This window comes from Physcomitrium patens, chromosome 2 (genome assembly GCF_059467195.1).
Source record: "Physcomitrium patens ecotype Gransden chromosome 2, ASM5946719v1, whole genome shotgun sequence".
In the NCBI taxonomy this organism is placed as follows: domain Eukaryota; kingdom Viridiplantae; phylum Streptophyta; class Bryopsida; order Funariales; family Funariaceae; genus Physcomitrium; species Physcomitrium patens.
In genome coordinates this window covers 22,077,900-22,149,189 of record NC_143411.1, presented here as the reverse complement: position 1 = coordinate 22,149,189, position 71,290 = coordinate 22,077,900, and the positions used below count along the sequence as shown (strand labels likewise).

General features: G+C 34.5%; 4 protein-coding genes and 1 pseudogene across 7 annotated transcripts; 3 read left to right on the top strand and 2 right to left on the bottom strand.

The window, feature by feature from the left end:
* The first annotated feature begins 14,316 nt into the window (after positions 1–14,316).
* LOC112278115 (dynamin-like protein ARC5) lies at positions 14,317–24,143 on the top strand. Of its 2 annotated transcripts, none has more exons than XM_024511227.3 (20): positions 14,317–15,258; positions 16,247–16,650; positions 16,944–17,339; positions 17,449–17,633; positions 17,776–17,940; positions 18,075–18,197; positions 18,541–18,762; positions 18,885–19,018; positions 19,379–19,471; positions 19,909–19,972; positions 20,338–20,386; positions 20,570–20,652; positions 20,833–20,990; positions 21,277–21,337; positions 21,642–21,704; positions 22,052–22,152; positions 22,419–22,476; positions 22,731–23,063; positions 23,247–23,411; positions 23,626–24,143. In XM_024511227.3, exons 2-20 carry the CDS (start codon positions 16,269–16,271, stop codon positions 23,737–23,739), a joined length of 2,949 nt encoding a protein of 982 aa, XP_024366995.1. In that variant the 5' UTR covers positions 14,317–15,258; positions 16,247–16,268; the 3' UTR covers positions 23,740–24,143. The 2 variants fall into 2 exon arrangements, with proteins under 2 accessions (XP_024366995.1, XP_024367003.1); XM_024511235.3 differs by having other exon boundaries at positions 14,360–15,258; positions 16,252–16,650.
* Positions 24,144–28,661: 4,518 nt separating this feature from the next.
* Positions 28,662–30,172, bottom strand: LOC112279139 (bifunctional nuclease 2). The gene is made up of 2 exons (XM_024513283.2): positions 30,033–30,172; positions 28,662–29,890 (listed from the first exon to the last, which is right to left on the bottom strand). The coding sequence occupies exon 2, from the start codon at positions 29,862–29,864 to the stop codon at positions 28,845–28,847; it is 1,020 nt and encodes a 339-aa protein (XP_024369051.1). The 5' UTR covers positions 29,865–29,890; positions 30,033–30,172; the 3' UTR covers positions 28,662–28,844.
* A 9,439-nt stretch (positions 30,173–39,611) lies between these two features.
* On the bottom strand, positions 39,612–39,864 carry LOC149989799 (gamma carbonic anhydrase-like 2, mitochondrial pseudogene; annotated as a pseudogene).
* A 3,549-nt stretch (positions 39,865–43,413) lies between these two features.
* On the top strand, positions 43,414–45,629 carry LOC112273644 (type III polyketide synthase B). Its single transcript, XM_024502649.2, has 3 exons — positions 43,414–43,963; positions 44,085–44,819; positions 44,927–45,629. Exons 1-3 carry the CDS (start codon positions 43,702–43,704, stop codon positions 45,184–45,186), a joined length of 1,257 nt encoding a protein of 418 aa, XP_024358417.1. The 5' UTR covers positions 43,414–43,701; the 3' UTR covers positions 45,187–45,629.
* A 5,256-nt stretch (positions 45,630–50,885) lies between these two features.
* Positions 50,886–53,773, top strand: LOC112278766 (uncharacterized). Of its 3 annotated transcripts, XM_024512503.3 has the most exons (4): positions 50,920–50,981; positions 51,202–51,588; positions 51,871–51,955; positions 52,118–53,773. In XM_024512503.3, exons 2-4 carry the CDS (start codon positions 51,437–51,439, stop codon positions 53,483–53,485), a joined length of 1,605 nt encoding a protein of 534 aa, XP_024368271.1. In that variant the 5' UTR covers positions 50,920–50,981; positions 51,202–51,436; the 3' UTR covers positions 53,486–53,773. The 3 variants fall into 3 exon arrangements, with proteins under 3 accessions (XP_090104464.1, XP_024368271.1, XP_090104465.1); XM_090248338.1 differs by lacking the exons at positions 51,202–51,588; positions 51,871–51,955 and having other exon boundaries at positions 50,886–50,981; XM_090248339.1 differs by lacking the exons at positions 50,920–50,981; positions 51,202–51,588 and having other exon boundaries at positions 51,889–51,955; positions 52,086–53,773.
* The last annotated feature ends 17,517 nt before the right edge of the window (positions 53,774–71,290 follow it).

Here is a 71,290-nt window from a genome sequence, read left to right as displayed (position 1 = left end):
GACCTACCGCCATCGAATTCATTTAACAGCATCTTTGTTGTGGTGGATCGATTTACAAAGATGGCGCATTTCGTGCCTTGCAAGAAAACATCGTCAAGTGAAGACACCGCAAGACTCTTTCTTGATAACATATATCGTTATCATGGCCTACCAGATGATATCGTGTCGGATCGAGGTACTCAGTTTGTATCCAAGTTTTGGAGGTCCCTCTTTGAGATATTGAAGGTGGATATTAAGCTCTCTTCAGCTTTTCATCCTCAAACTGACTGTCAAACGGAGCGGGTGAATCAAGTTTTGGAGCAATATTTACGATGCAGCATGAACTATCAACAAGATGATTGGACTGCATATCTACCGCTTGTTGAGTTCGCATACAACAACATTCTTCATGCGTCAACTCAACAAACACCATTCTTCTCCAACTACGGATACCACCCCAAGCTCGATTTATTGAGTTCTTCAGCAAATAACAACCCAGCAGCTGAAGGATTTGTGAAGCAACTATCGGAGCTTCAAGCGACGTTGAAGCTTCAATTGCAATCTGCCCAAGAGAGTTACAAGGCATCTGCAGATAAATATCGAAATGAGGCGCCTACTTTTAAAGTTGGAAGTAAAGTATGGCTTCTTCGAAGGAATATCAAGACCAAGCGGCCATGTGACAAATTGGACTATCGGAGATTAGGGCCATTTGTTATCGAGAAGCAGATCAATCCGGTGGCATATCGTCTGGAGTTACCTGCTACTATGAAGGTACATCCAGTCTTTCATGTGTCTTTGTTGGAACCTTATCGAGAGTCAGCTTTTCTCCAAAGAGTACAAAGTCCGCCACCAAGTATCGAAATTGAAAACCATGAGGAATATGAGGTGGAAAAGGTACTAGATTCACGGCGTAATAGGAGAAAATTGGAGTATTTAGTGCATTGGAATGGATACGACATCAATGAATGAACGTAGGAGCGTGCCGAAAATCTTGCCAATGTACCAAAAAAAGTATAAGAATTTCATCAACGATATCCTCATAAACCTAAGCCGATTCAACGATAGCTTCTTGTTGAAGCTTGCTCATCAAGTAGCATAAAAAGGGGGGAGGGCACCTCCAAAACCCATAGTTCGATAGTGTAGAACTTTGTTAGCAACTATAGTTTGCTCTCATCATTTTAGCCTTTGGACATGGATAGTCAAGATACTACACTTGTTATGTCATCTCAAGCGACTAGCTCACGAAGACGACCGCGAGATGAAGAACCGCCTGCACCACGACGACGTCGGAGGATACCGAGCAACAGATCGCTAGTAATTGTATTTGAGGTCGAGCCTGCCTACGATGGTCAGCCAGAAGGTGTGTTTGGAGGACAGTTTCACAATGAAGACACAGAAGTCCACGCTTGGTCAGAGATTGAAGGTGTTGGTCACTACCGTTGGCTCCAAGGGCCGATGAATCATTTGCCTCGCGAACAACAATTGGAATTCATAGCGAATGTGATGCGACAGATTTTCATTTTCTTGCGTTGGTATTAACTGATAACAACATTGCTTCACGGAGACCTCGAAGTTAGAAGAGGAGGTGATGTCATGGACATACATTGGAAGATTCTTCGAATATTCTTCTAGAATATTCTCTAAAGATTCTCTAAAGATTCCTTTAGAAGGTTCTAGAAGATTCTTAGAATATTCTCTAAAGATTCTCTTAGAAGGTTCTAGAATATTCTGATAGATTCTAGGAAGTTGCTCGAGAAGTTTTCTAATTAGTAGAAGTTGTTGGAGAAGCGTCCTAGTTAGCGGAAGTAGCTCGAGAAGCTTCCTATTCAGTAGTATATATAGGAGTCGAGGCTGAAGGGTTCTTCAGTCTCGACAACACATCTCTTGGAGTTCTAGCTCACCCTTCTGGTGTTGTTCTTGTACTCATCTATTTAATCTAGTTCTGCCACTTCTTCTTGAACTTCTTGTTAGATTTCAAGTCTGTATTTTGTGTCCGTGACACCAAGCACGTTTATGAGGTTATCATTTATTTGGTAATTCCGATCCTTTTCAAAATTTTGTGCTTGTTTTCAACTTAGTTTTTAAGAAGTGTGAAAAATTTGAGTTAAGATCAATGGTTCATTCATTAGTTATTGAGATTTAATTTTGTTGTAGAAATTACTAGGATTTGAATAGGATTTGATTTAGGGTTAGGATTTGGTTAGGATTTGGTTTAGGATTTAGGATTAGGATTAGGATTTGATTAGGATTTGATTTAGGATTAGGATTTGATTAGGATTTGATTTAGAATTAGGGTTTGGTTTAGGATTTAGGATTTGGTTAGGATTTGATTTAGGATTAGGATTTGGTTTAAGATTTAGGATTTGATTAGGATTTGATTTAGAATTTGATTAGAATTTGATTTAGGATTAGGATTTGATTAGAATTTGGTTTAGGATTTAGGATTAGGGTGAGGATTTGGTTAGGATTTGATTTAGGATTAGGATTTGGTTAAGGTTTGATTTAGGATTAAGGTTTGATTTAGGATTTAGAATTTGGTTAGGATTTGATTTAGAATTAGGATTTAATTTAGGATTTAAGATTTGGTTAGGATTTGATTTAGGATTAGGATTTGGTTTAGGGTTTAGGATTTGATTTAGGAGTGGTTAGGATTTGATTTAGGATTAGGATTTGGTTTAGGATTAGAGTTTGATTTAGGGTTTAGGATTTGGTTAGGGTTTGATTTAGGATTAGGATTTGGTTTAGGGTTTAGAATTTGGTTAGGGTTTGATTTAGGATTAGGATTTGATTTATGGTTTAGAGATTGGTTCAGGTTTGATTTAGGGTTTAATATTTGGTTTAGAATTTAAGATTTAGTTAGGATTTGATGAAGATTTGATTTAGGATTTAGAGTATTATTTGAGATTATTTAGGATTTAAGAATTACTTAGTTTTTGGGCTGAAGTTGGAATGAAGTAAGATTTCAACTAGGATTAAATTAAGATTGAATTGAAATGTGTTTAAGATATGTTTGTAATCATTCTAATATTTCTTTTAGATTTTTTATTGTTTCTTTGGAATTCTTTTGAGGTTTCTCTAAATTAAGATTTTATTGTTGTAATTTCCATTCTACCTTCTACAGCCAAGTGCCTAGAGCATTCTCAAGCAAGACTTCACGTATTAAGACAACAAATCTTCTAATCTTAGATTCTTATGACTCTATATTTGTGATAGTAGATTGTGATAGTAGATAGTAGATAATCAAGATGGCATATTTTGTAATATGTACAAAATCTATCATATATAAAGAAATAATTAAGTTCTTTTTTGACAACATCTATCGCTATTATAGATTATCCAAAGATATTATATCGAATAGGGGAACTTAGTTTGTATCAAGATTTTGTTGGACTCTTTTGAAGATTCTAAAAATAGATATAAAACTATCTTCAACATTCCATCTTCAAACTGATAGACAAACGGGGCATGTTAATCAATTTTTGGAGTGGTATTTAAGATGTATCATCAACTACCAACAAGATGATTGGACAACTCTTTTGCCATTGGTAGAGTTTGCTTACAATAACACAATACATTCTTATACAAAATAAATACCTTTCTTTGGCAATTATGGTTATCATCTACAATTTGATACTTTTGACTTTTCAGAAGCTGATAATCCTACGGTAGAAGATTTGAAAAATCATTCATAAGAGCTATATACAACAATAAAGGCATAGTTAAAAGAAGTTCAAGAACAACAAAAGATCAATGCGGATGTCTATCAAAAAAAAACACCACCATTCCACATGAATAACAAGGTATGGTTACTTCGTCGCAATATCAAGACTACTTGTTGTTGTAATAAGTTAGACTATTGTAGACTTAGACCATTTTCTATTTCTGTAAAAATTAATCCAGTTACATATTATTTATACCTACTGGAGTCAATGAAAATCCATCTAGTATTCCACATGTTTTTTCTTGAACTATACAAGATAGTAGACATACTAAAAAAAAGACAAGCTCCACCTCTTCCTATAGAAGTAGATAATAATGAAGAGTTCAAAGTGGAAAAAGTCCTAGATTCAAGGCAGTACCAAAATAAATTAAAATAACTTGTCTATTGGTACGGATATGATATTAGTGAATACTTATGGGAGTTAGTAAAAAATCTTGCAAACGTATCAAAGGCAGTGGAGGCTTTTCATTGACAACATCTATCAAAATCAAGATGAAAACCTTCCTTATTAAAGAAATAAGATCTAGGCAAGATAACATTCTACTTTCAATCCTTATTTGTAGCTTCTTTGTAGTTATGACATTAAGGAGACGAAGAACCAACAAATAGTAGATTTGATTAAAAAGCCTTCGTTTGTTGACTTATCGGATGAGACATTGCAATTGTCACAATCTTCAAGACGATGCAATCAAGATGAAGATCTTGAAGAATAATATATTTTTTCTCGAATAGATGGCAAGATACAATGTGTTTGGTATCACGACCTTGGAAGAGACTTCCGATGTTTGGTAATTATATTAGAGGTAAGAACAACTCTTGTTGGTGTTCCAAATATTTTATTTGAAGGAAGTTATCAAGGCCTCAACATTGATCAAATAACAGGATGGTCTTTCTACCCTGATATGAGACATTATCGATGGTTGAGAGGCCTTATCAACCATCTTTGAAGAGAATAAAAATCTAGGTATGTGGCGAATATAATTTGTCGCATCACAAATTTCTTCTACATATGATGATTGCTCTTTGTGGAACTTGTCTTTAGAAGAAGGGATAATGTTACGAACATATGCATGTAAGCTATTAATTACTTCTATAAATAAATAAAAATAAGTAGAACACGTAAAAGTAAGTTAATTCTATAATATCTTCTATAGTAGCTTCTTAGAAGCTTCATAGATGCTACTTTGACTTTATAGGTATCTTTAATTAACTTTTTGGGTTAGAAACGTGATCAACAAGTTGGCCATGTGCTACACATGTTGTTAGCTTGAAGACCAAGGTAACTATGTGGCCCACACTTAGAAAAACTTACCTTGTAAGTCAAGGCATGTAGGCTACAAAGTCAACAAATATTGAAAGTCATATAGAACATTGCTACGTAGCCCCTAGTTAGATAGTATAAAAAGAGACAAGAGTGAATCCTTCTTTACTCTTGTCAATTCCTTTCTTGCTTCTAGTCTATTTTCAAGAGTCTCAAGTTTTCTTGTCTTTTGGCAATAAGCCATTCTCGTTTCTTTTAATATACATACTTTCTTATTCCTATTTTGTTACTCTTTCTTTGATACGGATTTCATTGGTTTATACATCATCTTTTAGTTCATGTCCTTGACAATATATCATATAAATCTCACAAATAATTTACCTACTTAATTTCTACAACAAGTATTATCAACTAGAATATGTCACGGCCATTATCATATAAGCTAATAATTACATATAGAAATAGGTAGAAGTAAGTAAAAGTAGATAAAAATAAGTTAATTCTATAATATTTAATATAGAAGCTTCCTAGAAACTTCCTAGATACTGCTTTGATTTCATAGGTGTCTTTAATTGACTTTTTGGATTAGAAACGTGGTCAACAAGTTGGCCATGTGCCACACATGTTGTTAGCTTGAAGATCAAGCTAACTATATAGCCCACACGTAGAAAAACTTGCCTTGTAAGTCAAGGCATGTGTCTTACAAAGTCAACACATATTGGAGGTCCTATAGAACGTCGCCACGTAGCCCCTAGTTAGATAGTATATATAGAGACAAGAGTGAAGGCTTCTTCACTCTTGTTAACTCCTTTCTTGCTTCTAGTCTAGTTTCAAGGGTCTCTAGTTTTCTTGTCTTTTGGCAATAGCCATTCTAGTTTCTCTTTTAATATATATACTTGTTTATATATATTTTGTTATCTCTCTTTGAGTGAAGGCTCACTTGTTTGAATTGTTTTTTCATCAAGTTCTTATCCTTGACAGATTGACAAGAGTACACCTACAATATCAGAGCTTTGTCTAATCTTGATTAAGAGTGGATTACCCCTTTTTCTTGATAAGATATAAGCGTATTAGAAGTTGCGGATTACCCTCTTCTAAACTGATATTGTCCTTAGTATTTTCTTTGTCCCCAAGTCCTCTCTTCTATTTGTCTTGAGCGATATTAGACATCTTCCCTCTTCTAAGTGTTATCATGACAGAACTTCTTGAAATGAAGAGTGCAATGGCACAAATGCAAGAGCAATTGAGGGAGTTAATGCTTGCAATGCATCAACTCAATTTATCACCACAAGGAGCAACAAGATTGGCAGAAAGTGAAGATATAGAAATGGTTGGAACTGCTTCAACATCTGCACCAAACCATGTCTTCTCTCCTATCGTGGAACGCCCTTCAAATGTTAGAGAACCAAGAATTGCCCTATCCGAGAAGTTTGATGGCACCAGATCCAAGTTTCGAGGATTTATCAATCAAGTGCAACTTGTGATTGAACTTCAACCCCAAAGCTATCCAACTCCAGGATCACAAGTTAGATTCATTGGTACGCTTCTTTCAGGTTCAGCACTATCGTGGTTTTCATCTTTTCTTGAACGACGAGATCCAATATTGGATAATCTAGAGGCTTTTTTGGCAGAGTTTCGATCCATATATGGAAAATATGATGCAATTCATGTTGCAACCAATAAGATCCGTATTTTACGACAAGGCAATCGATCAGTAATGTTATATGCTTCACAATTTCGACAACTTGCAACTGATATCAAGTGGGATGATGCTGAACTTATTAGCCAATTTCTCTATGGATTACAATATTAGGTAAAAAAATTAATGCTCAACTTACCTGATCCTCAAACATTGAGTCAAGCAATTGACTTTGCTGTGAAGTGCAACAATCACCTTTTTGAATTTCGATCTGAGATATGTAAATTGATGCAGTACGTTTTAAACTTCTTACTGAGCAAAAAAAGACTCGTCGTCGTCAAGAAGGATTATTTTTATATTGTGGAGAACCAAAGCACACTACTCAACATTGTCCAAAGAAACGACGCAATCACAAAATGAGGAGTATGGCTGTGAAAGAAGATAATATGTCGGAAAAAAAGTTTGTCCAGCTACAATAGGGACTGTGCGGCTGGAACCTTGCACAACTTCTAATAAAGGTCCTATTCTCTCCTCAGAGCCCTCTCCTTGTTTTACATTAAATGTTATTTTAGGACCTAAACATTACAAAGTCTCTGCCTTGTTAGATTCAGGAGCCTCAGCGTGTTTTTTAGATGAAGAATTTACTAAAAGACATAGCATATCTTTAGTAAAGAAAACTAAACCTGTTCATGTAGAAGTCAAAGATGGTCGTCCATTGTCTTCTGGAGATATTACTCACAAAATCCTTCCTATAGAAGTAATAATCAATGGTCATAATAGTTTTATAGTATTTAATATCATTAGATCTCTCTCTAATCCGGTCATTTTAGGTTTATCATGGTTAGAAAAATACAACCCTCAAATAGATTGGATTTCTCGAACTCTCACTTTCTCTAAAAGTATAACTAACAGTGTAGTTAAGCAAGTACAGAGTCATAAGTCCAGTTCAATTAAACCCGTATTTATAGGTGCAAAAGCTTTCTTGCATGCTGCTATGAAAGAATCACCACACATTATTTATGCTACATCTGTTTCTACTGGTGAAAAGACTTCAAGTGGCATTCCAAGCCAATATCAAGAATTTCAAGATGTATTTGAAAAAAAGAATGTGGATACATTCCCGGAACATCGTCCCTATGATTGCTCAATTGACCTTCAAGAAGGAACACAACCGCCATTCGGACCAATCTATAGTTTATCACAAAATGAGTTGGCTGAACTCAAGGAGTATATTGAAAAAAATCTAGTCAAGAATTTTATACGGCATTCTAAATCTCCAACAGGAGCTCCAATTCTATTTGTGAAGAAAAAAGATGGATCATTGCGGATGTGTGTTGATTATCAAGGACTCAACAAGATTACCATCAAAAAAAGAAATCCACTACCTTTAATATTCGGACTTCTTGATCAGCTGAATCAAGCTAAGATCTATACAAAAATAGATCGTTGGGGAGCATACAATCTAGTACGCATCAAAGAAGGAGATGAATGGAAGACTGCGTTTCGAACTAGGTATGGACATTTTGAATACAACATCATGCCTTTTGGACTTACAAATGCACCAACAGCTTTTCAACATCTAATGAATGATGTTTTTCGAGAGTTTTTAGACGATTTTGTGGTATGTTATCTAGACGACATCTTGATCTATTCTAAGAATCCAAAAGAACATGAACTTCATGTTCGTCGTGTGTTACAAAAATTAAGAGATGCAGGACTCTATGCCAAGATAGAAAAGTGTGTATTCCACACTACTCAAGTCGATTTCTTAGGTTACATCATTTCAAATAATGGACTTATGATGGATCCTAAGAAAGTTCAAACTATTATAGACTGGAAGATCCCAAAAACGGTAAGAGATGTCCAATGTTTTTTGAGATTTGCCAACTACTATCGGATCTTCATCAAAGACTTCTCTCGAGTTGCAGCTCCACTTACACGTTTGACTTGTAAAGACAAACTCCAATGGAATCAAGAAGCGGAAGTTGCTTTTGAATCTTTGAAGATAGCGTTTGTTTCTGCACCAATCTTGTATCGTGTTGATTTTTCCAAAGCATTCTTTATGGAAACAGATGCATCGGACTTTGCTCTGGGTGCGATTTTATCACAAATGGGAACAGATGACAAACTTCATCTAGTAGCCTTTCATTCAAGAAAATTCTCAGCAGCAGAAATCAATTATGAGATCCACGACAAAGAACTTCTTGCAATTATCGATTCTTTTCAAGAATGGCATCATTATCTAGAAGGTACTTCTAGTCCAGTCACTGTGTATACGGATCACAAGAACTTTGAATATTTTATGTCTGCACACGTATTAAATCGTCGCCAAGCTCGTTGGAGCATGTCTTTATCAAGATTCGAGTTCATCATCACTTATCGGTCAGGAAAACAACAAGGTTTATCCAATGCCTTGTCTAGACGTTCTTATCTTGTACCAAAAGAAGGAGATGCAGCTTTTGAGCAACAAAGAATGATTCTCTTGAAGCCGGAGCAATTTCATCTTCGAGCAATAAAATCAACATTGACTGTTGATTTAACTTTTTTTAAGCAAGTCCATATAAGTATGTCTTCAGACCCTCTTGTTCATGATATTAAGAACAATTCTTCTAAATCTCATGATCCATCTAAATTTGAATTCAAGAACAACCTACTCTATTTTGAAGGATGCCTATATGTTCCAGAAGGAGAAGCACGTTGTCGTGTTGTAACACGAGTATACAGTGAAAATAAAAAGAAAGGGGAATTTTATTAATATTCAGTTACCTTGAATATTGGGAGCATCGATCAACTCGAGTACAAATACTGAGTGGTCAGGTTCAGTCACTCCGTTACAGTCAGCCGGGGCATACTGAAATGCTCCATTCGATTCCAATAACGGGAGTCAGCAGGAAGAGAAGGACCAATTCACACGACGGGTTCGAGGAGCCAATTGGATCCAATTTCGATAATCCAATCCGGGTCCTCTTACCCAATATGAGACCTGTATTGGTGGGGCAACCCAATGCAGTCTAGTTTCGGGAAATCCAGGTCTTACTACGGGTCTTAGCCAATCTGACGCGAGGACCAATTTGACCCAGTTACGGAAAATCCAGGTCTTACTACGGATCTTAGCTAATCTAACGCGAGGACCAATTTGACCCAATTACGGGAACATCCAGGTTACTACGGGCATCTTTCCCAATATAGGACCTAAACTGGTCGGGCGACTCAATGTGGTCCCGATTACGGGGTTTGATTCTGTTTCAGGCTGTCCTGTTCTCTATGCCGTCTCAGGGAACGTTGTTTTCGGTAAATGGATTTTTTAAAGGCAAAAACGGAGGAGAAAGCTTGACGGCGAGAGCCAATTTCAGATCCAAGCTTGAGGTGGGAGCCAAATCCAGATCTAAGACGGAAGATTGAAGAAATTCAGAGGATAAAGTTAGGTGGGATATAGTTTTGGTGGAGGTTTTTTTTGAGGGGAATCGGGGGGGAGCGAGTTTTTTTCAAGCTTCTGCAAGATTACCAGTTCGGGGTTTTTTTTATTGGAGGTTTTTGAAGATCAAGGGAATTAGAGAGAGGAGCTTCATGCTTCGGGTCGGGGAAGGAAAGACATAGAATTTGGATTTTTCTTCTTCGTAGAGTTTTGGGGAAGACTGAGGCAATCGCTGCTGAAGTCAATATTGTAATGGTGAATCGGGATTTTTAAATGAAGTGGGTTTGAATACTCTTGACTGTTTTGTGAAATCGAGTTACGTTTGTGATTGAAGGATTAAAAGGGTGCCTATAGGATTGAGTATGCGGAGTGAATGAAATTTATTGGGTTAATCTAACAAGACAGTCAGTGGATAAAAGATCGTAAGTACAAAGCAGTATTGAAGGTTAACAGTTTGGGTTGTACGGGGTTCTCTGTAACGTCAAGAGACCTACCGGCTGGGGCAAAAAAGACTTCGACAAGCAGTCGAAGAGCACCCGTATAGATTTACGATACATTGTTGCAGTCGTTTATATTCCAGCAGTCAAAAACTGATAGATTGCTTGACTATCGACGAATCTCCATACTACCTTCTACAACTAGACGCCCGGCGCATTCTCGAGCAAGAAAGCACGTAATACGACAACGTTTACGTGTTCTTCAAGCTCGTCACGACTTCCCAGCAGTAGAATATTTTGGATATAATAAGACTTTGGAGCTGATATCTAGGGATTTTTGGTGGCCTCAAATGTGGAAGGCAGTTAAAGATTTTGTACAATCATGTGATGTTTGCTCAAGATCAAAAACTCCTCGTCATCGACCTTTTGGACTTCTTCAGCCATTACCCATTCCAAAACAACCATGGTCTTCTGTTTCTATGGACTTCATCGCGGATCTTCCAATCTCCGGTTCTTATGACTCTATATTCGTGATAGTAGATCGTTTTACTAAGATGGCACATTTTGTACCATGTACAAAATCTATCACAGGTAAAGAAACAGCTAAGCTCTTTCTTGACAATATCTATCGCTATCATGGATTATCCAAGGATATTATATCAGATAGGGGAAGTCAATTTGTATCAAGATTTTGGCGGACTCTTTTCAAGATTCTTAAAGTGGATATAAAACTATCTTCGGCATTCCATCCTCAAATTGATGGACAAATGGAGCATGTTAATCAAGTTTTGGAGCAATATTTAAGATGTACCATTAATTACCAACAAGATGATTGGACAACTCTTTTGCCATTGGCAGAGTTTGCTTACAATAACACGGTACACTCTTCTACAAAACAAACACCTTTCTTTGCTAATTATGGTTATTATCCACGACTTCATATTTTTGACTTTTCAAAAGTTGATAATCCTGCTACAAAAGATTTGGCAATTCATTTATCAGAGCTACATGCAACGATGAAGGCACAGTTAAAAGAGGCTCAAGAACAACAAAAGGCCAATGCGGATGTCTATTGAAAGGAACAACCATCATTCGTCTTGGGTGATAAGGTATGGCTACTTCGTCGCAATATCAAGACCACTCGTCCTTGTGACAAGTTGGACTATCGAAGGCTGGGACCATTTTCTATTTCTACACAAATCAATCCAGTTACATATCGTTTACATCTACTAGAGTCAATGAAAATCCATCCAGTATTCCATGTGTCTCTTCTTGAACCATACATGACAGTGGACATACCAAGAAGATGACAAACTCCACCTTCTCCTATAGAAGTGGACAATAATGAAGAGTTTAAAGTAGAAGAAGTCTTAGATTCAAGGCGACGCCGAAATAAATTAGAATATCTTGTCCATTGGCGCGGATATGGTATTAGTTAACGCACATGGGAGCCAATAAAAAATCTTGCAAATGTAGCAAAGGCGGTGGAGGCTTTTCATCGACGACATCCATCAAAATCAAGATGAAAACCTTTTTTATAAAAGAAACAACATCTAGGCAAGATAACATTCTACTTTCAATTCTTGTTCGTAGCTTCGTTGTAGTAGTGGCGCTCAAGAGATGGAGAACCAACAACCAGCGGATTCAACTCAAGAGCCTTCATTTGCTGACCTACTGGACGAGACATTATGATTGTCACAACCTTCAAGACAACGCAATCGAGATGAAGATCTTCAAGAACGACACATTCTTCCTCGAATAGATGGTAAGATACAACGCGTTTGGTATCACGATTTGGGAAGGGACTCCCAATGTTTGGTGATTGTGCTAAAGGTAGGAACAACTCCTGATGGTGTTCCAAATATTCTATTCGAAGGAAGTTACGAAGGCCTCAACAATGATCAAATAACTGGATGGTCTTCCCGCCCTGGTATGGGACACTACTGATGGTTGAGAGGCCCTATCAATCATCTTCGAAGAGAACAAAGATCAGAGTATGTAGTGAATACAATTCGTCACATCATAGATTTTCTCAACATATGATGATCGCTCCTCGTGGAACTCGTCCCTAGAAGGAGGGGTAATGTCACGGCCATAATCATGTAAGCTAATAATTACATATAGAAATAGGTAGAAGTAAGTAAAAGTAGATAAAAGTAAGTTAATTCTATAATATTTAATATAGAAGCTTCCTAGAAACTTCCTAGATACTGCTTTGATTTCATAGGTGTCTTTAATTGACTTTTTGGATTAAAAACGTGGTCAACAAGTTGGCCATGTGCCACACATGTTGTTAGCTTGAAGATCAAGCTAACTATGTGGCCCACACGTAGAAAAAGTTACCTTGTAAGTCAAGGCATGTGTCCTACAAAGTCAATACATATTAGAGGTCCTATAGAACGTCGCCACGTAGCCCCTAGTTAGATAGTATATATAGAGACAAGAATGAAGGCTTCTTCACTCTTGTCAACTCCTTTCTTGCTTCTAGTCTAGTTTCAAGGGTCTCTAGTTTTCTTGTCTTTTGGCAATAGCCATTCCAGTTTCTCTTTTAATATATATACTTGTTTATATATATTTTGTTACCTCTCTTTGAGTGAAGGCTCACTTGTCTGAATTGTTTTTTCATCGAGTTCTTGTCCTTGATAGAATAACATAGATTTTATCAATTAAGTGATGGATCCTTCAAATTTATATTGACAAAGGAGATTCAGAATATTGTGATTGATACTAACTATGTTAAGTTATGATAAAGGCACAACAACAAGAATGCCAAAATGAACATTACAATTACAAGTGACATAAGCTTAAGCAAGAATGAATTTAGATAAAATAAAATAAGAGATAACAATAGCGACAATAGTAGAAAGTATCAATGGGAGCAACAACATCAAAATATTATATCACATCATTATAACAAGCTAGATTTAACAACAATTAGCCACTAAATCAACAATAATAAACCAATATATTAGAATAATAGAACAGAATAAGATTGAACTTGATGGACAAGCACAAAATCAAAACTTCTTTGTGCACTACAACAATTTGACATTTCCACGACAATCTTATATTGGATTGTAACTATAGTTTAAAGAAATGGCCTCCCTTATTGAATTCTTTTGCAATATATTTTGAACACTATTAATAAGAAACCTATTAAAACATAAATCAAATATGTCAAAAGTAACACTCTTGTTTTATACTAACACTTGAAAGCTTCCATATATATATATATATATAGATGGGGATCGTCCTTTATCCTTTAAGTGTCTGCACTTGCCTACTTGTCCACAGTCTTTAGTACACACACCATTGTCCTTTAATGTCTATAGATAGTTTGCAAGTGTTAACTGTTCTACAATCATTATGTTCTATTGTTTTGTCATCGTTGTTGATTCAGGAGATGAGGTTTACAAAGGGTGAATGATTCGAGTGTTCACAAGCTCAGTGGCTCGGCAATTTGCCCCCTGCCGAGAAAATAGAAGGATGGCCCAAGCTGGAGGGGAAGGATCTAGATTTGGGAAGGAAATATCTGAGGCATAAAAACTGGAGAGCTGATTACAAGAGGACGCTGCAAACATCCTCACTGACAACAAGTTTAAGTGACCAAGTCCATCTTGACTAGTTACTGTTGACATGTGTAGCAGAATTGTGGTCCGAAAAGTTACGGTCCATGAGCGACCTTAGCGGTGGTCATAAGTCGGGAGGAGGGCATATGGTCAAATTGTTCTTAACTTATATCAGGTACATCAGGGCGTCCCGAATATAACCTATTTGGCGATGTCAGAAAAGATACCCAGCGAGTAACGATTTCCCCAGCTTTGTAGCCCCTTCGTAGCTGTGACTGTGGCTTCGATGCCCTATGTTGTTGAGCTGCATCGTCCACTATCGTTTTGTATCACCGATACCCTTCGCAGTTCTAGACATCCATGCTGTTGAGCTGCATCGTCCATCGCTCTTTTGAATCATCTACACCCCTCACACACCTTTTCCTGAAATGTGAAGAGCATTCTCTGTGTATCGTTTTCAGAGCATTTTGTGAAGCTCTATGAGTGGCATTTGCGACGGTTCTCCAACAAGTACAGGAATCCTCCGCGGGTACTACAATCTCTGCCTTTTGACGAAATCCTACCCCTATCGTGCGCGCCGATGAACACACACATGCCAGTTGCAAAAAGTGTCTTATAACAGAGCTTAGGTTTGTTTCAGATTCTCCTTAAGACTCGTATTCAGTTCCCCAGCACTTCGCTACAGGGTGTAGTGATGACCGTGAATCCAGCTGTGTTGCCATTGGGCCAGTTGGATTCCGGAAGGCCTCGGCATGGAGCATTCAACGCCAAATATGGAACAAGAGTACACTGGGCACTGACCACTGCCACCTTCGTGTTGAATGGGCTGTGTGTGTTGGCGGGCGAAGCTGCATTCTATAGATGCAAAGTAGATTTCGGATTCTAAAAACTTTGTTGAGGGGTGTTTTCATCTACGAATTTGGCACACCTCCCAGACGCGGGGCTTTGTTGTCTTCTCGCACCCCGCTGCACCTATTGCTTAATCAACCGCTCGATTCGGATTTGATGGGTTGGGATTTTGGCGACTGAGGGTGGCTTGGTGGTTGCCTCTTTACGCCAGTATTGTATCTTTTAGGTTTCGGGAGAGATCGGGTTCGTGGATCAGTCGAAGGAAAAGTCCTCTTCTGAGAGGCACTCCGGGAATGAAGTTTGTGTCCTTAACGTGGCAGCGAGAAGTTCATGCCGGGTTGATCTACTCTCGGATCGCTCTGGAGCGGCATTACGGGTCTGCCTCAAGGTGGGTGGGGGTTGGATCTTGATTTATGTTGGCAATTGTGTACACTGATAAGCTGCAAGCATTTGATGAGGTTAGGGATTTTGAAGAAACGTGGGATTTAGGTGGTTCATGATCTGCTCCCGGAAGTGATGCTAATGCTTCCTTTTCTTCTGTGCATCCCCCTTGCACTTCCCTCAATGTCGCCTTCCACGCTCCTCACTCTCATCAGCTTTCCATCACTGGCCTCGTCTAGCTGCTGTTTCTCCTTCTTTGGGTCGCTTGGTTCCATTTTTGATTTTGGAGTAGAGCTTTTCTTTAGGTTTTTCGACTTGAATGTCCTCAAGTTTTTTTCCAAAATTTCTTGGGTTTTGTTCCCCTCCGCGGCCAGTGCCCCTGACCTCAGAAGCAGACAACACCTTTTATACCTTTAATTTTTTTGCTAACTCTCAATCCCCCTCTCTCATTTTAAGATTCCGCTTGCATAATGAGGCTGATCAAAGAAAGCAGCAGAACCTTATTCGGTTATACAAGTCATCGCTTACGAACTTCTTTCGTGAATTGCCTCTTCTTCCTATCTCAGGTTGCTGTAAGAGTAATTGTACTTGGTTAGGAGAGTGCTTCATTCATGATACAAGTTTACTTGCCTAATGCGCCATTCAGTTTTGGTTCCTCTAAATTCGATGCGAATCAGTGTTGAGTTTTTAGAAACTTTTAACTAAACCTTCATGGTTTTTGTTTTTGTGCAATCGCTGGAGTGTCTTCGCACTTGGTGCAGTCGGAAGCATATGCCAGCCTCTACATCACTAGTTTCACTTGCTTTCCGATTTGATCGATCTTAGTAGTTCCTCTGTTGTCATAACATGAGAACAGCTTCAAATTTTTTAAGGCTATTTAGAGTGTTTGAAGTCAACCGCAGTATTCAACTTGTACAACCAGTGTTAACAGGAATTGGGTTTGCGTGCCTTACGTCTGGCTCCGATCACTCACTCCATATCTATGTGTCTGCCAGATCAGGCTGAAACTGATCACCTATGCTCTTCCGAGAGTTCGACATGGACGCCGTAGTAGTTGGCGACATGCCTCACACCCCTCCGAAGGAAAATAGAGCTGGTGTAGCGGAAAGATGGATCACCTCCCAGGCTAGCACAACTGCAACCTTCTCGCAGAGCAGCTCCGCAAAATCTTCCTCTGTGGAGAACTCGCCTAAGTTATCATCTTCGTCGTGGGCTAACAAGATACCACCACCTACGTCCTTAGATCCATTGGGACAAATGCAGTCACCCATTCCCACTGGATCTCCCTATACTTCCTCTTCTGCAGGAGAGTCCTCATCTATGGGATCCTTGTCCAATTTTGCAGGTCCATATCTGCAGTCTTTTTCTTCAAACATCCACAGCGGGTCGATATCCCCAAGTCAGTTTTCCAATCCCGTGTTCTTGAATTGATACTCGCATTTCAATAACCTAGTTAGAGTTGTTCAATGTGAGTCAGTGTGCAATTTGGTTTTTGCTAAGATATTTGCCTAGAAAATATCAGTGTGAAAATAATATGAAAATTCGTGATTATTCGATGTAATTCCATTTGCAAATGTGATCAAATGGAATTTTTTTCACTATTACATTAGTTTGGTATATGAAACTAAAAGCAAATATTTGCGTATTATGAAGTATTATAACAGTATAATTTGCCATTTTTTTAATTTTCAGGTTTTGGCACTGGATTTGGTACACACAACTCGTCTCCGAGCACATTTCCTATATCACGAATGCTGTCACCTCAATACAGCTTTCAATCCTCAAGTCAAATTGGGCTAAATTTGACCCAGAAGTCAACCAAATCAAAAATAACCGGGATCATGAATCCTCCGAGTGGTTCCACCAAGCACCACCAAAATTATCGTGTAGAGCCGAAGGATAGCTTGAAGACCGCCGTGCATGGCATCTTTGCAGGAAACAGTTATCCTTCACGTGGCAATGACACGCTCTACGAGGCCTGCAACGACAAGCTGTACGAGGCGTACAATGAATTGCATAGTTTGGCTCAAGATTCTCACAAACCGTTCGATGCCCCGGCGATTGTTGTTGTTGGACATCAGACGGATGGTAAGAAGTTTTTCCTGACAATTGCAACGTATTTTGCTTGCTGCTTGAGAGTAGCAACTCAAAATTCTTTGCAAGCTTCGATCTTAGTTTTAGGTGCTTGATTTGGCAGGTAAGAGCGCCTTAGTGGAAGCTCTCATGGGGTTCCAATTCAACCACGTTGGTGGAGGTACAAAGACTCGCCGGCCCATTACCTTGCATATGAAGTACAATCCAGCGTGCAATGAGCCTCGATGTTACTTGATTACTGAGGACCGACCACCCCGGGAGGAGGAAAAGAGTCTAGAGGAGCTGCAGGTAGGGCTCAAGTTTGCAGCCGTGTTGATTGCAACATCCTTGTCCTTAGCTTATAATTTACCTACGATTTCAACGAAAACATGTCTATCTTCAATTTAAGAAAATTTAAAATGAGAATTGATCTAGTTTTGAGGTGCTTCAGGCGTACATAGAAGCGGAGAATTTGCGGCTTGAGCGTGACGTTTGCCAGTTCTGGGAGAAAGAAATTATACTTAAGATTGAGTTCAAGTTTTGCCCAAATTTGACCATCATTGACACTCCTGGCCTAATGTCTGCAGCCCCAGGCCGAAAGAATCAGTCCCTTCAGGTAATTAGAAGTCTTCTCTGTATTGCATGTCACATCCTCTGTTGCCTCTCTTTTGTCCTCTATGCACGACATGGACCCAGAATCTTCATTAAGTGGAGTATTATTGTTTGACCTTGGTTGATTTGCTGGAGCAGTCGCAAGCCCGGGCTGTGGAGTCTCTGGTGCGCACAAAGTTGCAGCACAAGGAGTTTATAATTTTGTGTCTTGAAGATTCAAGTGATTGGAGCAATGCCACAACACGGAGCATTGTCATGCAGGTATGCTGCAGTATACTTCAATCCATGTAATGTTGCTAGGCTGTTCATACTGTCACACCTAGTAGAGGAGATACTTATGCACAATTCTCCTTTGTTGATGTCCAAACTTACAATGATGGCCATCATGGCATTTAAGTTTAGCTACTCCTCTGGCTTTAATTAGACGAGTTCCATGTTATTTTCATCAATTGAGGCTTCTCCAAGCTTACTAAGTGGTTTGGACTACAATGAAAAGTTGATGGCTTGATTTATGAAAGGTTTTTGTGTGCATTGATAAAGCTATACTACGATGCGGTGGGTTGGCATTCGTATGACAAATGTTTTGTGTTATTTTTACCTGCAGGTAGATCCAGAACTTTGTCGAACTGTTATTGTATCAACAAAGCTAGATACACGCATTCCGCAATTTGCATGCCGCGCGGATGTGGAGCTTTTCTTGCGACCTTCCTCGCGATTGTTGGATGGCAATATCTTAAGTGGATCTCCTTTTTTCACTTCTGTTCCTTCAGGACGAGTTGGTACTAGTCGTGATTGCATCTACCGCTCAAATGATCATTTTCGCGAGGTAATTACGTATGTCGGTATTTTATGCTGGACTTTGTGCTCATTTTCTCCTGAGTCAGAAGGTCATTTCTTTTCTCTACCTCAAACATGTATTTATTTTTCGTGGGGTTCAATATATTTCAGGCAATAGCTTTACAAGAGGCAAAGGACATCGCTGTATTAGAAGAAAAGTTGGACCGTCAATTGACGAAGGAAGAGCAGGCCCATATTGGAGTTAGCCGTTTGAGATTGTTCCTTGAGCAGTTACTTCAGCGGCAGTAAGTTCATGCCAATGAGAATAGGCAGGAGTGAACCGCATGTGATGTCCTTACACTCTGAGTTGGTTTTGTCTTCTGAACGAAATGGATCAGGCGCTATTAGAAATCAGTTGAATTTTTCGACCTCTAAAGGCACAAAATGTTATTTTTCAATTCAGTGACGTTTAAAGCACGTTCGAGTCTACGCTCCCTCTGGAAGTTTTTCGAGCGATCATGTTCTTTCTGAGAAGCTCTCTCAAAACTACTCATTCTTTGATTATGCAGACTCTGATATCTTTTGTAGCAGACTAAATTACGTTCTGGTGCTGTCCAGTTTGCATTAGCTTATTTACATATACGGGTTGTCCTATGTGAGTGAAGGTATATGGACAGCGTGCCGAGTATTGTTGCACTCCTGGATAGAGAATACCGGACCACATCTCTTAAACTGCATCAGATTGTACATGAGCTTAGGTATTTTCTTACTTTGGTATTGCTTCTGATTGGCTGTTTTTCTCCAGTCCCTATTGCGTTAAGCTTGATAATTGGAAGGCCTTTACTATACATGCTCTTTGATGATGCATTTAAATAGTTACTAGCTTCTCATTGGCGAGTACAGTGTACAAATTACTGTTGGAAAGATGTTTTCCTACTATAGATGTTCTTAAATATATGATACTGACATTTTACAGCTACTATGCATACAATGTCATTAGCAAGTGGCGGAGGACCCTTGCAGGGTTGAGGGAAACTTCTAATTTGGAATAGAGTTAGCCCTCCTTTCAGCACTTGCTTGAGATCTAGACCTTAATTCCATTCCACTGGGTTATTTATACGTGTTAGAAGTTCTCATATTGTTTGTCCGTTTGTGTCCGTGCTCAGATGATTTTTCTCACTGTTTTTTCGTGCAGCAATCTGGACCACGTGAAACTCAAAGAGAGGGGCCGTATTTTTCGAGACTCTTTCCTCTCCAAGGTTTCTTCTTACACCTGAACGTTGACTCTTGTCAGAAAACGGTCTCTAAGTTATAAAACAATGTCACAGCATCTGATGATGTGTCAGATTAGAAATTTTTTGGTCACCAATGTGGATCTTGCCTTGCATCCCCTGTCGTTGCTCGTGTGTGTCGAGAGCGTTTTAGGGGGCTCATTCGAAGTTAGTGATGAATATTGAATGTAAGCTTTGAAAGATCATGTTAGCATCTGCAGGATTATTGTGTTTCAATTGTTTGGACAATGTTTCTGTTCAGAATGGCGCAACACGTACATCATCAGTTGGTGAAACACAGCTTGGTCACCTAGCGTACGCGTTCTAATAAGTGAATTTCTTTGTCTGGCCAGCTATCTCTGTTGCTTCGAGGAACAGTTGTTGCTCCAGTTGACAAGTTTGGTAAGCACGTTTCACTGAGTATGAATGTTTGTGGAAATCTGAAAGTGTAACCTATACTCATTTACAAAAATAATTGGTCCCACATTTGTATAATATATTCGGATGTCGGTGGCATATTAAGAGTCTTCTTACCTACGTCTTGGATTTATACGAACTTACTGCCTCCAAATATGAGATCTGCAGGAGAGTCTCTCCAAGATGAGCGTGTTCATGCTGGAGCATTTGTGGCTATGGATGGTGTGCAAATGCCATACAAGCATATGCCGGTAAGGTGTCCCGCACCTTCATTTCAATGTTATCATTCCCGAATGCAGTATGTGAACCTTTTTCCACATTGCAGTACAATATGGTGAATTTTTTGATTTCCTCAGATCATGTAGGAGGTGTGCAGAGCTGTTTGGGTTGTTAAATATGCTACGTGTTTATGTATCCTATATGTGGTTCAGAATGCAAATATGCGACTGTATGGAGGGGCACAATATCACCGTGCTATGGCAGAATTTCGGTTTGTTGTTGGAAATGTTAAGTGTCCTGTTATAAGTCGTGAAGAGATTGTAAATGCCTGCGGGGTTGAAGACATCCATGACGGCACCAATTACTTCAGGTGTGTCTCAATTTTTTTCGCTAGTATGTGAGGTTTCAGATGATTTTATCGTCTGTTTTTCCTGCTCTCAAGACTTACCTTTAATTCTTTTTCCTGCTAAATTTGCAATCTGGATGTGATTATTGTCAACACATAAATATTTGTTTGATCATGCTTTCAATATTAATTGAGTAGGACTTGGGCAAGCATTGGGTTCAACCACGTACCTTGGCTTAAGATGGTTGTAAGTAGAAAGATCGTGAATTCACCGTTTAGAGTCCTGAGAGGAAGGTGGGAGTTGAATCAGAACAGCATGCGTGATAGCAGTTGCGAAAGCAAGGGATGTTTTTGAGCCATTTCTGCATCAAGTGAGTTTTCTGATCCTGGACCTCGCATCAATTTCAATGTGATTCACACAACATCAAAACGGCTCTTTTCTTTATTTTTCATTTTGAGTTTTGTTACTTGTTGAGTTACAATGTCTTGTTTATTTTATTCCATTAGATAGACTAATTATGGAACCAAACTTAGTTTCCAATAATTTCTTAACTAAAGTGTATGAAAGTTAGTCTTTTATCGGATCTAGTCACATGATAGAATCGAATGGAGAATTTCTTTTAGGTTGAGCTCAGGAGTAGATGGATTGACTATTTGGCTCTGCGTCTGACGTAGTTGGGAACTAGACTCTCGCACATCATTCGAAGACTTCTGCCAATCTCATTCTTCCTTCTCCAGGTCAATTTCATTGCTATTTCAATTGTTGCCATGATATTTATTAGGCTCAAGGTTTAGGCCCTGTAGGGATAGTGAATGTTCTAATATTGCCTTGCTATTATACCATATTTGATTGATTGGAACTTCGACATCATTTCAGAAAAATTAAAGCTAAGTATTATTTTCTATGGGATGAAAAAGTGTATTGTCTATGGAGTCCTTATTTTCCCTTTTTGATGAGTATTTCTTTTCAAAAATCTACTACTCTCAGCTTGGAAGTTGGAAACTTGTATTATTGTAGTGTCTCGATGAATTATCAGAATGGAGAAGCGCCTTGTTTCTTAACCCTCTATCGAGATGTACTGCAGAAGGATCGAGAGTTCCTTAGTGGTCACGACATGTTTTTGAAGCATGTTGCAAATGCTTTCTATATCTTTGTGGAGAACACTGAACGAAGTTGCCGAGAAAAGTAAGCAGCAAGTGTCAAATTACTTCGAGCTAGAGTGGGTGTGCGGGGTTTCCTGTTTTCATTTTTATTTTGTTACTTTTTATTTAATATGGAATTATCATGTTTAACTGTATGTTTGTAGTGAAGTGTTGAACGCAGAAGTTAGTTCAAAAGCTCATATAAATATAGTCATGCAGACGACTTGGTTGATGACTGTATCTAATATATTTTCCTGCTAATGAATGTCTCTCCTTTCTTTGTTTTTTCATGATTTTCAATTGTGGCAGATGTATGGAGGATCTAATGAGCACCACGCGGTATGTCACTTGGTCACTTCATAATAAGGTAATATTTTTCATGTATCTGCTTATGCAGAGACTTTCTCTTCCGAATCACTCATTTTGTTCGTCTATGTTGATTGTATTTCAGTCCATTTGTGTGTCTTATGCCACTCACATTTTTATCCAAGTTACCTTTCGCTGCATTGATCCAATAAGTATAAGTGACGTTAGTGTTTGAAGATTATAATATTATTTTCCATACCCCATTTCTAGTGAGGACTTCTCAGGTTGGTTCATGTTTCTTACTATTGAGCGCAGAATCAGTCTGGGCTTCGTCAGTATCTAAGCACACTCAGCTCAACAAATGAGTTATCACCAATCCCAGCAATTGTTCCAACAGCTATGCCTACAGTTGCTGATGGACCAGCACCAGCAACTGGAAATAGCAACAAACAAGACAATAAGAATCGGCTGGAAAGGGGGGAGTCTTTGAGCAGCAGTCAATCACCGCAAGCCCGGCTTGTTGACCTACTGGAGAGCACACTGTGGAATCGCCGCCTTGCACCCACATCTGAAGAGATTGTAAATGCACTTGTGTCTCAAATTTTTGAAGGAATCCGCGACCATTGTGTCGCTTCTGCTGAAATGAAAGTATGTTCCAAGCTTGTCCTTCAGTATACGATTGCTTTGTAGTGATTATATGCATGAAATGGATCTTTGAAAGTTCATAATGTTGTCTTACTGTTGCTATTGGACTTTTATGCTCAACATAATGATCTAAAACACCGAAATGCTGATATGATGAACGTGAAACGGCTTTCTGGTTCTGTACAGTTTAATTGCTTCTTCTTAATGCCCGTGGTGGACACCTTCCCATCAATGCTTCGGGAAGACCTTGAAATTGCCTTTGAGCGAGACATCGACCATGTTTTCGATGTTGCACACGTACGTCGCACCTTCTTTCAACAGAAGCAAGACTTGGAGCTTGAGCTTAGTCGGGTATGTTGACGTCATGTGATTGTCTTTGTTGCGCGACGTGTATGCTTGAAGTTTCCGTGTAATAATATGGTAACTGCAGAGTAGTTGTTCTCCTTGACTAAACTTTGCAGGTACAAGCTTTAGCTTTAGCATTTTGTTTGATATCTCTGGATCGACTTACACCTCCTTAATATATCTTACAATGTACGAAGAGTTTTTTTTTTTTGTTTGATAGGTGGAGAGGATTCAAGAGAAGTTCTCTGGAATACATCACTACCTTCACTTATCCCAAATGGCTTCAGCGAAGGACATCTCTGATGAATTCTCCGGTGTGAAGCTTCAAGATTAGCAACGGGTCATCGAAATCGAAGCTCTCTTTTATACTAGGGTAATCTAGAGCAGCAGTGAAGGATTTTATTCTTAACTCATCCTCTTGCTCCAGATAATCTCCAACTGTACTCAATAGATAGTGTGGTGCGAATCAGTGATTCAGACAGCTTGTGTTTTTGCAAGTCCTTGGGATTTCTCAACCAATTTTTGCAGGATTAATATCTTACTGATGTCTTTTCTCTTTCTTTGAGAGTGGATACTCGGATTCTGATAGGTGAATGTGAGCAGGTTCCAACTCTGTAGAAGTTTCAGACAGCTACCTACTGATTGCAGGATTGGCTGGGAAGCTGCTATGTGCTTGAAAGCAGAGGTCAATTGTAAATTATGGAAACGTAAATAAACGTGCTCGGAGTGTTTTTTTTACTGTTGTCCTCTCTATGAAGTGCCTTCCTTTGCTTGGCAGTGAAGTATTGATTATCATTGAACTTTTTTCAGTGGCCTTTGTAGAATTCAAGTTGGGAGATTGCCTCAATCTGCAATGCAAATGCTAACTTTTCCTCTTTATTTTTTCTGACAAGTACCTGTTCTTTCTGATTACATCACTTGCCTAACTTTTACAAATATCGAAAATGTCTGTATTAAGGGTTGCCGTTGGGGACATGAGAAAAGGAGTCGTATTAAAGAACTGCGAGAATTTGATTGGTGGAAAGCTGAAAACTTCACAACATTAGTAAGAACTTTGTAATGTTGTGGAGTGACTCAAATAAATAAAACACATAAATTGAAAAAAAATAATTAAATGATGCAGAATTTTTCATGTAAATAATTGTAAGTTTATATTGTCTAATTAATTATATTTCCCTTGAAATAGTTTATAAGAATAGAAATCACTTTAATGTTATAGAATATGAAAATGTAGAGGATCTACATATAAAAATTAAGTTTGGCTTGAACTACAAGCACAACCTAAATTATCATATGTACACCCATTATGTCTACACATACATAAGGTTTTTGATTAGTTGTTCTAAACCCCCTCTTTCTTGTCCCAAGGCAAGTCGTAGTCTCCTCCTCTTGTCTTGGTGTGGGTTTTGGACATCTTCGCCAACTTCCTAGTTATATTGCCAAAACAATGAAGGAGAGCATGGAACTAGGACCTATACCAAGACAAGGAAGATGGAAAAGAGAAGACTAGGACCTATGTTAAGCTAATGAAGAGGGGATCAAAAACAACCAATTTGAGGTCTTGGGTGTGTGTATAGACATAATAGGTGTGCATATGGCAATTTAGAGTGTGTTCATAGCCTAAGCCTTAAGTTTTTGTATGTCAACAAGAAGCTTAATGAAGTATTATTCAAACTTACAAAGTTTGTTAGATATATATATATTTTTTAAGTATGTTTGAAATTGGCTAGATATAGGAAAATAAGAAAAAAAATATAAAAATATAAACTCTTTATTAAAGAAGATTTTTCAAAAAAATGTTGTGAAATTTTAATGAAAAAACCTAAATTAAAAATGTATTTATAACATAGAAAGTATCATTATAATATTATTTTTTATTGATTACGATTTTATTTTGTTTTTCTTTTGATAAAAAGATATTTCTATTAAAATTAACACATTAGAAGTAATTTATTTTTTAAATATCATATCATAATTTCTTCTTTCCAAAAATACTTTCATTCATTAAATTACATTATAAGTACTTATCTAATTTTATTTTGTTATATTTTTGGACTCATAATATTTTCTTCTTATTTTTTTTAATGTTTATGTTCTAAAACTAATAATTTTTATTCTTACACTACATTATTATTTATTTACTTGGTGTTTTTAGTAGAGATAAAGTTGGATAAGTTTTAAATATTTTTGCCTTGGCAATAGATTAAAGATTATTTTAAGAAGATAACCTTAAAATCAAAGACAAAGGAGGACCAAACTTAGTATTTTCTAAAGATTTACTTTAGATATTATATATATATATATATATATATATATATATATTATTTTATTAGAGAAGATAAATTTATATATTTTTAGTACATGATGTATCACAATTGCCACATACTTCTATATGCTTTTAATCTTCTTTATGCAAATAATATATTTAAAAGTGCAATAGTGGTTGCATATGAAATTTGTAGCATGTTGTCAAATATAGTTTTATAATTTAGTTGTGGTGTTTTAGTGCTACTACTATTTTAAGGTACTTTATTACAACAACTTAGCAAAGTAGTTCATCTTTTTATTCTAAGATCCTCATATTATATTATTTATTTTATCCATTTTTTTCTTCTTTTTAATAATATTTTTAAAATTTTAAAATTTTAAAGTACTAAATTGATGTTTTTATTTATTTTCTTTGATTTTTATTTGCAATTATTCTTATTTTTAATATTATTTTAGTTTATCAATAATTATACTTAAAGGTGCAAAGTTTTAATTATAAAAATATGCCATCTTTTGAACTTTGACTAAGTTTTTTGTTGAAATGGTAGATATGTACTTACCAAAAGGTTTTTTTTGTAAAAATAACAAATAATTTTTTTTGATTATTTGAGACTTATTCAATAAGTTTTTTTTACGAATTCAAATGTTTGTCAAAAAATGTTGTTAGCCTTTAGAACATCCTCAAGCATTATCAAATATTTTGTGATATATTTTTTATTTTTATTTTTTAAATTTAATTGTTTTTATTTCAAAGTCACAGCAAGTTTGAATATATATTTTCTTGTCGTAAGGTCTATATGAATGAATTAGTATCTCTACTAATTAATTCAAATCCATGAATTTGAGTTAAATTAGAGATGCTTCAATATAAATCTTAAATTGCAAAATATTAAGTAGAGACATTGATTAGTTAAAACTTGATTTTTTTTTTAGATATATTGTATGCTTTTTTAAATTTAAAATTAATCTAAAACAAAAAAAATGGTTTTTCTAATTAGCTTATTTTTAGATTAATAGAGGTATAAATTTTTTAAAATAAAAATTCTCATAGCATGTTTCAAACCTCATCTCAAAATAATTAAATGCTTTATAATTTTATTATATTATATTTTAATAAACATTTTTGGCTATTAAATCAGCCAAAAGATGACTAATTAAATACAAAATAACTTTTAATTGACTTGAATCTATATGCAATAATATGATAATATATATATTAAAATTAAAATATGATAATATAAACATGATTTTTTAGTATTTTTAAATGAATAAAAATAGATAATTTTAGTGATTTTTTTTAATATTTGATTTTCAAATTTATATATAAAAAAATATTTATAGATTACTTTAGTATGAATTATAATGATTTTTAATTTATAAATAGTTTTAAACTATATGAAAATATGATTCAATTTTCTTTATTTTATTATATTTTATAATAAGGTGGTTTTTATGTCTTTTTATATTTTTTTGAATTTAAAAGAATACATTATTTTTGTATATAAGAATTCTTAAAATATTGTATACAATATTTTTTTAATATTATAATATAAATATTTATTTAAAAGTAATTTGTAGGTTTTTATATTCTAATTTTTATATGTAATATTAATGTGACTAAGTAGTATCATAGGTGTTTTATGATCTAAAAAATTACCATTTTTTTCTTAAAAGAAAACAATTACAAAAAGTTGTGGTGTTGCAAGTGCATAAGTTGTTTGAGATTGTTTCTACAAAAATTTCCATGTACAGAAAGAACTTTGAAGAAGGTAGTAAAAAATAATGTGTAAGAATTTTTTATGGTAATATATAAAAAATAAAGATCTTAGAAACGTTTTCTATTAAAAATTCTTACTATTTGTAATAAAAATAAATTATTTTTTATATTATTTTATTCATAAATATTTAACCAATAATTTAATCATTTCTAATATTTCAATCCAAAAATTGTTATTCTAATGATTTAGAATAAGACTTAGCAAAATTCTGTCAAGAATATATTTCAAACTATCAAGAAATAATTCCTTACATTGATTTATCCTGATTTTTTTAATTTGTAGTAGCAATACTAACAAAGTATATCACCTAATTTAGTAGGTTGTACTAAAAAGCTCTCATAGCACAAAATAAAAATAAAATAAAAAACATACTTACTAGATGGTTTTATATAAGGTATTTGGTTAATGTTGTAGTTTAGATGAGATATAGTGATAATTGTTTTAAACAAAACCAAAATCTAGAGACTCCAGTAAATAACCCACACAAAAATTTCGATTTTGAGCAATTTCAACATTAAGAAATGTGTTTGTATTTACCAAGGAAATTTCTTTGTATGAATGTTCACTTTGTATGATTTTCTTTTTCTCAAAATCAGCAATTCAAAGTTTCTATTAATTGATAATATATTTTAGGAAATATCAAAGAGAATAATGTTTTGCAAGTAACATGTTTTGTATATTGACTTTAGATTGTATAAAAAATACATTTGTACCTACACCATGCATGCAAAACATGTTTTTGTTTCCAACTCAACGACACAGTCCACTTACAGCCGTAAGGCTACAAGGAGATGCAAGGAAAAACAACAAATGCCGCAAATTCTTCAATTATTATATCCAGAACAAACTAGGGTTACGTGAAAGCCTAGTAGGAATAAACAAAATGGGGAAAAAAGAGCGAGAGATGAGTCTGAGAAGTTCCATGCTCACAAACTCTACTTCGCTGAAAAATAAGATCGATTGGGTCTTCTGTTGCAACAGGGAATGTTGGAACGAGCTAGAAATTGCAGCAAGTATCTACTTGGATGCTAGACAAAAATGTCTACTGGGTACCGGATGTAGAATCTGCACAGCAGAAGCCCCAACACCAAGAGGTGATAGAAGAAAGCATTCCACAATTAAACAATATGAGGAAGCTGTCAACGAAGTTCGCAGGTGATCATCATGTATGTGAAACAAACAAGGGAATCAGAGCACGAGAAGCTAGCAGTTTTCGAATTGACGTATATTACAAGAAAATTGGTTTAGGTTTTCTGTCGCCTTTCGTTTCACATTATTCACACGAATTATCCTAACATGACAAGATCTATATGTAAATCAAACTGGAAGTTCTATACATGAGAGCAAATATTAGCAAGAATTAGCCTCCCGTAGGCTTGCTCCAAATAGACAATTAAAATCGCTGCAGCTTTCCCTTGAAATCTGCACGAAGTCTCGCAAGTTCGTCTCTCCATCGAATTGCATCAGCATAGCGCTCCTGCTGAGCAGCAACGAGCATGCAGACCACCATAGCCATCTCATCTTGGAAAACATCTGGTTGATACGAAGAAAAAGGTTCTCTCAAAATAAGGTTTCTTTTCCTCGGTAAATAGAGCTCTATCCTCTTAGTGAGCTCAACCTCCGTCACAGGCCGCACAGCATCCGCCTTAATGATGCTGCTATTCACATAAATCGGAATCTTGCAACGTACCGCGTAGTTGATTGCATCCGACGGCCTTGCATCCACGCTCACAATGTCATCCTCACCAGGCTTGCCCATATAGATCCTGGCGTAGTAAGTGTCTACAACTCTATCGGTTATCCTAACCATTCTCGGCTCATAACGCAGAGTCTCCACCATATCACGCATGAGAGCGTAGTAATTTGGCCGACCGACATGTTCATCATCGTGCAACGCCCTCATGAGCATACTCACAGCCGCCTCGCCCACTACAATTGGCAACATCAAATTCGACCCATCCGTGACCTTCAAGAAGATCGTCGGTGTGCTGGATTTGTAAAGCAATCGACCCTTGGCAGGATTGATGTGATCAACCTCCATCTCTCTCCCGTTTCCTAGTGTCATGAGCAACTTGCCATGAAATGGAACCATGCTCACAGCGTCCATAACCTGGGCTTCCAGATATTCGCTCGTACCGTTACCCCCGCCGTTGCCTCCATCTTCGACATGACTATTCCCACCGCTCGAGCTCTCGTACGCCGCATAAAATGCACCCCTCCTCTTAACCCTCCGCACCTCGCCGATCCTCTTCCACACCGCCCGCTCGTGCCTCAAATTTCCCGAAACCCCATGCGCGACACTCCTTAACCCCCAAAACTGAGCCGAATTGCACCCCATGACCACAAATCGGGATGCACCCGCACCGCCGGCCTTCAGGCCAACCACATGATGCACGGCTCGCAGAGTCTCCATAAACCAAATCCAATATTCCTTTCTCCCTGCCAAAATGCAAAAATCCTCTTCGCGAGAAATCAAACTTGTAACCTTCCCTCACACCGATCCCTCACAGAAATCACCTGCGCTTTCCAACCACGTCCATCGCCAGAGAAAAAAAACAAAAGTAAAAAGCGGCGCACGAACCTCGATCCGACGGTGACGAAGGCCACGGCGTGCAAATTCGCCTCCACGTCTACGCGACGAGAGCTTATGAATTGAAATTTCCTGCTGTGAACGCCGACGACGACTCGAGGACCCCCTCCCTCCTTCATGGCAGGCATGTGGACACTCTCCCCTATTCACCGCTACGACGAACGAACGCTCCCATTCGTCTCATTTCCGACGATTCGTCTACTTTTCGTCCTGACCCTGGACGATGGTTGTATTTATATCGAATTCCAACAATTACAGCAGCGTGGCAGAACTTATCGAGCTGGAATTCGAGAAGCTCGTGGCGAGATGGCCAGGGCCGAGCAGCGCCGGAGCTCGTGCTATGAATTCAGAGCAACGCGCAGAGCAATTTAATCCACATTCAATATCACAGGTAATTAACTAATTAATCCACAAGTATGGTGCATCGTGGACCGGTACGATGCACACCTGACTCGTACCACATCGTCCGAATCAGGTGTGCGACGTCGGGAATGCAGCCTGGCCGGGAATCTAAACTACTCCATCCTTGGACAAACATACTTTGCGGAAAGAGTCTAATCTGCCGCACCATACTCCCTCCCTCCTTGCGAGATGAATCCGTCCGTGGTTTGTTTTGGTTGAGATGGGGCAGCCGAGCCCTAATCGGCGGGAGAATTTGCTACCAACTTAGGATGATTCGACGAGATCCCACTACTTGCCAAGAGCGTCGGATGGATGGTGATGCAACTTCATCAATGGAGTGGTTTTTTTCTGTCCTTTAATTCCATTGTACTACTCAATAAAACATCAATTCTCTATGGAACTGCTTCTAAATATTCTGACTTTTATAGTTTCATCATATATATATATATATATATATATTTAAACATATGCATTTTAAAGAAAAATGAGTGCTCTATTGTCATATATACATCATAAAAACAACAATAAATTCTTTGTATATACAACCTTTAGTCATTGCCTACGTTTGTAATTAATATGTTTATGCTTTTATTTCTAGACAAGATGATTCTTTGCATTTTAGAATAAGAAGAGATAAATCCTTTTTTCTATATTTTATGTTTTAGAGTATAAAATCTATAAAAGTCTTAGACACTATTATAAAGTTCTTATTATCTTTTTTGTATTACAACCATTATTTAAAGAAATATTAAAAATATAAATATTATATATATATCATAAATTTTAAAATATATATATATATATATATATATGATTTGTTTTGTAATAATTTTTTTTTTAATATCCATTCTTCAAGAGAATATTTACTAAAATTCTTTCTTTTAATATGTACTACCATTAGTCTTTTTTAACATCACTCTATCCATACCTCTATCTTCTACTCTATTATGAAAAAAACCAATGTACATTGTGAAATAAATTCAAATATTAGGTGAAAATTACTTATGTCATCTTGCTCTCAACTATCATAGAAAAATTGTTTTTCTTATATCAAAGCTTATTGACATGCTTAGGAACTTTTGTGCTCGCTTGCTTGTTGAAGTTGATGCTCCATATGCTTGTTATTCCACCCTATTTTTTATTGAACAAAAGTCCTTGTATATTTTTTACACAAATACAAGGTGCATATGAATTTCTTCCATTAATCTCTTCTTTCAAGTCTTTTAATATTTGATGACATGTTCTTAAATTTTTTTTTATAGATCCTCTTTCTTGCAACTTATTTCAACTCCTGTAGAACAAACATCAAAACTTTGATGTTTGGTCATGTACTTTTTAAATGAAGACTATATAATTAAAACTCAAAAAGACACTATTGATAGGTTTTGAAACATTTACCAAACATAAGGCTATTAGTCAAATGCATGCAATTCATCTTCACAACTATAGCTTTTTGAATTTTTTTCAAATGATAGATATAAATTATTACCATTAATAAGTTTATATCTAATCAATTATATAAATATAAAATAATTGATAAATAAGTTGTATATCATGACACTTTTGATTTTCTTTCATCTTGAAAATTATTTGTTACTAGAAGAATTTACATAAAGATGGATAAAACTAATTTTTTGAAAGAATTAAAAATTACTAAATATAATAGGTTGAAGGTGATATTAAATAGAATTGGATACTTAACACCTATAGAGAAGCTAAATATACATAAATATGAAGCTTTGGAAGACTTTCCAAGTAGATTGAAGAATTGGTTTCATTAGAAGAATTAGATTTCTCAAAATATAGGAAGTTGAAAAAGTTTTTGAAAGAATTTGGTAGCTTAACATGCTTGGAGAAGCTATATATTTGAAAATTTGAGACTTTGCAAGAATTTCTAAATAGATTAGAGAATTTGATTTTATTGAAAGAATTGACTTTTTTTAAAGTATAAAAAATTTAAAAAGTTGAAAAAAAGATTTAGAGGCTTAAATTTTTTGAAAAAGCTCATTATACAAGAATATAAGGCATTGTTGTGTTAAGAAGTGGCATAATATGTAAAATTAAGATAAAATATTATAATTTTTTTTATAATAAAGATATAAAAAAATAAAGATTATTATAGATATTAATAGTTTTTTTTTTCCAAAGATATGTGCTTTGATATGGACTTGAGATAGAGTCGTATGGTGGTAAAGTAAAGAGACATGGGCTGAAGTGGAGTGGTATCAACTTGAGTTGACTTTTGGACCTCTCTCTCCTTTGCTCGAGCTCTCTCTCTTTAGATATAGCTAGCCATTCTTTAGGAATTTTTTCAAAGTATTTTTAGTATTTTATTTGAAAATTTTGAGAAGTAGTTCCTTTTTTTATTAGCTTTTCCAAAAGATCTCACTCGCTTTAAGAAGAATTAGCATGAAGATGAAGTGTGTTTTAGAATTAAAAAATAGAGCTAGATTCTTTTCAAGATCTTCATCAGGGTTTTTTTGGTAGATTTTTTAGAGTATTTTTGGTATTTTATTTAAAGATTTTAAGGAATGATTCCTCTCTTTGTTATCTTTTCAAAAAGCTCTTATTCACTCTAAGAGGAGTTAATATGAAGTTGGAAAGAATTTTTAAATAAAGAAGAGTCAAATACCTTGTATTAATATAATCATTATTTGTGTTTGTTTATAAAATATGTTATAGAAAAAATTAAGAAGTAAAATTTAATATATATATATATATATATATATATATATGTATAAATTAAGTAGCTCTTTAAAGAATCATGAATGCTTAAATCTAATAAATTATTGAATTATGGTGCCTAGTTATTAAGGACATGAACCTCAAAGAATTAAAAGATCAATATATTCTTATGTCATTCAAAAAGATTAGAAAATCACTCAAATATGATATAATATTAAATTAGAATGGCTATTGCCAAAGACAACAAGATTAGAAAGTCTTGAAACAAGTCTAAGGATTAGACAAGTATTAATAAGAGTAAAGAAGGCTTCACTCTTCTTTCCATCTATACTATGCAACTAAGACCTGTGTAAGGTTGTTCTATAGAACCTCTAATACGTGATGACTTTGTAAGACATATGACTAAACTTGCAAGGCAAGTTTTCTATATATGCACCACATAGTTAGCTTGTTCTACAAACTACCAACAAATGTAACACGTAATTAACTTGTTGACCAAGTTTCAAACCTACCAATTAATTACAAATATGTATAAAGTCAAAATTGTATCTATGAAGCTTCTAGGAAGCTTTTCTAAAAGATATTATGAAGAGTGCTTTAGATGAATATCATTTTAGATGAATAATGTTGTAGATGAATATTAATTTGAATACAATTAGATGTTTTTTGTAGATAAAAACTTACATGATTTGCTTGATCCCAGAACTCCATTGCCACTAGAATATTGCCAAAGCCAAAGACTTGCTAGAGTTGCTAGAATTACTAAAGCTGCTAGAATTGGAATTCAATTCTATTGATATTGGTTTTTACTTAATTAAATTCCATTTGTTGCTGGTGGTGAAGACAAGCCTTTTTTGCTCCAATATAGCTTAGTACTTCTATTCTTCAAATATTACATTTTGTAGATTATTTGCTAATTTTTCTCTTATAATTATTTGTTGTTATTACATTAATTATATTTTTCAATGGCATCTTTAATGGACCATTGTATTGATTGATTAGATGAAAAAAACTATGGCATATTGGTATTTATTATGAAACACTTGATGCATATTTGCAAGCTTTACATGCATATAGACAAGACATTAAAATACCATAGAAATATTGATGAAAAATTAAAATAGAAATCAAGCAAAGAAAAAGTACAAGCATTGATTGCATTCAAAGTTAAGCATTTTCAATTAATTCATATAAGCAAATATAATATTACAAAGGAAATGTAGAACATATTGGCTAAAATCTATAAGTCCTTAAGAATTATTATTGAGATATTTTTAATAAAGAAATTATGTAATCTTTAATATATAGATAAAGAATGTATGGAGATTTTTTTAGAGAGATTTTTGATCTTAGGAATCAATATATTGAAGCCAATGGTGAAAAAGATAAATAAAACATGATATTTCTTATACTCACCACATTACTAAAATTTTGAGATCTACTTATTCAATTGATTGCATTGAGTAAAAAAAAGAAATCACAAAAGAGATTGTATAATTTATTCTTTTTGAAGAAGAAATGTAAAGAAAGAAGAAGACTAGTTTTCTATTTTCTACTTAAGTAGTGTATGCAAGAGGAAAAGAATTCTTAAAGAAGCACCATCCACAATAAAAATAGAAGACTAAGATTGATAATTCTAGAAGTACTTATAAGGATTGTAGACAGAAAGGGCATTGGTGACGTGATATATAATGTCCTAAAACAAATAGCAATGGTATAGTAAATGTTGGCGTTGCTATTGTTCTTTTAGCTCAAGAGATATCATTTAATTCAAAAACAATGATTGCATTGTTGTCTCAATTACGACATTATATACAAATTAATAATGCAATAGATGTACACATCCAAAGAGTAAGCTCCTCAATTTTAATAAAAATACAACTATCCAACTCTAAAACTATGATGGTGGTATTAGGAAATCACAAGATTCAAGTAAGATGTATTTCACAATTTTAGGCCCTATAAAAAAACACACTCTTCTAGTTATGAAGGATGTCCATTGGATTCTTGGAGCATGTGATATTCTATTATTAATTTCAATTTCATACAAGAAAGGTTATAAATTTAACTTAGATGTCAATGGAGTCGATTGGATTCTATCTTTAGGTAACTTATGTACACAAGATACATTAGCAAGTAAAGCTTACCTTAAACCTTGTGAAATTGAAGAACTTGCCACAATTTTTACCTCATCTATTTCAAATTATATACTTATTAAATGTCATCAAGCATTAGCATATACTTCAATGCATATAATAAAAGAGGCTATGAAGATAAATTGTATTGAAGGATTAAAGATTAATAGAGAGAAGGATAAAATACCTATATATGAATCATGAATAGTTAGCTGTGTAGATTAATGAATATTTTGGCTATTATAGCCTTGCATTTCTTCAAAATAAGGACCAAGTACATGCTATCTATAAGACTTGAGAAGTAAAGGCACAAAAAAGAATTAGAAGAAAGGTAAAAGTTTTTCTCACTGATCAAGGTACTAAATTCTTGAATAATAAGGTTGGTTCTTACTTTAAAGGTGAAGGCAATGAGCACACGATTACTCTTTGCATATACATACGAATTTGTTGGCATAATAGAACATATGATGTGGACTATTTTTAAAGGAGTACAAACACTTTTAGATGATATCAAGCTAAATCATTAGTATTGAGCATTTGCAAGAAAATTTGTGACTTGGACTTATAATCACCTTTCACTTGCAAGACTCAATGGTAAGACACCACATAAAGTTTTTACAATAAAAAATATTTTCTTCAAAATACTCATTGCTTTGATTTTCTTACTTGACATCACATATCAAAGATAAAACGTCAAAAGTTTGATACAAAGGCAAGAAAAGGTATTTTTGTTAGATATTCGAAAGTAGCAAAAGAATATGAAAATTTTCTACTTAAAGAGAAAGAAGGTGATCTTTAGTCGAGATGTGATTTTTTTAATAATAAGGATAAATTACTTGGTGAATTACTAATTTCTCACGAGAGAACTAGAGAAGATATAGATAATAGAAATAATCTCGATATACTAGATTTTCAACATGCAAATAAATTAGAAATATCTCAACCTCAAGCCTCATGATTACATGTGCATGATAGATTGGATAGAAAAATGATTGAAATAGAAGCAAATTTATACCAATAGAAGTAGTGGAATTCCATCAACCAAAAGTGGAGGCAACTACTTAATTTCTACCACCAAGACGTTGTTATATAAGTCGCATTGACTTAGCAAATATTATAAGTGGTAGAAGAATGCATTGCATACCTTGAAAAAAAGACAATAATTATATTTGAGGGAATTATGACTTCTTGATTGAAACAATGGATGTAGGTCATGTTGATGAATATGCAAAATCAAAGATTATTGAGCAAGCCATGAATTCAACTTTTTGCAAAGTGTGGAGTCATGCCATGAAATAAAAACTTGATTCTTTGAAAGATCAAAGTACATAGAAATTTTTATTTTTATCCAAAAATATGAAGGCTATAGATTCAAAATAGATTTTTAAGAAAAAACTTGTTAGCAATGGTTTAATTGAATGTTTTAAAGCATGATTGATTGCAAAGTATTTTATACAAGTGAAGGTCTTGATTACGAAGAAAATTTTGCACTAGTTGCGTGCCTTGTAATAATTTGCATATTTATTATAATTACTGCTTTTCTTAATTAGAATATATTACAACTTGATATTATTTTAACTTATTTAAATGACAAACTTAAAGGAGAAGATATTTATTAGAAAATCCTAGAAGGTTTGGAAGTTCTATTAGAATATAAATGCAAGGTGTTGCAATTGTTAAAGATTTTATATGATTTTAAGCAATCTAGATGCGGATAGAAGAAGAATTTGGATAAATCTTTATTAAATCTTCATTGGGAGGGCTCAAAATTAGATCCTTGTTTGTACACAATGTACACTAAAAGACTAATTCTTACAATAATTATCTTTGATAATGACTTACTTATTGGTAGTAAGAACTTTAAAATCCTTGTGAAATACAAAGATGAATTGTAAGAGAGCTACAAGATGAAAGACCTTGGTGAATCTGGTGATTTTTTTTGCATTGATTTTTTTACAAGATAGGAAAAATGGTACTATTTATTTGAATAAAATCAAGTATATTTATAGAAAATTGGAAGAATTTGAGAGAAAAAATGCAAAGACAATTGCTACATCAATAGTACAAAGTCATATCACTAAGTATGAGAATGATGATCTTTTGGATGCAAAAAGTATAAAGCTTTATCAAAAAGCTTTAGGTTTGTTATTGTATCTTACAAATAATATAAGTTATGACATTGCATTTGCTTGTCAACACTTTGCTCAATACATGGTGCATCCATATGTTTCACATTGACAAGAAATCAAATGAATATTTTTTTATTTGTAAGGAACAAAATATTTAATATTGTAATATAGAAGAAAAGAAGAAAATTTGTAACTTATAGGCTACAATGATGCAAATAGAGTAGGTTGTATGGAGATGCGCTGTTTAGTACGAGGCTATGTATTTATATTGGACAAGGCAATGATCACTTGGTCAAGTAAGAAGCAATCTTTAGTTTTTGTTTTGTCAATGAAAGCAAATTATGTAACTTTGGTTATTGCAGCAAGGGAGACTTTGTTACTTTGTTATATAATTAGGAATTATGACATTATTGAACCAAAAAAGATTTTTATTTATGAAAGTAATTAAAATGCTATTACTATTGCCAAGAATCCAACAGACCATGGCGATACAAAGTATTGGAATACAAAATATTATGTTATTAAGCAATGTGCAGAGAAAAGACAAATTGGTTTGGAATATTGTTCCATGGAGCAAATAGTTGCAAATATCTTCACAAAACCTCTTCTTAGAGATAAGTTTCTAGCTTTTAGAGATATATTAGCTCTTATTTTAGTAGAGAATTAAGTCCCATTTTTGAAAGAGGGATGTTGAATGTCCCATGCTATATGTATCAAAAGTTGTGACTTATCCATCATTTAACTAAGAGATTAGAAGTGCCCTTCCCTTGGCTTTCGACACTGTTCATTAACAATGAATGATGTCCATCCTACTTTCATGTTTTTATTTTGTTTTTGTAATAGTGAAGATACCACTAGAAAAACAACTTGAAATTGGAATGGTTTATGTATCACCATCAAATTGACTATGCAGAATAGACAAATTTGGTTGCAAATTGGGCAGTTTTGTTATACACATGGGGACCATGATTGTTTCAGTAAACCAACTACATGTCATTTTCAGTTGCATTTCTACAAACGTATGCTTTTGGCGTCTCTACATAAGTTTTGACTTCCTCAAAGTGGAGCTAAATACCCCTGCACAACCTGAAATTCCATGATTTACAAGTTAATGAAATTGTTAAGCTGAACAGATTGGCTTGTCCTACTCATGACAATTTGGTTTATGTCATGCTCTTTGTAACAACTGGGGTTGGCTGCTATGTTGGCAACCACATACATTTCCTGCATGTTGGTTTGGTTTGGTGACTGAACTAACAGACGGTTGTGCATGCAACCAAGGTGGTGCGAGGTTAATGTTTAGTGCGAAAATTGTAGGATACGTTACTTTGAAGACTCATCTCATCAAAAATATGTCCTGATCAGGGTTTCTTAGGTCTTGTGCTAGTTTAATATGCACACCAACCTCTAGTACATAAAATTTTCTCCTGTGAGTCGTGATTGAAATGTATATTTGGTCGAAAGTAGTGCACGTAGGCCTGTACTCGGCTGTAGTTTCAGTAGTTAAGATTCCCTCGTGTAATGCGCAATTCGGTGAAGTGCTAATTTCTCACCTGGGGTGAGATAGGCAATAAAACATGGTCAATGTTCAGAACAGTTTTGCACCTTGCTTAATTTCTACACCACGAATCCTTTTCAGGATTCAAGACATATTCTTGTCCACATACTTCAAAACAGCATTAAAGTACACAGCTTCGACAAACGCCATTGGCTGTATCTTGAGAGAATTCAGACAATTAAAGACAATCTACTTGCAATTCAGTTATGCCTTAACCACTTGGTGCTTCAATGTCGAAAAGTCCACTTTCACAAAGCCTAGAGTCTCAACTTTCATGGAAATTCCACTAGCATTCGGACGTATAGTAAAACCATCTCTTCGCAGCGGCTGCTGTTTCTCCCGCAGCTTTTCAACTTCCAAATAGGCAGTGCCGCAGGGAAAAAATTCCTGCGCATGTTCTTGTGCAAGCTCCCGCTGAATGTCAGCCAGCTGCGGAATAGACACAATCTCGTCAGTCGTCAGCAACCTAACAAGCATTGCTGGCTTACCTGCCCAAAGTCCACTCGCTGCATCCTGCAGTTCAGGCGCCAAGATGTACCCCGAAGCGAGCATGGAATTATTCTCTCGACCGAACCTAACAGAAACACATACCGAATTTCAACAACAACTTTGTCCCACACTGAACACGATCTCAAAGCAGTGAACGCCCCGATTGAACAGTATTATCCGATGAAGGTCTTGGCCGACAGCCGTATGGTCGTCGTGCTCGCCGTGTGCAGCACACAACTATCCCCGATGCTGGACCAAAACCCTACCATAATGCGATTCAAGTCGCCACGCAGGTCCGATCCGCACCACACCGTCGCGCGATCCTGCACTTCCACTGCTCCCGCGAGCACCGCGTTGAACGCCACAAATGCTTCCACCGCCACGACCAGCACGAAGTTGACAATTTCAAATTGCGGCTTATTTATTGAAAAGTTCAGTTACTGGCTTCATGCGAAGGAACAATTTGCATGATAGCATAGCTTAATCCATGCTGATGCACAGAAATACTGACAAAGACAGTTCTGATTATCTCACATTTGCTTAACTGTCCTTATGAATTTTGCTGCCAAGGGCGAAGTTCTTAGTTACACAGAGTGTGATCATGCTGTCCCGATTACAGGCCAGAAAATTCTAATGCTTGCACTTAGCAAAATTATTCCCAAGACAGAATGCACACAGGTACACTACGTATCAATTTACTTTTTCAAAGATGAACTGGAAGCACAAACTACATGCGGAGCCTGATTTTGGTGTTCAGATGGATATGTTGAACCTCATCAGCCAGAAGTAGGCTTTTTCTGAACATGGCTGCAACTTCATGGAGATTTGTCGTTGCTTCTCTCAGTCGCAACTTTAAGATTGCTAGGACCAGGCCAATGCCGAACTGAATGAAGAACAGTGTTTCTGAGTAGGAAATTGCAATCTCAAAAAGTTTTCACTGCAGTCTGTGAACTAGTTTCCTTGAGGCTTTTGATCAGGAATTAAGTGAAGATAAGGATGTGTGAATGTTCGTTAATTCTCTGCTGGTAGTTTACCTCATTAGTAAGGGTTTTATTCCACATTTAGCAGATCTCTCCATTTCAAGTGATCCATTTCAAGCCTCAAATGTTTCTCTCAATTTATGAGTAGAACAGATACGTATACCTATCACACGCACAGCGTGTAAAAACCTCGTGGAAAAAGAGTAGCTACAGGATGGGCGACAAGTATCTGCAGGTGATTTTTGATACTGACCTTGTGACGGATGCCTTTGAATTAATGTACTCGAATCAAGAAGCACGTCTGGAACTTGAATCACAGGTACTCAGTTCTAACATAGTTGAATCAGATTCAGTAGCATACATTGCAGTTCAAGTTCGGTAAGAACACAAGACTACAATGCATGCATTCTTTCAGTGATTGGTTGAACTTGCCCTACAGTTATTTCCGTATTGTTGTTAAATGCTTAGATGTGTTTTTCTTGCTGATTTGTAGGCTATCGTGAAGAGCTTCACAATTACTACTTTAGATGAGTTCCAACTCGGGAAATTTGTAGGGTGTATGGTATCAAAACCAGAGTACGTCTTCCTGTTCACCCTCCTCAATTTTTGTGTTTTCTTTGTATATTTTGTGTATTTTTTTGAGTTTGTTTATAATTGTAGCATTTCCTGTTATTTCTTTATAGAAGTCTTCGAAGTGCGAAGCGAAGCTTGGGGCGGTATTTTAAGCAACTCTAGCTGTTACACAACTGCGAAGTAATGAAAGAGATTGTTCATGGTTAAGGGGATCATCATCTGTAGATGCTCTTGGGCACAAAGTTGATGTTGCAAAAGAGGAAGGCCAAAGTTGGGAAGCCAATGAATGACAACGAAAATGGGGATTTTCCAGTACCTTCGACTGTGATTGTTATGGAGAGACATCCCACTCACGATGAGGATACAAGGGAAGATGCTAGAGAGAATTCACAGAGATGAGTATTTCGACACACGTAACCAGCTGTTCCTTTTTTTCTTTTCTTTTTTCTTTTTTTTAAGTTTATATTTAGATCAGTGCAATGTGATGTTCATTTAGAAAAATGTATGAACTAAATATAAAACCCGCCCTACTGATTGCTGCAGAAGTAGAAACTGTCAAAGCGATACAGAAACTGTCACATTTTGCTGCATTCATCTGTGAGCTCATTGAAGGATCTCCACTCGTTTGGAGTTTTACTTTACTTGCAGTTGTACCGGTTTAATTAGATTCCTCATGTGCAGGCTCTTCCCAGCATTCCTGTTTTGTAAATCAGGAGGCCACACTCACAGACGAAAGTGATCACAATCGGCAGACGATGACATTTCAGGGAAAACGAAGCGAAGAGGGAGTCAAGATTGTAATGATAAAGGTGATATATCGATGTAGAGTTTGTACATACGTCCTCGCTCAAAGCCCTGTCATGTAAATAAGCTGAATCAATGACACATCTTAAAATCATATCCACTTCTCTGTTTCAACAGTTTTTGTTTTTTTTTTTCGTGACCCCTTAAATGAAAAGTTCTTCGCAAGGACCTATGGAAATGAGGGTATCAGAGATGGAGGCCAGGTATTATCCATGCACAACTTTTGTGTTCTGCCTCGTAATTCCAAGTTTTCAGGATTTACGAGGCAGATCACATACCTTGCACAAGATTTTTGTTCCTGATCTTAATCCTATGACTGTATCTTCCTCTTCATTAATTTTCATTATTCGATTTGTGTCGTAATTACAGTTGAAAACGTTGCACTCTGGCCAATTCAAGCATGCGGATCGTCACAGGGTTTTGTTTACTACTTCTAGCAGTTGGGAAAATACACTTAGAAAGATCATAGGTTCCACTTCGGATATTCATGATGCAGCTTCAGATGCGTATGGCATAGAGCCAAAACTTTGTGCATGACTGATGTTCAGCTCACTCCACAAGGTATTTGAAGATATTTGAAGTTATTTTCAGACCTGCACAGTTTCTTCATTAAATTGACCAACAATGAAAAGTGGGGTTTACATTGTCACTAGTCAGTGCGGTATATTGTAGACATGTCGACAATACCTTTTTGTGATAGACGTGCTAGTGATACATTCTTTTGAGTACTCATTGTTGCTAAAGGTTTCCAAACAAGTAGAGAATGCTTGAAATCCGAGCCATCCGTGGCAACCCTTCCAACAGTCACATTTTGTATGTGAAGGATTGATTCTTGTTAGATTCCTTTACACTTCAATGTAAACATTCATAACACAATCATATAGACTCTAAACGCGCCTTTAAAATCATTTAATTGGCAGCATGGAATCCCACCAGCTTCGAGATTGCAAGTGGTTAACCCGTGGACTATCACAATATACAGCGACATATCTATGCCACTTTTGCAAGCAATGTTGCAGGTTGTCTTTAGGCATGGCACAACCACAACCCCACGGATGACTCAACAGGAAGTACTTTCATCTGAAAGCGGTGAGAAATATTCGCTTCGTTCACCTTACACATCACTCACTTATTCTGCTGCTTGGATTGGACGGTCCGGTGTGAGTTTCTCGTCATAGATCAAGTTACATTCAACATTTAGACAATGAATTTATATCACCTCTCTCTCTCGATGGGTACCACATTTGACCTGGATTATCCACTCTCGACCAGGATAAAACATGGTATATTTTCAAAAAAAATGCACAGTTACAATCTCGGGTTCCAAAAAGCACCAAGGTACCAGAGGAATTTTGAGATTAATGTTGGAAGTTGTGATTGGAATGCGAAGTCGGTAAAACAATTTCGGTGCGCTTGCTACCGGCCTTCGAAATTCCAAACTTGTGTTTGGCCGGGTACCTGAGAAAGGCAGACGTTGGTCAAACAAAGCAGAGACTAGTAAAACCTGGTGAAGATCTAGTGGGTGGGCAGAGCATGCGGTTGGCCTTGTCCACCTGCTCCCCTCCACCCTTTTGGCACCGCCACTTCATATTTAGTCCATCTTCCTCACTCGTCGGTCTTCATTGCGACCCCCATAGGAGCCGTGATTCTCATGGACCAACTGCAGCCTCATCGCAACTAATCATTATAAGCTCACCTGCTGTTCTCCCCCTCCATCTCGCAAGTTGCAAGTCGTAGAGTAGTGTTGGTTTCCAACAGTGTGGAAGTCCATTCGTACAAATTCTAGTTTTCAGAATCGTGGTGTGTGCGTGTGTGTGTGTGGGCAAGTCAGGTATAGCCGTGGCAGTAACACCAACACTACATAGTTTACAGTGTGAGAGTCGTGGGAAGTGTGTCGCAACGACGATGGCAAGTCGAAGGGTCGAGGCGGCGTTTGATGGACAAGCAGTGGAGCTCGGAGCTACAATCCCTGCTGCAAATGGAAATGGTACTCACCAAAGCATCAAGGTGCCTGGCCATCGCCAAGTCACGCCGGGGAAGACTACAATCATGGCCATTGGACGAGCGGTGCCGGCCAATACTACATTCAACGATGGTCTCGCAGATCACTACATTCAAGAATTCAATCTCCAGGATCCTGTCCTGCAAGCCAAACTCCGGCGACTCTGTAAGCACCCATTTCACTGATTCAATTCGCGTATGAGCATCATCTCTTACGCATGCTTACAGTCAGATTGGAGAATGCTACAGTGGATGATTTGATCAGGTGGTGATGCAACAATTTGTAGGTGAGACAACAACAGTGAAAACTCGGTACCTGGTCGTGAACAAAGAAATTTTGGACGAGCATCCGGAGTTCCTCGTCGACGGCGCTGCGACAGTGAGTCAACGTCTGGCAATCACTGGGGAAGCCGTCACGCAGCTGGGACACGAGGCTGCGACGGCTGCAATTAAGGAGTGGGGCCGCCCCGCATCCGAGATTACGCATCTAGTGTACGTATCCTCCAGCGAGATTCGCCTCCCAGGGGGTGATCTATATCTTGCACAGTTGCTTGGTCTTCGGAGCGACGTCAACCGCGTGATGCTCTACATGTTGGGATGCTACGGGGGCGCTTCTGGGATCCGGGTGGCGAAGGACCTGGCGGAGAACAACCCTGGCAGCCGAGTGCTTCTCATTACGAGCGAGTGCACCTTGATCGGGTACAAGTCCCTGAGCCCAGATCGACCTTACGACCTAGTCGGAGCCGCGTTATTCGGCGACGGCGCCGCTGCGATGATCATGGGCAAGGATCCCATTCCGGTTCTGGAGAGAGCGTTCTTTGAGCTGGACTGGGCGGGGCAGAGCTTCATACCTGGAACGAACAAGACAATCGACGGGAGATTGTCCGAGGAGGGCATTAGCTTTAAATTGGGACGAGAGCTGCCGAAACTCATAGAGAGCAACATTCAAGGCTTTTGCGATCCCATCCTGAAAAGAGCTGGAGGGTTGAAGTATAATGATATCTTCTGGGCTGTCCATCCAGGTCTGCAGTTTACATGCGAAACCCTCTCCTTTCGAGCATTCTGACTCGAGACAACATTGTCTGTATGATTTTTCACTGAACTTTGTTTTGTCTGCAATGTTTTCCAGGTGGTCCTGCAATATTGAACGCTGTGCAGAAGCAACTTGACCTGGCTCCGGAGAAGTTGCAGACAGCGCGACAGGTATTGAGAGACTACGGGAACATCAGCAGCAGCACGTGCATCTACGTGCTGGACTATATGCGCCATCAGAGCTTGAAGCTCAAGGAGGCCAACGACAACGTCAACACTGAACCGGAGTGGGGTCTGCTCCTTGCCTTCGGTCCTGGTGTCACAATTGAAGGAGCTCTTCTGCGGAATCTGTGCTAAAGGATTATCTGTCGACGCAAGCATGTATTATCTTGCAAACCATTAATATCATTGTCGCTCTGAATTGGAGTCAGATACAAACTCATGAACTTATACCCCATAAAGCTCTAGCGGCCGGAGGTGGGCCAATAGCGACAAGAAACAGTTATATTTACATTCAAACGGAGACATAGTTTCAAACTGAGAGAGGGATCGTATTATTCTCAAGGGTTAGACTTCGCGAGTACCTCGAAAAGGTCTTTACATTCCGAACTGCAATATCTACTAATCTTTCGATCTCTTGCTTAATGTCACCCACATCTACCATAAGCAGGGTTGTTTTACAAAATTGTAGCAGACCTCTTGGACTTTCAATAGATCTCCTCAAGTCAAATCTTTCAATGTTTTCAAACAAACCAACTCTATGTGAAGTGCATAATATTGAAAACAAGCTCTTTAATCTCGTTAATTGTCCAATATCTGTTGCATATTGAAGTTGCAACATTCAGTCTGACGTAGCTATTGCAGATTGAGTTACTCTAGCGGGACAATCATAACAAGCACATGCTTATGGAACCACATGTACGCCAACGAAAGTCGTTCATTACTGTCCAGAACATCTAGTTAGCAGTAACAGTGGGATGGATTAACGTGGGCGCTTGTTGTTAACGCAAGGTAATCAAAACCAGGACAGTGAATCAAATTAGCAGCTTCTACTGATAGTATAATCTTTGGTCCTCTGTGCAGTCATTGCTCAAGACAGCTTACTCTGTCCAGTTTATTGCCATTAGCGTTTGCTCCAATGACAGGTAATAAGTTTGCCACTCTTCGGATCCATAGACTTAAACTGTGAGACATGGGGGTTGTGGACCTGCGCATGGTGATCGAATTGCAACTTAACGTCGTTGATTCGAACCTTCGCTTGAAGAGCTGCTCCCAAACCATGACTGTAGGTTGTTCACAGCCGTTTTTTCGGTGACCAAGTCGATGACATTCATGTGACCTTTGAGGAATGAAGTTATAAAAATGAGTTATTATGTGGGTCATGTCCTGCTGTAGCGAGAATGGGCATTGATCCCCTTGATCGACAAGCTGACCTTTCCCCTGGGATTGCTGAACATGAAACTGCAGGTCGAGTCGCATATAAAGCTGAAGAAAACGTTCCTTGTGGAGAGCAGCTGGAAATTTCTTAAATTAATTGAACCATTCCCTGTTTCCATCGAGAAATCTCTAGCAATTCTCTAAACGTTTTCTGCTTCCTTCATTGTTATAAGCGCGCCTTCTAGAAGACCTGTTCCCATTTGATATCTCGACCTTCTCCAGATTGATGTCATATAATCCATTTCTATATCAAGAATAATTGAAATTAGAACTGGGAACAAATTGCTCAGCATTATGTATAAATGTAATCAGACCATGCAGAACAACAGTATACAATACTTGTGTTAAAATGGAATCATCTTAAGCATTTAAAAATATTGGTTCACTTCAGTCAAAATGTATTTTTGAGGTTTAGAAGGGGATCCTTTGAAGGGGCCGAATGATTTGAAAGCCCCTGCTGCTGAACACCAGAAAAAGCACCTGCACCGGCAAGATTGGTGTGTTCAGTGCAGTGTCTCATATTAACTCTACACCCAAACTTGAAAGCTTAACCTTGATGGTGACCAGGGACTTAATCTGATGATCGACCATTCCACAGATCAATGTCCGGAGACAACCGACATCCAGGTGCAGGTTAACCGAGTTGAATACACAAGTCACCGATGAAACCTTCAAACTGCAAGATGAAAATATTTTCATCTTGCAAGTACATTATTTTTCATTTTTCATCGCGGTTTGATGATGAAAAATAATGTAACTTGATGATTTAAGCAATTCCTTCTCAGAGAGTAACAAATGTTTTCCAAAGAAAGGTTAAAAGGTCAATTCTACTTACAGTTTTCATAAAAACAAAATCAGATGTACGTCTGCAACTATGCAAAAGGAGATCTGACCTTCAGGTACAGACTAAAAAGCGATGATTTCATTTTTTATCGTGTAGCTAGTGTGGATATAACAAGAAGAATCATAAGAACGATTCAAGGAAAATGAAACAATAAAATACTTAACTTGTTACCAATGTTGATGCATAAAGTATAAGTACAGAGGTTGAGATCTAGAAGTATAGGATCTCATTATAATAGTTTGACATGTATCTATCTTTAAACTTCATCCAATGGATGTGAGTTTGACAATTAACAATATTATATTTTTCAACACTACTTCTCCTTGCAAGCCTTGCATCAATGGTGAGTGGTTTTAGGACTCAATATTTGGTAGACTAATGAAGATGCAAAAGTAGTCTTCCAATGGTTTGTCTTCTTGTTTACTTGCACAAATCACTAAAGAAGAAGTGATAACATTATTGGATGAGTGCTTTAATCTATATTGGCCTTCTACTTCATCACCAAGATATTTGATAGTGGTGTCCAGTTTAATAGAGGCATCATTAGAACTACAAATATATCAAGTATTAATGTTTTTAAATTTTTTGTAATAGGATATAAAGTTTGATATTAGAAATGATATAGAAGTGTCTTTAGAGACATATAGGAGGTCCAAATTTGATGTTGAAAGGTCTAATGATGTAGAGTCTAATGTGAATATAAAAGATCTTTAATCTTTGTGGTTATTATAGAATAACAAATCAACAATGGAAGATAATGTATCCTCAATTCCAACATCTTTGTCATCATTGGCATTATTGAATAAGGCTTCTTGAAAATAAAAATTTTAGAAGAATTTGGCACAAAGTGCTATCATTATAGAATTTAATTTAAAAAAATAAGTTTTATCAAAGAAGACATCACAAGTGACTTCGATTTTTAAAAAAGTATGAAGATATATTCTCTAATATTTTGTTTATCATCAATTTCTAGATAGTTTCTAAATTCTAATCTAGACTTAAGTTTGTGACTTGTTGTATTATTTTTTTTTAATAAAGCAAAAATACCCAAATATTTTTATTCAATTAATATCTAACTTTGTTTTGTAGAAAAGATAGTAAAAAAACATACATTTATTTGCTTGAATAAGACTGCAATTTATAAATTGAATAATAGTGAGGGCAGCTTCAATATAGAAAAATAAAAGTATGCTCTTACTTATCAATATGATTTGTATCTTCTCAAGATAGTTTTTCTTTTTCTTTTTGATACCTCATTCTATTGAGGTATGCACACAACAAATAATTGACATATGATACTTTAGTCTCATTAATACTTGATAAACTCTTGTAACATAAACTTACTACTTCAGTCAAATTGAAGCAACAAAATGGAATTTGAGGTTTGTCTTTCAACTAATATATTATTTTTTAAAAATATTTCAAGGAATTTATCTTTTGTGATTTTTCACAAAAGTTATAAGTAAATACAATAAAATAATATGAATAAACTCAAAACTTGACTAAAAAGGCTCATAGACATTGATATATATAAATTATAGAGATTTTGTAGTCTTAGTTGTTGGTACTTTAGGAATTTGGATTCTTGTTGTTTATCTCAATAATAGTGATTTCATCTTTGAGTTTTTACATAATAAGAAGGGAGTCTTAAAATTAAATTATTTATTTGCATATGTTCAAGGCTCTAGTAGTTTATGTACTTCAAATGCAAGTGCTAGAGATAGATGAGAGAATCAATAGATTTGTGAGGTGTTTCTAATTTATAGTATTCCACATTATGTTTAGGTATCTCTGTTGGTTTGATTTCAATGTGGATATCAAAATTATGTGTAGCTATTTTTTCTAATTTATATATTTTATTTTTAAGATTCCTTCTATCTTTGCTTATGATTCTATGTGGATTGTTGGTAGAGAAAACAATGCATTGTTTGGATCTAAAAATGCAAAAGTTGCCAATGTTTGCAATTAAAAGAATATTTCTTCATAGACTAAAGACATAACAAACCTCTTTGAAGGTTTTTATTTCTCCAATAGGTATAGACAAGATCACAAACCCATGTCCTACAATTACATAGGCATTGCCTCTACCTAAAGTTATTGTTCTACTATGAGTGTAGCTTATTTGATTGAAAGTAGAGTAGTTTCTAATAAAGTGCTTAAAAACACTAGAGTCTAAAATCCATTTTCTTTCATCTTTGTCACCAAGTACTAGTAGTTCAAAGGCTTCTTAGATACTTTTGTCACTTGGTAGATTAGATGAGGTAGGATCTCTATAAAATTCTTTAATAATATTGATACCATGATTATTTTATGCTATTGATGTAAAAAAAAACCGCTTGGATTTCCAACATTTGGATGAGTATTGAGATTGGAGTTTGTATAGCTTTAGTAAAAAAATCATGTTGATTGGCACACAGTAGATATTTGAGATATGCCCTTTAATGTCACATTGATGACAAATGAATGAGCCTTGTAATGGTCTTTATTGATGGTAGTAGAATCCTTAAAGGCCATTTGCTCCATATTAATTCTAAACCTAATAATGAAGGTGTCCTCGCTAAAATTTGTTGTGCTAGAGATTTCTAATCCGCATAATAAGAGCTTCATTAGTAAGTTCTTAAATTTTTTTGAGTATTGCATTAGTTTCTTCTATATGCAAATGACTCTATAACTCTTCTAGAAAAGGTAAGACTTTTTAATTTTGCATATGAGTTACAAGTTTTGAAAATATTTTGATAAACAATTTAATATTCAATGAACTAATACTACTAGAGGTTGCATCAAGTTTATGGCTTTTAGACCCCTAATAACATCATTAACATGTTGCATAAAAGAATTAATATCTTAGTGTTTGCTTATTTGTAGGTGTTTTCAATAATTTTATACAACCATAGTGTCAAAAATAGTATTTGTTAGAAATATATTCTTAAGACAATTCACTAACTACTTGCTGAAAATATAATATTGTTTATTGTCAAACCTATGTCCATCCATTGGATACAGTCTATAAATAGATATATGTCAAATTATTTTGTTAAGATCCTGTACTTTCGGATCTCAACTTGTGTATTTATACCTTATGCATCCACAATGGTAACAAGTTAAGTATTTTATTGTTTTAAGTTCTTTGAATTGTTCCTTTGATTCTTCTTGTTATTTCTAGATGGTATTGAAGCAAACATTTTTGCTAAGTGTATTTTATTTTTTAAGCATTGCTATTTTATCAAAGTTCTTTCTACTCTTTTGTTATTAACAAACATTGACTTATTTTCCTTGTTTATCAAAGTTTCTCTTTTAAGATATAATAGCAGCTATAGACAATGTCTTCGTTTTCCATTTCTATCCAATTCTCTTCCACTTATGGGTTGGATTTTACTAGAGATATTAGATAGATTGTGCTACATTTCAGGTCAATAGTTCAGACGGCACAGAAGCCATATAAGTTGACCATATGGCTCAAACAACACCTATAACAGCAACCAGTAACAAGTCAATCAATCAAGCTTTCGATAATTCAAATAAAATAAAATTATACTTTTCAGAAAGAAAAAGTCAATAAAAAATTCTCTCTGTATTCATTGAGTAAAGGAATGTCTTTTGCGTCCTCCTTAAACTTGTGAATCACGCACCTCCCTTGCACCCAGTCACATTGAAAAGTTCAGATACTTGCATAATCATCTGCCGAAGGGAATCCATAAATTTTTCAAAAAATAAGATGAATGAAAGAAGTGTTTGGATGGATGGGTGTACTGCTTTAGAAAGCATTTGTCTGCGGGTTGTCTGCAGACCAATGTTTTGCTGGTTTGCAGGCGATGGAGTTCGTGAACAGCGGCGGCCGGCTGCGTTGTTGCGAAATGGCATGAACGTACAGGTATTGTTTAGGGTGTTTCACTCTGCCCCGCTTTTCCGTTTCATATAAGCATTGTTGAAGACGTTGTTCGAAGTTGAGGATCAACGCATCCTCGGGTTCTCCGATTGTCACAATGTCATCCGTTATGCAGATATGCCTGCTTCTAACTGTAGCAAATCCAAGATGTCTGCTGGCACTGAACCTAACTCTACTTCTCCGTGTGTTGTATGTATGGTTGAAGAATTTGTTCGAAGTTGAGGATCGGGCAATGCTGAGGGTTTCCCAGATATCTCAATGTCGTCCGTCATGCAGTTGGGACTCCTTGCCCGCAGTGTTGCATCCTCCGATCCTGGTGAAGTTGGTATTCGAAGAACTTTTCAGGCTTCCCTTGGTTTCGAAATACTCTTTCAGTGCCTCACAGAAGGTGGTTACGTGCGGAGATTAGCCCATTTCAGCCCTTGGGTATTCAGAGGTTAATGGAAGTAAAGGGGGATTCTGGCATTGGATGTGGTAGTCGAGGGGAAGACGACAAAACTGGATCTGCCCGTGGCTTCATGGCACCATCGCTCAGCTTGAGAAGCGCGACGATCTTTTCACTGAAACCAAGAGTTTTATTGGGGTTCACGAGGTATTACGGGGTTTTTTGTTAAAATAACATTTAATAACATTCTTTTAAGATAACCCACATGTATTGGGTGATGGTCTTTTCCATATGATTAATACAACAACTACTTACACATCCTTAAAATCCTATAGCCATCATGATAAATTTCAGTTAATATATGAAATTTTTATATTCAATAAATTGGATAAATAAAAGAAAATTTTGGATGAATGAAAGAAGTGTTTGGATGGATGGGTGTACTGCTTTTAGGGTTTGAGAAAGCATTTGTCTGCGGGTTGTCTGCAGACCAATGTTTTGCTGGTTTGCAGGCGATGGAGTTTGTGAACAGCGGCGGCCGGCTGCGTTGTTGCGAAATGGCATGAACGTACAGGTATCGTTTAGGGTGTTTCACTCTACCCCGCTTTCCCGTTTCATATAAGCATTGTTAAAGACGTTGTTCGAAGTTGAGGATCAACGCATCCTCGGGTTCTCCGATTGTCACAATGTCGTCCGTTATGCAGATATGCCTGCTTCTAACTGTAGCAAATCCAAGATGTCTGCTGGAAAAGAACCAGGACAGTCGGTGGAAGGCGAACTGGAACGCCTCAAAGTGTGCTCCCCCACGCCGGGGAGTTGGGATGCCTTACCCGCGGAGTTACATAATCCGATCCTGGTGAAGTTGGTATTCGAAGAACTTTTCAGGCTTTCCTTGGTTTCAAAATACTTCTTGAGCGTCCCTCAGCAGGATAGCTTCAGAAGGTTACGCGCGGAGGTTTGTCCCGCAGAGGGTCACTTCAGTCCTTTGGTATTCTTTGTGGAGAAAGGGCAGTGGAACATATTAGGGTTTGATAGCCTGAGTGGAAAGTGGAGAAGGTTGCCACCACTGAGGAGCCCGATTCCAATTCCAGAGCCGGAATTATTCAAGGATTTCCTGGTTGCTGGCCATGTTGGTCTTTTCTGCATGAATGTTGGTAAAGCCTCAGAATCCGAGAAGCTGTTAGTCACCAACCCTTTGGCTGGCGAAGTGTATCCATTACCCGATTTGATCCACCCCCGTCACCCGGTGGCCTTATCCCTGCACGTGACCAAAACTAAAAAGACCATCTGCGACTCAACCTTCCGAGTAATAGCGGTCGGCAGTGCAGCAGTTGGTTCAGAGCATAGATCAAGGAAAACGGAAGTTTATTGCTCTTCCAAGGGAAATTGGGAAGTTCTTGAGGATGTTCCAGGGACATACTTCTCAGTGAATGACTACCAGACCGGAGTATACTGTGAGAACCAGAACGTATTGTTACTTACAGGGTTTATGGTTAACGGAAGTAAAGGGATTCTGGCCTTGGATGTAGCCAAGGGGAAGTGGCGACAAAACTGGATCTGCCCATATCTTCATGTTCCTCCGGATGGCAACCCTGACGCGACAATCCACTTTGCCATTGCTCAGCTTGTGAAGTGCGACGACGTAATCTATCTTTTCACTGAACAAGAGGCTATTGGGAAAGTCACACATTGCATTGACAGGCTGGACTTGGAGAAAGAAGGAGGATTCACGTGGACAAGGAAACTGGTACGCCAGAGACAAGGAAACCGAGCCCTGCTAGTCTACCCGGAATTCACATGCGTCCCAATCAAGGAGAACAAGCTCTGTATCTACAATACAATCGAGAGGACTGGGGTAGTGTATGAAATGGTGGAGGGCCTTATCGACCCTAGTAACTACGAGTCGTTACCTAAACCTCCTCCAATGCACGATGTAGTCAGGTTTCAGAGTCTGAACCCTGTTGGATACGCTTTTGAACCAAGTTTTGGGGTATCATTTCCAGAACTTAAAAAAAGCCCAAAGCCGAAAATTCTTGGTGATTCGAACCAAGCAAGTCCTAGTGGGTCCTCCAAGGTAGCAAGTCATGACATACACCTATCATAGAACATTGACTACATGGGTAAGTAACTATTAAACTCTTCCAATTAGTTGTGTTGTGCGGATTTTATCTCATGTGTTCGGAGTTGTTATTTTTGTTTTAGCTTTGGGAGTAGGAGCAAATCATTGGCAATCAATCTACTAGTTAAATAAATCGATTTGCTCGTTTGTTGTAATGGTCTCCTATTTTGATATTGGAAGAGATCAAAAGAATATTTAGCGAATATATGAACTAAATTTGGAATTTCATCTTCTGATCTAATTCTGAATTTGTCCCCAAAATTTTTGCAAACATATGGATGGTGTCTCATTTGAATAGAATTTTGGATTTTGAACTTTAACAAATGTCTTTTAGTTAGTTTGATTTATATTGAATGTAATCTTTTATTGTTCGTTTATTGTTTATATTTGAAAGTTCTTTTGTTGCTTTGTTCATATTTGATACTCTGTTTCTAAAAATTTTAGATTTTTAATATTACATTGATACTTTTAATTAAGTCTTCATTAATGCTACTATTTGATGTATTATTGTTTATGTTTTTTTTTTCAAAGGCTTCAGATAATATTGGCTTGTAGAAAAAAAAACCTAAAAAGAGACATCTATTTAGTAATTTTTTTTTTTAAAGACTTACGAAATATAAGCCATTACTTTTTAAAAGCACTTTAATGTTAGTAAAAGTATTTGTTTTAAGTATAAGGAGTTAAGTATAAGGTGTTTTAAGTAAAAGAAGTTTATCTCTTTTGTTTAAATTTTATTAATCATATTTAAATTTTTGGATTTTACATTAAATATGGATAATTGAATTGATTGTAGATAAAACTAATAAAGTATAGTAGATTTATATTTCTATAAGGTCTTAGTTATTTTCTAGTATTAAGTAAGAATAGACATAAATAATTTCATATAGTACAAATATTATAACTTTATGTTGTTGAATTTCATTATTGAGTTGAATATTTTCAAATTGAAATAATATGATTTTTGTATAATAGATGCCAAAGTATATTTTAAATGTTAACATAAATTAGATAGAAATATCACATAATGTATAGTTTTATTAAATGCAATGTACAAAAAAAAATATTCACAAATAAAAATTATATATATCATAATAGTAATATAGATTCATTTTATATTCTATTTCACAATGAGTAATGAAGATTATAAAATTTATTTGGAAATAATTGTATAGTAGCTATTTCTACTAAATTAAATCAATAATTAAATAAATAGAATACAAAAATTTACATCAATTTGTGAATATGTTCATAATGTATAGTGACTTTTTACCACTCATAGTACATATTATTAGGTTGCTAACAGAGTGTTTTAATTCTTGGATATAATAAATTTTATCCATCAATCCTTTTGCAACATAGTCATGTAAAGATTATAATTCTTGTATCAAAAATGAGAGTTTGAACTTATAAAAAATTAGTAATGATTCAAGGATAAAACTTTGTTTAAAAATTGGATTGCTGCAAGTTATTCTAAGGACAATATCACATCTAACATAATATAAATTAGCAAATATAAGCATAATTATTATTCTACAATAAAGCTTCTAATTGTTGTAAGAGCCATTTGTGGTGAATGCTTGAATTAGAGCTATTTTTATATCAACCTAATGTCACAAATATACATATTTACTTAGATTTACAAGAATTAGGTAGAAGTAAGTAAAAATAAATAAATCTGATAATATCTTATAGAATAGCTTTTAAAAAGCTTCATAGATACAAATCTGACTTTATATGTATTTATTAATAATTAATAGGTTAAAAATTAGGCCAAAAAGTTAGCCGCATGTTATATATATTGGCCACTTGTAGTAGAAGTTTACCATGTGGCATATATATAAAACTTGTCTTATAAATTAAATACATATTTTGTAATTTGGATACATGTTGGAAGTCTTATAGAACATTGCTATGTAGTTTTTTTATTAGATACTATATATATAAAAATAAGAATAAAGCCTTCTTTAGTCTTTTCAATGTCTTATTTGTTTTTAGTCTTGTTTTAAGAGTTTCTAATCTTTTTGTCTTTAGCAATAGCCATTCTAGTCTTAATATTATATTATTTTTGAATTATTATTTATTCTTTTCTTATAATACAAGAATGTATTGATTTTTTGATTTTTTGTGATTGAAGTTTTTAATAGTTTGATAAGAGTGGTAATTTACTATTCTTGTTTTATTTTGTTGTGTTTTAAAGACAATAGACTATCCACCTTTAAACTAATTATTTTTTCTAATATTAATTTTTTTTAAAAATAGAGTGAGCTATCTTTTTATACAAATTTTTTTTATTTGATATTAGAGGTTGTGGATTACTAACTTTTAATTTGACTTATAGATTTGTTAAAATTATTTGTTATAAAGATTGAAGAAAAAATGATAGATGCTATACTTAATAGAAGTGAAAATAGATTTGTAAATGTTATAAATTTTTACAAGCTTGTAAATACTCTTAGGCTGGAAATTTTACATATTATCAACACCAATTATGGAAGTACTATTCTTATATCTATGGAAGAAGTCAATAATGAAGTTTAGTGTCTATACCAAAAAATTGTGCAGTTGAAAGACACAAGCAGATGAACTTTACAGTTGAATTTAAGAAATCTTAATTCTATAAGTATAAGGGATATAAAGATTAATATGCAAGAGAAATTTGATGGAAGAGGATCAAAATTTTGAATATTTTTATAACAAGTCAAGTTCTATTTAAGATTATATCTTTATGAATATTTTGATGGATTAACTCAAATTGGATTTATAAGTGCACCTATATTTGAAATTTATCTCTCTTGATTTGTATCTTTGATAGAAAAAGATTTATGATTCTTATATGAATAAAATTCATTCTTAAAAGTATTTATGATTACATTTGGAGAAAATAATTAAAAAAATGTAGCAAAGACAATACTCTTATTTTTACAAAAAAGATTACAATTAACTATCATATATGTTGTTAAATTCTATAACCTTTTTTGTGACGTAGATTGGAATCACAAAGTCCTTATCAATCAATTTCAATATAGATTAAAAGATAATGTTAAAGATTTATTATTGACAATATATATTTAATGGAATAATTTACTACTCAAGCCAATATTCATAACAATTTATTTTTTAAAAGACATCAAGAAGAAAGATTTAAATGGAAAGAAATAAGTTAAGTCATAACAATAACTTTCAAGTTTTTAGAAACTTATTTATTAAGGCCTAAATCTATACAAATTGATATGGTATGTTTTAAACCTTTCACTCAGCAAGAAAAGACTTAATGTTGTTAAAAATGATAGTATTTATAATATAGAAAATCTAAGCATATTTCTAAATATTTTCTAAAAAACAACTCAATTACAAAATGGAGAGCATAGTTGCCAAAAAAGATGATGCATCAAAAAATAAGTTTATTCAATTATAATAGAAATTATGCAGCTAGAATCTTGTACAATAACTAATAAAGATCTATTTTTGTTTTAGATCTATTATTTTTCTTTATGTAGATATTTATTTAGGACCAAAAAAGTTAAAATTTTTTACATTATTAGATTCAAGAAGCTTAGTTTATTTTATAAATGAAGACTTTGTTAAAAAACAAGAAATATTTTTAATCAAGAAAATGAAGTTTGTACATATAGATGTCATAAATGGATATTTGTTATCTTTATAAAATATTATACATGAAATTATTCTTATAAATATAATAATTAATGGTAATAAAAATTTAATAATATTTAATATTATTAAATCTTATTTTAACTTAAATATTTGAAATTTATTATGGATAAAAAAATATAATCTTCATATAAATTAGATTTCTTCTAATTTTTATTTTTTTAATATCATAATCCAAATTTTTGTTATCTTAATAAAAAGACATAAGTCTAATAGAGCCAAATCTTTATTTATAGATACTAGAGCTTTTATGCATATTACATAAAAAAATCATCTTTTTTAATTCATACCAAACCCATTTTTGATGGGAGAAAAACTTCAAGTGCCATTTTGAGTCAATATAAGGATTATCAAGAGGTTTTTTTAAAAAAAATGTAAATATTCTTCCAAAGCATTTCCCTTATGATTGCTTAATTGATCTTTAAGAAAAAATTCAACTGCAATTTGGACCAATCTATAGCTTATTAAAAAATAAGTTGAATGTACTCAATTACATCTTCTTTTGGTGCAAGATAAGAATGACTGAAAAAGGCATTTGAAAAACCTTATTTTTTTCTTGGTTGATCAATGATCTTAAATTCAAATTGTAATAAAAACATGTTCTAACAAGCTCGTTAAAGATTCAAAGTATATATTGATATAAAGTACTTGATATTCTTATGATGTGTATAAACAATCTTTGAATTTGAAGTGCTTTTTAGATAATGATGTAATATTTTTAAATATATCTTTGATTTTAAGAAGTTTGTTATTGTTGATTTTATAGTTGATCTTAGCTATTGAATATATTCTTGAATAAAAAGCTATTGAGTGAAGTTTATCACTTATTTTTATTTGTGACAATGTTATATTTAAGGCTTAATCTAATACATTTGTTTCTATAAAAAAATTCTTAGAAAATTCAACACAATATAAAATTAGTAAAAAATTAAAAATCATTATCAAAACTTCAATTGATGCTTTCACTTCTTTATTCCACTTAAATTTGTCTCTACTTATCAAATATAAAAGTAAAGCTATAGACTACATTTTTTTCAATAAAAATATGATAATAATTAAAAAATATTAAATATCTTTTATTATTTTAAGAATCTTTTAATCAATGATATTTTTAAGTTTCTTAGGATCCATTAAAAAATAATTATTTGAAATAAGGTATCATAAGAAATCAACTTTAGTAGTGTAAAATACATATTTTTTTAATTTTGACATATAATATAAAAAATTTAAGTATAAATATAAAGTTGATGTTTTTTTTTATCGTCTTAGAAGAGATTAAAGTTTTATTTGAATAATAAATAATAAAATTATCTAAAAAATATCAAAAATCATCATTTATAAGTTGTTAAAAAATAATTGATGGATTTGTGAGTCCAAAAGATATTGCATTATATTCAAAATTCTCATATTTTATTCATAATGCATTATTTTATTTTATTTTATTTTTTATGCTTATCCAATGATATATTTTTTATAGATCTATTTTTGTATAAATCTTGGCTTAATTCAATTTCTCAAAAAATTTCAATATCAAAGGTAGAGAGTATCTATTATTGATACTAATCTTATTGAATAGTTGATAATTTACATATATCTTCAGTGACCTATCTATTTTCTTTAGAAATAAGATATGAGCTCTTACTAGAAATTTAGAATGATGTATAAAATTCTTGGCTAAGTTCTCTTTAATATAATTTTTAAGTTCAATCAATTAATTTTATGATAAATTATAAATTGGTCCAAATTATAGTAGAACTTCTTCTTAAAGGTCAATTGAATAATCAAAAAGATAATCCTTTGGAAGATTATTAGCATTCTTTTTTTAAAAAATGTCTTAATAATCTTAATACTAGCTTAAAATTATGTTTGAAATCTTTCTACGATTACAAATGGATGTAGCATAAATGAAAAAAAAAACAATTTTTTTTTTTTTTAGTATCTATAAAAGCTCTTGCATATAAAAATAAAATTTTAATTGTACTAGACTTATAAATTTTTATTTAATTAACAAAACTCTTGGTTATTTTTTGAAAAAAATCAAGACTATAAAAAATCTAATCTATTTAAAAGTTATATTTTCTTAATCACAATTAATCTAAAATGATTGGATTAAAGAAAGATGTGATTATATTAAATATTGCAAAGCTTTTTTGACCATTTGTTGTTATTTTTATTAAAATAATTTTATAAATAACACCTATAAAAGACTATATCAAATATATAATTTGACTTAAAATAATATATAATTTGATTTAAAATGATGTCATTTATAAGATATAAAAAATTTATCATAAATAAAAAAATAAATAGATTTTTTTTAATATTATTTATTACTATCATGGATTGCCAAAAAATATTTTATCTATACAAATTATGTTTATTATCCATAACTTAATGTTTTTGACTTCTTAAAAGTTAATAATCCTATGATGAAAGATTTAAAAAATTATTTATGAAAGCTACATATAAAAATAAAGGCACAAATAAAGAACAATAAAAGATCAATGCAAATACTTATTGCAAGGAAAAATCTGAATTCTACATCAGCAATAAGATATGGTTACTTTGTCATAATATCAAAACTAGTTGTCTTAATGATAAGTTGGATTATCATAGATTTGGATCATTTTTTATTTGTAAATAAATCAATCTAGTTTTTTATTAATTAAATCCATGAAAGTCTCTGAAGATCCATTTCATATTCCATATATTTTTTCTTGAGCTATATATGAATGTCAATTTATGAAGAAGAAAAATATCATCTATTTTTTAAAAAATAATTAATAATCAAGATTTTAAAGTCAAAGAAGTCTAAGATCTAAGGTGGTGTTAGAATAGGTTGAAATAATTATATATTGGCATAGATATGATATTAATAAATATACATGGGATCCATTCAAGAATCTTGTAAATAAACAAAAGAAGATTGATGCTTTTTATTAAAAATATCTATCAAAATTAAGATAAAGAATCAAACAATTTTTTGCTATAAAAGAAACAAAGTTAAATAAGCTTGCATTCTATCTTTAATCTTTGTTTATGGTTTTTTTATAATTGTGGTAGTAGAAAAGTGAATCAACAATCAACTAATTTATCTTAAAAACTATCATTTACAAAATTATCAAACAATATATTAAGATTATTATAGCCTTCAAGATAACATAATAGAGATAAAGACCTTCAAATAGATGGTAAAATTCAACATATTTGGTATCACAACCTTAAAAGAGACTTTCAATGTTTGATAATATTATTAGAAATAGGAACCATTCTTGATAGTATTCTAAATGTTTTATTTGAAAGAAGTTATAAAGACCTCAATAATGATCAAATATTAAGATGGTCTTCACGCCCTGATATGAGATACTATTAATAGTTGAAAAAACTTATTGACTATCTTTAAAAGTAAGAAAGATTAAAATATATAGCAAATATAATTTGTTGTATCTTAAAATTTTTCAATATCTGATTATTGCTTCTTGTAAAACTTGTCTTTGGAAGGGAGGATAATATCTAAAACATATATAATTATTTAGATAAAAATATGAAGTATGAAAAAAATATAGATAGATTTGATAATATCTTATAGTGAAGCTTTTTAGAAGCTCTATAAATGTGGATTTTATTTTAAACATATTTATAGTTTATTGATATTTTAGAAACTTAACCAATAAATTAGATATTTATTGCACATTTGGTAATTTTTGATATAAATTAGCCATGTGGCTTACATAGAAAAAACTTGGTTTACAAGTTAGACAAACATTAGATATCCTTTAAAATGTTTTCATGTAGGTCTTAATTAAATAATATATATAGAAATAAGAGTGAATTATTTTTTACTCTTATCAATGCTTTTCTTACTTTTAATCTTATTTCAAAAAACTTTAGACCTTTATTTAGCAAATCTATTCTAATTCTAATATATTACTATTTTTAAATAAGTATCTATTCTTTTCAAATGACCTTAGAATGTATTAAAGATTTTATTGTTTATAATTCATATCCTTCATACATATTATTTTCTTTAATAACTATATTTATTATTTTTTAATTATAATGTTTTTTTGAATAATATTGAGTAATATGCGTAAGTTCTTTATAATCTAAGTATAATCTTTTTTAATAATAATAAGTCTTTTTTAATAATAATAAGTCTTTTTTTAGTCAATAAGATGGTTTAAATTTATTATATTAATTTGTATGTCTTCTACTTTCAAATATTTGTATTGAAAAGTCATTGGTATTACCATTGAATTATAAAAATATTAATGTACATTTGTCAAAATTAAAAATTATTAAAATTCAAAAAACCAATCATTATGCTTGTTGACAAAGTTTATTAGTTGATTCAATATTTGAGGATGAAATAAGTTTAGTATGTCACAGATATATATATTTATGCTAATAGTTACTTATATGATTAGATAAAAGTAGGTAAATATAGATTAATTTTATAAAGTCTTCTAAAGAAGCTTCCTAGAAGCTTGATAGATTTGGTTTTGACTTTAGATATATTTGTAGAATAGAAAATTAGCCAACAAGTAAACCACATATTGGTAGCTTATGGATTAAATTAACTCTGAGTAATAGCTTGTGGAATAAGCTAACTATTTGGCACATATATAGATAATTTGCTTGGCAAGTTAAAATATGTGACTAGCAAAGTCAACACATGTTGGAGGTCTTATAGAATATCGCCATGTAGCTCCTAGATAGAGAGTATATATGGAGGCAAGAGTGAAGCCTTCTTCACTCTTGTCAATGCCTTTCTAATCTTTAGTCTTGTTTCAGGACTTTCTAGTCTTCTTGTTTTTGGCAATAGCCATTCTAATTCAATATTATATCATCTTTGAGTGACTTTTTAATTCCTTTCAATGATACAAGAGTGTATTGAGAATTTTCTTTTTTTGAGATTCATGTCTTTTACATAGCATCAATTATTTTATCTCATATTATAATCTATAGAAAATTTGACTAATAAGTATAACATTATCTTACTTAATATCAATCTCAAGTTATTAAAATTATGAAGCATATTACATTATTCATCAATTATTTTGATAAAAAATACAAATCATATTGGTTGCATTAAAACTTGCAATATATTCTTTATACATGGATTAAAAGTCCACCAAAAAAGACTCAAAATTAGCCAATATTGAATTATATTATTCAAAAAAAGATAAAAACTATAACAAAGAAGGATTTGAAACTAGTATTTCAATATATATGACTTGTGTTTGTGAAATTAGATAGCTTTGAAGTTGAAGTTCAATCATTAATTGTATTTAATTAATGATTCCTCAAAACTTTGATCTTATACCATCAAATTTTTCAAGTAAGGTAGCTTTTTGTTTTTTAATACTTGAACAATATTCCACTATAGAAAAAGTGATATGATTTGATGTAGATATTAAAATAGTTTGAATTATTTCTATATCTTTACTTCTTATCAATCTTATTACTTTGTGTAGTAATAAATTAAATTAATATATAATAAGTATTAATTCCCTAATTTTTTCTTATATTTTTTTCATTCCTTTTTTTATTTTAATAATCTCTACCTTGATAATATAATAAAAAAAAGATGTTTTAATATTACTTAAGATAAATAAAAAATAATATTCAAAAATAATATTATTTTAGAATTAAGTAATCTATAGTTTCTAATATTCTTATATCTTAACAAGAAATATAAATAATTCATTCTAATTAAAAAAATAAAAAATCTTTTATATTATAAATATATTCTTATTAATTTTTTAAGGATAAGAATTCAAATAATATAAACAAATAAGTGAAATATTTATATTTAAGAAAAAATAAGTAAATATTTATATTTAAGAAAAAAATAGAATAGAAATTTCTAAAGATAAAAAAAATAAAAAGACTTAAAACTAAACCAAAAATAAGAAAAGAATTGATAAGAGTGAGGAAGGTTTCACTCTTGACTCTATTTATGATATCTAATAAGAGGTACATGACAATGTTCTATAAGACTTCTAACATATGTTCAATTTATAAGACACATGTCTAATTTGTAAGATAAGCTTTCTATATATGCACCACATATGTAATTTGTACTACAAGTGGCTAATATAAGTGATACATTGTTAGCTTGTTGGCCTAATTTTCAACCTACTAATCATCTATAGAAATGTATAAAGACAAAGCCACATCTATATGATAATATCAAATTTATCTATTTTTATTTATATTTACCTATTTATATTATCTAAATAATTACTAAAGTTAATAGATATGTATATAACATTAGGCTTCATATCATTATTATTTGTGTCACGAATTTAGAATACTGACTGAAAATCTAAACAAGAAGCTCAAGAAGAATCGGCAAGAACTAGATTAATTAGATGACTACAAGAATAACACTAGAAAGGTGAACTAGAGCTCCAAGAGATGTGTTGTCGAGACTGAGGATCCCCTTAGTCTCAGCTCTTATATATACTACAAGCTAAGAAGCTTCTCAAGTAGCTTCCACAAACTAGGAAGCTTCTCGAGCTGCTTCTACGAGTTAGAAAGCTTCTCAAGCAGCTTCCACAAGCTAAGAAGCTTCTCAAGTAGCTTCTACAAGCTGGGAAGCTTCTCAAGTAGCTTCCACAAGCTTGAAAACTTTTCAAGTACCTTCTACAAACTACAAAGCTTCTCTAGAACCTTCTAAAATCTTCTACAACTTCCTAGTGTATGTCCTTCACATCACTTCCTCTTTTAGCTTCGAGATCTCTAAGAAGTACTCCTATTACGAGTCAATACTAACGTAAGAAGTTGAAAATTTGTCACATAGTATTTGTAATATACTCAAATTATTATTTGCACGGCAAGTAGTTCATTAGTCTATGTAACCAACAATAGTGCCTTATGCCTTTGATTTTCGACCAAACATGAACTTCCGTGTCTTTATTATGAAAATGCTTTACAAACAGTCATTCAGGAAGATCACTGTAGGTAGGTTCTACCTCAAACACAATCATTAGCAACCTGTTACTAGGTATCCTTTGTCGTCTTCGTAGTACAGGCGGTGTCGTAATACATAAAGTCTTTCTTGAGAATGCTCCGGGCACCTGGCTGTAGAAGGAAGAATGAAAATTACAATAACAAAATCTTAATTCTAATAGAATACTAACAATTCTCTAATTAGACCATAATAATGGTAAGCAAGCTTAATCAAATTCGAAAAAACCTCAAAGAAATTTCAAACAAATAATAAGAATTCTTAAAGAAATATTAGAAAAAATACAAATATCACTCAAATACATCTCAATTCAATTTTAATTTAATTCTAGTTAAAATCCTATTGAACTTCATTCAAACTTTAGGCCAAAACTAATTGAATCTTAAATCCTAATAAAATCCTAAATCCTAAATCAACCCTAAATCAAACCTTAATAATTCCTATAACAGATTTAAACCTCAATAACTAATGAATGAACCGTTGATCTTACCTTAAATTTTTCATACTTCTAAAAAAATAAGTTAAAAACAAGCACAAAAACATTGATAAGGATCGGAATACCAAATTGATGATAACCTCAAAAAATGTGCTCAGATATTGATCGGCCTCCTTCTCCAAACTTAATGCTAATCTTCCAGAGCCAATATCTCTTCTTTGTACCATTCGATTGATCTCAAAATTCTCATACTCATAGAAAAACAAGTCTAATATCCTTTCACGTAAGTTTCACTCCAATCCAATTAGTAGATTTTAAGGAATCTCAAAAACCCCCACTAGACCTAAAATTCTACTTTCTGAGACCTTGACCCACTTAAACCTCAATATTCCTCAATTCAACCATTAGATCAAATTCAAATTCACGACACATATTAAACACAACTATAAACATAAACCCAAAAAATTTCATCCATAGATCTATTAAAAAACTCTTGAAAACATCCAAAACGTAAACTCTATTTTATTTCATAAAATCCAAGTCATTTGAAACAAACCTTAACTTTACAAAGCTCTTAAAAAGTCATATCAACTCCAAATCACCCAAAATCAATGCTTATAGAAAGCATATTTAGTCTGCTATCAAACCTCACTCTTCAACCTCCAAAAGAATTCCAAAGTCATTGTCGAGACTCGGTTTTGTGCCTTAGGGTCTGATTTCGACCTTGGTTCATAACCGGCCCTTTCCGGGTATCAATATCTAGTTTTTTTAAGTAATTTTTTCTAGAATTTACTCTTAACTTCCTCCTAAAGATGTCTATATCTTTTATTTTTCTAATTTAATTTATTTTGCCTTACTTATGGTGCTACAAAGTAAGTAGAAGTTACTTCTCTAAAAGGTAGCATTGGTACCTTTTAATTTTTCTACCCCTTTGACTATTAACTATATTTCTAAGTTAATTTTTTCTAATACTTTGAACTAAGATCTCTTATATTATAATAATCTCCACACTCTTTCACCTATTAGTCGTATTATATCATGATAGCGGTTCTTCATCTCAGGGTCATCTTTAAGAAATACTCGGTTGAGAAGACATGACTGGTATGGTATCTACCTCTTGGCTATCCATATCAGACCGAAAATTACAAGCACTAAACATGGAAGAATGAGCTTAGGTTATAGATTTATAGTCTCTAACTATGTGTTTTAGAGGTTCCTTCTCTCCCTTCTTTGTAAGGCCGAGGATTAAGAGACTTCAAGCAGAAGGAACTTTAATAAAAAAACTTTCATTGAAAGGACTTAGGTTTCTGAGGATAGCATCGATGAAATTCCTATACCTTTTGCGATGCATTGATCAGATTTTTTGTTGGTTCCCATATACGCTCATTGATATCATAGCCGCTCCAATGCACTAGGTATTCTAATTTTCTCCACTTACGTCGCAAATCTAGTACCTTTTCCACCTCATATTCCTCATGGTTCTCAATTTTAATATTAGGTGGCAGACATTGTACTCTTCCAATAAAAAGACGACTCTCGATAAGGCTCCATTAAAGAAACATGAAAGACTGGGTGTACTTTCATAGCAACCGGTAATCCTAGACGGTACGCCACTCGATTGATTTACTTCTAGATGACAAATGGTCCCAATCTTCGATAGTCTAACTTATCATATGGCCGCTTGGATTTGATATTCTGTTGAAGCAGCCATACTTTATCTCTAATTTTGAAAGTAGGTGCCTAATTTTGAAATTTTTCTACAAATGCCTTGTAAGCTTCTTGGGTGGTTTGCAATTGAAGCTTCAATATAGCTTGAAGCTTTGATAGTTGTTTCACAAATCCTTGAGCTGCCAACTTGTTATTAGTTGACAGACTCAATAAATCAAGCTTCAGATGATACCCATAGTTGAAAAAAATTGATGTTTGTTGAGCCGACGCATGAAGGGTGTTGGTATATGAAAACTCGGCTAATGATAGATATGTAGTCCAATCATCTTGCTGATAGTTGATGCTGCATCATAAATACTGCTCCAAAGTTTGATTCACCCGTTCCGTTTGGCCATCAATTTGAGGATGGAAAGTCGAAGAAAGCTTGATATCCACCTTCAATATTTCAAAGAGAGATCTCTAGAACTTTGATACGAATTAGGTTCCTCGATCCAACACAATATCATCTGATAAACCATGATATTGATACATACTATCAAGGAATAGCCTTATTGTGTCTTTGCTTGATAATGTTTTCTTACAAGGAAAAAAGTGTGTCATCTTTATAAGCCGATCTACCACAATAAAGATGCTGTCAAATGAATTTGATGGCAATAGGTCCATAATGAAGTCCATGGAAACTGAAGACCATGGCCGACATGAAATAGGTAATGGTTGAAGAAGACCATAAGGACGATGTCGAGGATTCTTGGATCTTGAATAAATGTCACAAAAGAGGATAAAATCCTTGACATCCTTCCACATTTGGAGCCACCAAAAATCTCGAGAAATAAGTTTCAAGGTCTTATTGAATCCAAAATATCCTGCAACTAAAAAGTCATGTCAAAATTGGAGAACTTGGAGCCGTATTAGTTCTTTTGGAATATACAACTGCTTCTCAAAGTATAAAAGATCTCCTTCCACCTTAAACTTGTTATTATTGACATGTTACATGATATCGAGGGCTATAAAATCTCCAATAGTCGTAGTACATACCTAGTTGAAGAAGTCAGCAACAATTGGCACTTTAATAGAGCAAAGTCTGAATTGTTGTGACTTCAATAATATTGTATACTAATGATCAAACATTGCTTCTCCAGCCTTTGGCACTAGATACGATCTCCTTGATAGTGTATCGGATAGTCGTTGTTACTTTTCACGTCGATAAGTAATAACAAAGTCAAACTTGGATAGCAACATATTCCACCGAGCTTGACGATGATTCAGAACTTGAGCCGACATGAAGTACTCTAAATTCTTATGATTTGTGTATATGGTCATTGGATGCACAACTCCTTTGAGAAATTGACGCCAATCTTGGAAAGAATCTAATATCACAAGAAGTTCTTTATCGTGGATCTCATAGTTGATCTCGGTAGTAGAAAACTTTCGAGAGTAGAACACAACCAAATGAAGCTTCTTGTCTGTGCCTATCTACAAAAGTACAGCTTCCATACCAAAATCTAAAGCATCAGTCTTCAAATAGAAGGCCTTTGCAAAGTTCGGATGTACTAAGATTAAAACCATAGTAAATCCCGTCTTAAGATCTTGAAATGCTTTTTCTACTAGAGGTTCCCATTTGAGTTTGTCTTAACATGTCAACTCAGTGAACGAAGCAACAACTTGAGAATAATTCTTGATGAAGATTCAATATAAGTTAACAAAGCCAAAAAAGCATTGCACAACTCTAATCATCTTTAAAACTTTCCATGATACAATTGCTTCCACCTTTTTACGGTCCATCTTCAAACCTTCCCTATTTGCAATGAATTCCAAAAATTCCATCTCAATTTGGTTAAACAAGCACTTCTCCAATTTGGCGTAAAGTCCTCACTCGCAGAGTTTTTTAAAGACTAGACGAATGTATTTCTCATGCTCTTCTATGTTCTTGAAAAATACTAGAATATCATCTAGATAGATGACAACAAAATCATCAAGGTGCTCCCGAAAGATGTCATTCAACATGTGTTGAAAGACTACTGGAGCATTGGTAAGATTGAAAGACATGACATTATATTCAAAATGGCCATACCTTTGTATGAAAAACTGTCTTCCATTTGTCTCCTTCCTTGATTTGTACGAGGTTGTAAGCTCTCCTTAGATCAATTTTTGTAAAGATCCTTGTACGCCCAAGTTGCTCTAGAAGACTTGATATCAAGGGTAATAGATAATGATTTTTCTTTGTTATCTTGTTGAGACCTCGATAATCCACACACATCTACATCTAGCCATCTTTCTTCTTCACAAATAAGATTGGTACCTCAACTGGCGACTTTCAATGACAAATGAAGTTCTTGGCTAGATTCTTGTCAATGTACTTTTGCAACTCCGCTAACTCCGTTTGCGACAAATTGTAGATTGGGCCAAAAAGTGGTTGTGCTCTTTCCTGCAAGTCAATGGCACAATCGTATGGTCAATGCTCCGATAGCATGTCAGCATTCTTCTTTTGAAACACGTCTTCAAAATTCTTATATTGCTCCGGTATACTTACTATCGAAATCTTCCCTCTATTAGTTGGAGTCACATAAATGACAAACAATGTGCCTTCCTTGGACAATGTTATAAATGCTCTTGCTCCAATAAATAAGGATTTTTTGATTTGGAATCATCTAACAAGCTTACTCTCGGAATTTTCTATAAGAAATGTCATCTTTCATAACCTCCAATCTATAGATAGGTTATGCATTTCTAACCAAGAAAGGCCAAGAATAACAGGGTTTGATGAGGTTCTAATGATATTGAAAATAATATAACTACTATGGTCTTTAAATGCCACCTCTATAGGTTCTGATTCATGGGTGACACTACCAGATAATAAAGGTCGTCCATCTATTACTTCTACGTAAACGAGTTTAGGTTTTTGTACTAGAGGAATCTCATGACGCTTACCAAATTCTTTGTCTAAAAAGTAAGTAGATGCTTTTAAATCTAATAACGTTAAGATTTTTAATTTCTGAGGGCCAAAAGATAGAGGAATGGTAAAGTAATGGGCAGGTTGAGCGAAAAGAGAGGAACCTGATTATTGTTGTAGTATTGAATTGTCCAACCGCACAGTCCCTATTGTGGCTAGGTATCCTTGTTTTCTTAAACAAACGTGCCTCTGGTACTGACAATGCGTCGATTTTGCTACTTGGGGTAGTTTTCAGCTTTGTGGCCTTCTTCACCACAATATAAGTATAGTTCTTCCTCCATACTCTGCTCTTTTTCTTCTAGAATTAAGGATTTGATACATATCACATCAATTTGTATGTCTTCTACCTCTGAATGTGAATTTAGGCTATTTGCTGACATAGTTGGAGCGTGATGAGCTGTATGTTGTCTTGAGTGTTGATCTTGGCGATGTTGGAATATGCAATTATCGCACTTCACAGCTTGGCTAATAGATTTATTGAGCATTTGCGGATCGGGAAGAGATGATGACAAATCCTTCACATCGTCCCTCAAGCCCTCATAAAATTGACTCATCAATGCTTCCTCGTCCCAATTGATGTCACACACTAATTATTTGAAATTTGATGCGTAGACTGATGCAAAGCGTACCTCTTGTCGTAGTGACTGAATCTTTGTTGTAGCCCATTGCACCTTGTCTTGTTTGCCAAATGCTTCTGCAAACGTCTCCAAAAAAGTTTCAAAGTTTTTCAAAATTGACGATCTTTTCTCAAACAAAGGAGCAAACCATGATAGAGCTTGCCCCGTGAGCAAAGTTCCAACTAGTCCAACACGTGACTCCTCCGTTGGATAGTGTTTAAGTTGTAAAGCTGTTATCAATCTAATTTGATTGATAAAACCTTAAAACTTACAATGCATATCATCAAACTTATGTGGAAGGCTAATTCAGGGCTCCTTTTGTTGTAAGACTAACGGTCCTTGTTGAACTAGTGTCATGGACATATATTGGAAGATTCTTCGAATATTCTTCTAGAATATTCTCTAAAGATTCTCTAAAGATTCTTTTAGAAGGTTCTAGAAGATTCTTAGAATATTCTCTAAAGATTCTATTAGAAGGTTCTAGAATATTCTTAGAAGGTTTTAGAATATTCTGATAGATTCTAGAAAGTTGCTCGAGAAGTTTCCTAATTAGTAGAAGTTGTTGGAGAAGCGTCCTAGTTAGCGGAAGTAGCTCGAGAAGCTTCCTATTCAGTAGTATATATAGGAGTCGAGGCTGAAGGGTTCTTCAGTCTTGACAACACATCTCTTGGAGTTCTAGCTCACCTTTCTGGTGTTGTTCTTGTACTCATCTGTTTAATCTAGTTCTGCCACTTCTTCTTGAACTTCTTGTTAGATTTCAAGTCTGTATTTTGTGTCCGTGACAACTAGAGGCAGAGCTGCTTCTCTTGGTGCTGAAACTTAAGGTTGGTGAATCCTTAATTGTGCCATCCCGAATGCTCCATCATTATGAAGTTTTGCAATGATTCGTTCGATCTCTATAGTTCTTTGTGATAACGCAACAAGAGCATTCATAATAGCGTCCAACTTGGACTCCAAACTTTCAGACATACTAATATCTTGACCTCCGGCCATTCTAAGAAAAGGAAAGAAATGACTCTACACGAAGGCAGTATTGGTTTAGAGGAGGGTACTCCACAAGCTCTAAAATGCCTTAAAACCTTCAAGAAGAGGAACAATCCACTCTCTTCAAGAAAGATAAGACTCCAATATTATAATAGAAGAAATATCAATTTAGAGGAGGATAATCCACAACCTCTATATTGCCAGCACCTTCAAATAGAGGGATAATCCACATTCTAATAACAAAGAACTAGCTCTGATATGAAAGATGAGTGTAGTCTCGACAAACTGTCATGAATTTAGAATACTGAAGAATCAACAAGAACTAGATTAATCAGATGAGTACAAAAACAACACTAGAGAGGTGAGCTAGAGCTCCAAGAGATGTGTTGTCGAGACTGAGGATCTCCTTAATCTTGGCTCCTATATATACTACAAACTAAGAAGCTTCTCAAGCAGCTTCCACGAGCTTGAAAACTTCTTAAGTAGCTTC

What these genes read in the sequence shown, in the direction of transcription:
- LOC112278115 (XM_024511227.3), top strand. Translation starts at nt 16,269, where the DNA reads ATGCTCTTCCGAGAGTTCGACATGGACGCCGTAGTAGTTGGCGACATG. An exon ending in CAAATGATCATTTTCGCGAG is followed by an intron (nt 18,763 to 18,884) that starts GTAATTACGTAT and finishes AATATATTTCAG; the next exon opens with GCAATAGCTTTACAAGAGGC. An exon ending in CTTGGTCACTTCATAATAAG is followed by an intron (nt 22,477 to 22,730) that starts GTAATATTTTTC and finishes TATTGAGCGCAG; the next exon opens with AATCAGTCTGGGCTTCGTCA.
- LOC112279139 (XM_024513283.2), bottom strand. Translation starts at nt 29,864, where the DNA reads ATGGAGACTCTGCGAGCCGTGCATCATGTGGTTGGCCTGAAGGCCGGC.
- LOC112273644 (XM_024502649.2), top strand. Translation starts at nt 43,702, where the DNA reads ATGGCAAGTCGAAGGGTCGAGGCGGCGTTTGATGGACAAGCAGTGGAG. An exon ending in AGCCAAACTCCGGCGACTCT is followed by an intron (nt 43,964 to 44,084) that starts GTAAGCACCCAT and finishes AACAATTTGTAG; the next exon opens with GTGAGACAACAACAGTGAAA. An exon ending in CTTCTGGGCTGTCCATCCAG is followed by an intron (nt 44,820 to 44,926) that starts GTCTGCAGTTTA and finishes AATGTTTTCCAG; the next exon opens with GTGGTCCTGCAATATTGAAC.
- LOC112278766 (XM_024512503.3), top strand. Translation starts at nt 51,437, where the DNA reads ATGGAAGTAAAGGGGGATTCTGGCATTGGATGTGGTAGTCGAGGGGAA. An exon ending in GTTTTATTGGGGTTCACGAG is followed by an intron (nt 51,589 to 51,870) that starts GTATTACGGGGT and finishes GGTTGTCTGCAG; the next exon opens with ACCAATGTTTTGCTGGTTTG. An exon ending in GAAATGGCATGAACGTACAG is followed by an intron (nt 51,956 to 52,117) that starts GTATCGTTTAGG and finishes AGCAAATCCAAG; the next exon opens with ATGTCTGCTGGAAAAGAACC.